At 42.3% G+C, this 60948-nt stretch overlaps 2 protein-coding genes across 2 annotated transcripts; both read left to right on the top strand.

The window, feature by feature from the left end:
* The first annotated feature begins 19475 nt into the window (after positions 1–19475).
* Positions 19476–29740, top strand: LOC148134780 (procathepsin L-like). The gene is made up of 4 exons (XM_087985364.1): positions 19476–19549; positions 23487–23666; positions 28461–28679; positions 29555–29740. Exons 1-4 carry the CDS (start codon positions 19529–19531, stop codon positions 29738–29740), a joined length of 606 nt encoding a protein of 201 aa, XP_087841490.1. The 5' UTR covers positions 19476–19528.
* A 10724-nt stretch (positions 29741–40464) lies between these two features.
* On the top strand, positions 40465–46814 carry LOC148134779 (testin-2-like). Its single transcript, XM_087985363.1, has 4 exons — positions 40465–40587; positions 41541–41706; positions 43899–44001; positions 46425–46814. The coding sequence occupies exons 1-4, from the start codon at positions 40465–40467 to the stop codon at positions 46522–46524; spliced, it is 492 nt and encodes a 163-aa protein (XP_087841489.1). The 3' UTR covers positions 46525–46814.
* The last annotated feature ends 14134 nt before the right edge of the window (positions 46815–60948 follow it).

Here is a 60948-nt window from a genome sequence, read left to right as displayed (position 1 = left end):
GAGCTGCAGCTTGCTCACGTCTTGGATCTTAGAACACAGAGAGGAAGAGAACTAAGAACAACGCAGCACAGCGACAGGCCGTTCGGCCCGCCAAGCCTGTGACAAATCATTTTATCCTTACTTTCTAAAACTGTCTTCACTTACAGGATTCCTATTCCTCTCTTGCCTTCCCATTCATGTATTAGTCCAGGTATTTCTTGAAAGCTGCTGTCGTGTCTGTTTCCACCACTTCCTCTGGCAGCACATTGCAGGCACTCAGCAGCCTTTCTGTGAAAAACTTGTCTCTCACATCTCTTTTAAACTGCTCCCTTCCTCGGTCACTCGCAACTTGAACCTGTGGTCCCTGTACCCCTTCAACCTGGGAAAAAAGCCTCATACTGTCCACTCTGTCCACGCCATTGACAATCTTATAAACCTCGATCAGCTCCCTCAACCTCCTGCATTCTATTGAGAACAGCCCCAATCTATCCAACCTTTCTTCACAGCTAAACTTCCCCACACCAGACAACATCCGGGTAAAGCTTCTTTGTACCATCTCCAAAGCATCCACATCCTTCTGGTGACCAGAACTGCACAGAGTATCGCAAGTGTGGCCTCATTAAAGTTCTATGATGCTCCAGCGTAACTCATCTATCCATATCCTCAATGCCCCTTCCAGTGAAGGCAAGCATGCCATAGGCATTTTTCACTCCCTTAAAAGCCTGAGCTGCCACCTTTAATGATCTGTAAACCTGCACACCCACAGCGCTCTGCAAGTTAATACTCCTAAGGGTTCTACCATTCACTATTAAATCGACACTTGACCATTGAAAATGGATCACCTCCCTTTTGTTGGGCGGCACGATGTCACAGTAGTTAGCACTGCTGCCTGACAGCGCCGGAGACCAGGGTTCAATTCCCGCCTCAGGCGACTGACTGTGTGGAGTTTGAACGTTCTCCCCGTGCTAAATTGCCCGAAGTGTTATCTAAGGGGTAAATGTAGGGGTATGGGTGGGTTGCGCTTCTGCGGGGCGATGTGGACTTGTTGGGCCAAATGGCCTGTTTCCACACTATATGTAATCTCAACTCCAACTGCTCTGACAATCTTCCTCACTATCTGAAATTCCAACAATATTTGTATAATATGCAAACCTATTAAATAACCAACCACGTTTTCCTGCAAATCGACTATAAACAGCAGAGCTCCCAGCACTGATCCCTGCAGAACACCAATAATCACAAGTCTCCATTCCTTAAACCATTCATTCACTGCCCCCTCTGTCTTCCTACTACTCCAGTTCTGTATACATCTTGCCATCTCATCCCTGATAGCAAGCTTTTGTACCAGTCTGTCATGAGGAGGACTGAAATCAATATCGTCCACTTTTGTCTCACTAACCATCTTTGTCATGTCCTCAATAAACTGAATTCATCAGCCTGGGCCAGGAGAAGGCTTTTGACAGAATATCACACACACCTCCATGTGGGACCTACTCTCCAAAATTGGCTTTGGGGAGGGAGTCTGCAATTGGATCCGACTGCACCACAACAACATCGTTCGCGCAGTCTCAATAAACGGGTGGGATCTGGAAGCTTCCCCATCAGATCCCGGGTTAGGCAGGGCTGCCCACTTGCACCGGCCTTGTTTGTGTGTTGGAAAGAGCCCTTTGCTGAGTCCATCAGGATGGATGTGACCCTGACAAGGGAGACTATTACAGGCAGTAGAGGCCTGCAGGTCATCGCCTCCCTGTACATGGATTTTGACGCCGTTTTCTGCTGGCACCCGCTGTCAGTGCACAGACTCATGACCATCTGGGATCAGTTCCAACTGACTTTGGGAACCAAGTGAAATTGAGGCAAGAGTGAGGCCACGTTCTGTGGGAACACGGCTGACTGATTCTTCATTCCCTACACAGTCTGGACACATTGCCTAAAGGTGCTGGGAAAATAGCTCAGAGGGGTTGGGGTGTGCATAAAATCGAGGGAGGAGTGCACGGCCAAAGTGAAGCAGACACTGGTCTTTTAGGAGTACCACTCCCGCCCCATTTATGAGTAAAAACCTGGTTACCAGGTGTGATGCACTCTCTGTTCTTGGACATGGCGCTGATCTGGCCCATTCCCAAAACTGCACTGTTTCAGTCACCCGAGGCAACATCCACTTGATCTGGCAGCCTAAGATAGACTGTGTCTGCAGGGAGTCCAAGTACAAAACCGTAGATAAGGGGGGATGAACATACCCAACACCGCCCTCACCCTGATGGCCACCCTTTGTGTGCGGCTGCATCTGGCTGTGTGCACACAAACACCAAGTGTCACTCTGTAGTGATGGTTCTACCTGTCCCCGGGGCTGGGAAGGAAGGGATTGGCCTCGTAGCCTTGCAACGCTCCAAATAGAGTCACAGAGACATGGAGCTGTTCAGTGCAGAAACAGACCCTTCGGTCCAACTCACCATTAAGACCAAGTATCCTCAATTAATACAGTCCCATTTGCTTGCATTTCACCCATATCCCCCCTAACTCTAGGGAAGCTTCTTCGCTATCCACTGCACCTCCAATTTTAGTGAAATCTGCCACTTTGGTACTGTGCCTCCTATGTTCACATCCATGTAATTTATGTAACTGAGAAAACACAGTGGACCCAGCACCGATCCTTGTGGGACACCACTGTTTATAAGCCTCCAGAACGATCCACTAACAACCACTAAAGAGAGAGTCGGGGGGTGCGGGTCAGGGAAAGAGAAACAGAGACAGGAACAAAGAGACAGATACAATGCCACACTAAGGTGGTGGTAACAGTGTCTCAAACACGAGAGCCCCTTGTTTCTAACTGCAGGATGTGTTCTTATTATCATTCCAACGGTAGACCTCTGGTGGGTGTGGAGAGGGGTGAAGTGTTTGGAATTGGGGAAAGTGTTCAGGAGCGTGTGAGGGCGGCTGCGTGTGAATTGGTGCAGAATCAAGTTTTGGGTTTTCGGAAGTGGTCACAACGTGGCGACGGCACAATGGATGGGGCAGGCGCCAAGCGAATGTAGTATGCGAACATACCCAACATCGCCCTCAACATGATGTCCCCCCACCCCTTTGTGTGTTGTTGCATCAAGCTGTGCATAGACCCTCGGTGCACAAACAACAAGTGTCACTCCGTACTGAGGTTCTACCAGTTCCCGGTGTTGTGAAGGATGGGACTGGCCTCGTTGCCATGCAGTGCTCCATGTAGAATCAAGGAGTCATGGAGCTGATCAGTACCCTTCGGTCCCACTCGTCTATTAAGACCAAATATCCTCAATTAGTCCAGTTCCATTTGCTCGCATTTCGTCCATTTCCTTTCAAACGCTTCCTATTGAAATATCCATCCTGGTACCTTTTAAATGTAACAGTACACATATCCACCACTTCCTCTGGCAGCGCATTTCATACACACACCACCATCTGCATGAACAGTTTCCCCCTTAGATCTCTCCCAAATCTTTTCCCGCTCCTTAAACCTATGCCCTCCAGTTCTGGAATCCCCCACACAGGGGAAAAATCTATAGCTCTTCACCCTCTCCGTGCCCCTCTCAATTTTAAAAAATTCTGTAACTTCACCCCTCAGCCTCTGATGCTCCAGTGGAAATAGCCCCAGTCGATTCAGCCTCTCCCAATAGCTCAAACCCTCCAACACTGGCAACATCGTTATAAATCTTTTCAGAACCCTTTCAAATTTCACAGCATCGTTCCTTCATCGGGAAGACCAGAAGTGAACACAGCATTCTAAACGTGGCCTAACCAATGTCCTGTGCAGCCAAAACATGACCTTCCAACTCCTATACTCAATGTTCTGAACAAGACAGGAACGTATACCAAATGCCTTCTTCACTTTCCTGTCTACCTGCAACTCCACTATCAAGGAACTATGAATCTGCACTCCAAAGTGCCTTTGTTCAGCTACACTCCAAGGGACCATTCCATAAAGTGTACAAGCCGTGCCCTAATTTGCCTTCCCAAAATGCAGCACTTCACATTTATCTAAATTAAAATCCATCTCCCACTCCTCAGCCCAGAGGCCCATCTGATCAAGATCCTGTTGTACTCTCAGGTAAGCATCTTCGCTGTTGACTGCACCTCCAACTTTAACCATCTTCCATTTAGCAACTATGCCTCTTATCTTCGCATCCAAGTCATTTATGTAACTGATTGAACACTGTGGACCCAGCACCGATCCTTGTGCGACACCACTGGTCGTAGGCCTCCAGACAGAAAAATAACCATCCAAAAACACCCTCTGTCTCCTCCCTTTGAGCCAATTCTACAGTGAAATGGCTAGTTCTCCCGATATTCCACATGATCTTACTTTGCGAAAGAGTTTACCATGAGGAACCTTTTCAAGTGCCTCACTGAATTCCATATAGATCATGTCCAATGCTCTTCTTTCACAGAGTCATGTAGATGAAAAGCATGGAAACAGACCCTTCGGTCCAACCCGTCCATGCCGACCAGATATCCCAACCCAATCTCGTCCCACCTGCCAGCACCCTGCCCATATCCCTCCAAACCCTTCCTAGTCATGTACCAATCCAGATGCCTTTTAAATTCTGTAATTGTACCAGCATCCACCACTTACTCTGGACTCTCATTCCATACACACACCACCCTCTGCGAGAAAAAGCTGTCCCTTCGGTCACTTTTATATCTTTCTCCTCGCATCCTCCTATCCTTTCTAGGTCTGGTCTCTCCCACCCCAGGGAAAAGACCTTGTCTATTTATCCCATCCATTCTGCTCATAATTATATCAAGTTCGACAAGCCTCTGACACTCCAGGGAAAACCGCCCCAGCCGATTCAGCCTCTCCCTGTAGCTCAAATCCTCCAACCCTGGCAACATCCTTGTAAATCTTTTCTGAATGCTTTCAAGTTTCAGAACATCCTTCCAATAGGAGGGAGACCAGAATTGCACATAATATTCCAAAAGCGGCCTAACCAAAGTCCTGAACAGCCGCAATATGTTCTCGTAACTCCAATATTACATGCTTTGGCCAATGAAGGAAAGCATACCAAATGCCTTCCTATCAATCATCTTCAAACATTTTTCAAAACATCAAGTCAATGTTGACACGAATTCCCATGCACAAAACAATATTGCCTATCCCGAATAATTCCTTGCTTTTTCAAATACATGGAACTGCTTTACATCAGGATTCACTCCAACAACCGTCCCACCCCTGATGTCAGACTCACCGGTCTATAGTTCCCTGGGTTTTCCTTCCCATCTTTCCCATCCATGTTAACCAAACCCCAGTCTTCCGGCACCTCACCTGTTGCTATCGATGATATGAATATCTCCGCAACTGGCCTAGAAATTACTTCCCTAGCTTCCCACGTGTGTCCTTGTCTATGTGCGCGTATATGGAAGTGCGTGTGTGTGTGTATAGTGCAATGGTGGACATCTGTAGTGTGCCATGAACTGTGTGTACTGAACTAAGCTATCAGCCTCTGCTCGGCTACTATTCGCTGCTGCCTGTCCCGAAGTCCGGCTCGGAGGATGGTTATCCAAATGTCTGAGGTCGAATGAACTGGACCGCTGAAGTATTCCCCATTGGGAGGGAACACTCCTGTCTGTGTAATTAAGTAAACACTACTCTTTTTTTAATTAGGAAAATAGGGTTTTGTGTCCAATTCTACTGTCGGAATCGAGTACTTCATCTGAAGAAATACTTTTATACTGATCTCTCCACTGGAAGCATAACCTTCCCTCACAAAATCAGCGATAATGTGCACTTTACTCAAAGATGAAAATGTGTTGCTGAAAAACGCAGCAGGTCAGTCAGCATCCAGGGAACAGGAGAATCGACGTTTCGGGCATAAGCCCTTCTTCAGGAAAGCCCTTCTTGAAGAAGGGCTTATGCCCGAAACGTCGATTCTCCTGTTCGTTGGATGCTGCCTGACCTGCTGCGCTTTTCCAGCAACACATTTTCAGCTCTGATCTCCAGCATCTGCAGACCTCTCTTTCTCCACTTTGCTCAAAGACACAACCCAGCTGACATCTGTCAAGTGGACAACCTGACAGTTAAGCCTTGCCTCCCCACTGCTCCTGATAATGTGACAGTCTGTAGTTTGGTTCACTTGCATTTAAATCAAAGGTTTTAACGGTTTCATCATTTGTAAAAAATTCGAGTTTCAATCATGAGCAAATGCGCAACAGGATCTGATCATGGAATCCATGGGAAGGTAAAGATTGTTGTTAATTAAATGAAGACGAGCGTAAAGCTGATGTTGGGTGGAAGAGGTATCTTGTAGTACAGTGGTAGTGTCCCTACACATGCTCCAGAGCTGTGCATTATCATCTCAGAACAGGTTGATTTTTTCAAAAAAAGTCAATTTTTTAAAAGAATATATATATATATATATATATATATATATATATAAAGCAGACGTTAAGGCCTGCGCCTGGTGCTTAGGAACACTTTTGTATTCAGTAATTCAGGATTAACAAAATAATGCAGTAAGCGAAAACAATATGAAATTAAACTGGTGTGAGACCTAAACAAGTGTTTGAAATAGGTTTCTAGAGATAAAGCAAAAGATAATCAGAAAAGACTGTTATGCACCGGCAACTGGCAGAGGCAGGAAAAGTTGCAATTGGGACGCTGTGAAAAACAGAGAAAAAAGATGATATTTTGGGTCTGTCTTCAGAGAGGAACATTCACTCCACTTCTCAATAATACAACAGAAGCAATGTCCTCGTGAAAATGAGCAGATCTGTGAATTGGTCATTAGTGAACAGAAGTCGTACTGAAAATTAATACAATCCCAACATCTGAGGATCAACTTTCGAAATACTCAGAATATTGGTTGCAGTGATCATGATCGTTCGCTGCCACTCTGGTACATATTTGTCTTTTCTAATCAGCTTTCGCTTTATCTGTAGAAAGCTTTTTCAAACACTTTCATCTCTCTCACTGGTTTAATTTCATGTTGTTTTCTCTCTTAATTCATTTTTTTTAGTCCTACTGTCCTGAATTCAAAAAGTTGTTCTGAATCCCCAGGCCTAGGGTTTATCATCAGCATGTTTTACAGAAACCTGTTCATTCCCACTGAACTACATGATGCCCCTCCCACCCAACGTCAGCTTTACGCACCGCTTCCTTTAATTAACAACAATCTTTACCTTCCACTGGATTCAATGATGAAATCGTGTTGAGCTTTTGCTCATGATTGGAACTCAAATTTGTTACAAACGATGAAATATTTAAAATCTTTGATTTAAATGGATGCAAACTAAACTACAGAGTGTACAGACTGACGCATTATCAGGAGCAGTGGTGAGGCAATGCTTCACTGAAAGGTTGTCCACTTGCCAGATGTCAGCTTGTTTAAGTAAATTGCACATTGCCGCTGATCTTATGAGGGAAGGGTAATTTTCAGTGGAGTGTTCAATATTAAAGTATTTCTTCAGATGAAGTACTTGCTTCTGACAGTAAGTATTGAATGCAATACTTTTGTAGAGTGTATTTAATTAAACACACACATTGAATTGTTGGTTGCTGAATAAATGTCTCACCTTGAGGAGAGTTTGGAAACAGCCACCGGAGTATTGGCATTAAATTGGTTTGAAGCAAAGGAACATGCAAATGACATCAAATTGTTTTTACACTTTACATTCTATCCCTGTTAACCTGGATGGACGGGCTGTGGTTCGTTTGGCCAAGAGAATGTTTTGCAAGATGTAAATGTCTGAATGAAAAGAAGGAGTGTCCCAACAGGGACAGTGACATAAATTGACGGCTGAAGGGCAGACTCTTTAACTGGTTCAGAGAAGAGGTGATACAGGTTGGTGATTCTTATTTATGCCTCTCTCTGCTTGTCTTCATTTGGTTCAATCTCTCTCTCTCTCTCTCTCTCTCTCTCTCTCTCTCTCTCTCCCTCTGTAACTCACTGTCTCCCACTTTCTCATCTCAGTGTCTCTCTCCTTCTGTCTCTTTCTCTCTCCCTGATTCTCCCTCTATCGCACTCTCTCTTTTTCTCTTCCACTATTATTCATTATTCTTTTCGTTCTCACTGTCTTGTTGTCTCCCTCAACAACTCTCTCGCTCAATGACTCTCCCTGTTCCTTTTTCTTGCTCGTTCCCCCCACTCATGTCTATCTCTCTCTCTCTCCCACCCCCTCCTGGTGTCACTGTGTGTCTCCTCTGTTTCTGAATTCCTCTCTCTCTGACTTTTTCTCTCTCTATCCTTCACAGTGTCTTTGTATCTCGTCTCACTCTCTCAAACTGGCCCTCTCTCACTATCGATCTCTCTCTGTCCATCTTTCTCAATCTTTCCCTATGTCTCTCTTATAGTCTCTCTCTCTCTCTTTCGTTCTTTCTGTCTCTATCTCTCTCTCTCTCTCTCTCTGTCTCTCCCTCTCTCTCTTTCTGTCACAGTACCTCTCCCTCTCTCGGTCTAACTGACTCGCACTCTCATTCTGTCTGTCCTTCTTTCTCCCCACCCCACTGTACCTCTCTCTCCCACTATCTCTCTCTGTCTCCCACTTTCTCTCTTTCTGTACATCTCACTGTATCTGTCAACCCCCTCTGCCTTGCTTTCTCACTCACAGTATCTCTCTTTCACAGACATGTTGCCTCTCTTTCTCTCACTGACTTGTTCTGTTCCTCTTTCTTGCTCCCCATGTCTTTCTCATTATCTCTCTCTCTCCTCGTGCATCTCTCTGTTTCTATTATGTCTCTGACTTGCTCTTTCTCTCATTCTATCTCTCTCGATCGCTGTCCTTCATGGTATCTCTCTCTCTCCCTCTCACGTGCACACACATTCTCTGTCACTCTGTCTTTCTTTCTCTGTAACTCTCCCTTTCTCTCTCAATGTCTCCTCTATTCCTGTTTCCCATTGTCTCTCTCATTCTCCCTCTATCCCAGTCTCCTTTCTTTATACATCTCCCTACCTCTCTCACTGTCTTTCCCTCTCACTATTTCTGTCTCAGCACCTCTGTCCCTTTGAGCCTTCCTCTCCCATTGTCTCCCACTCTCTCTCTTTCAGTGTATCTCACTGTTTTCCTCACTCCCTCACAGTATCTCTTGTTCACACACACAGTAACTTTCTTTCTCACTGACTGTTTCTTTTCCTCTTTTTGATCTTCCCCCCTCCATGTCTCTGTCTCCATCGATCTCTCTTTCTTTGTGTATCTCTCTGTTTCTACTGTCTCTGACTCCCTCATTCACTGTCTGTCCGTGTCCTTCACAGTGTCTTTCACTCGCACCATCTCTCTGTCACTTTCGATCTCTCACTGCCGTTCTCTCTCTGTCCTTCTTTCTTGTTCTTCCCCATGTATGTCTCTCTGTCTCCCTACTGCCTCACTCTCCATCTCTTTGTCGCTCTTTCCCTCTCTGCCTCTCACTCTCTGTCGTTTTCTCTCTATCACTGTCACCTCTGTCTGTCCTCCTTTCTCACTCTATCCCACTCTGCACGTCTGATTGTCTCTCTCTGTCTCTTACTCTCTGTGTTACTCCTTGCCTCTGTCTCTCCATCTCTCTCTCTCACACACCCACAAACTGTCTTTCTGTCTCATTTTCTCTGCGTCTCCTTCTCTCACTGTTTCTCTATGCGTCTGTTTTTCTCTCTCACACTGTTTTTTTGTCGGCTTGTCTCTCTCTGTCTGAAACATGTCGTTGAAGTCAGAACGGTATATTTACAAATACCAGATTTCACAAGGTAATGATTGGACTAGGTTCCCTACAGTGTGGAAACAAGCACTTCGGCCCAACAAGTCCACACCGACACTTTGAAGAGTAACACACCCAAATACATTTCCCACATTTACTCTGACTAATGTATCTAACACTATGGGCAATTTAGTATGGCCAATTCACATTACCTGCATATCTTTGAATTGTGAGAGGAAACCGGAGCACCCGGAGGAACGTGCAAACTCCACACAGACAGTCGCCCGAGGCTCGAATGGAACTTGGGTCCCTGGCGCTGAGGCAGCAGTGCTAACCACTGAAACACTGTGCCACACCCGGTCCTGCTTAATCCGATGAATTCTAATTCTTCAATAACAATATTATTGGATGGATGGTAAATGATATTTTCCAGCTATACTGTGGGTAGGTTGGTACATACCTGCGTGATCCATACCAACATCACACAGATAAATTCCTGCAGGTCAAAGAACAACAGCTCAGTGCTAATGTAATGGGCCCTGAAATTTGTTCATTCCTATGTCTCATTGAGGGGGTGATTATCTGAAAATTGTGTTCCAGGAGGCATAAACCTAAGCTTGATTTGCAGTTTGGAAGTATCTGTGCTCAGAGACAGTACGGTGTCTGCAGGGGAGTGCAGTTTTCGAACCTCCGAGTTCGCAGTGGAAAAAACTCAGCTTTCACACGCTGGTGTATTCACTGGCAAGAACAACCACCATTATCCATCCCTAACTGTCTTTGAAATGAATATGGTGAACCGCGAATCACTGGCAGCAACTGTGGGAAGAAACCAGATTTAATGCTTTGAGTCTGTTTCCCCTTCATCACAACTGATAGCAGCAGAGAATAAGGAGTATTTAGAGTGTGGTGTGGGGGAAGGTTAGAGACTCTAACTTCTTCCTATTTTAAAGGCAGATGTAAAGTGGATATTCCCGGTTTAATGCAATTGGTCAAACCATGCGGCTTTAAGTAGAACAGACGTTAATTAAACAATACAATTGAAACACGAACTAAAGAAAGCGAAATTTAAAATAAATTAACTATGGAACACATTAACAGATCCGATACAGTAACTACTAATAAGTAACTGTTCCAATACAACCTTGATTGTTTTCCGTGTTTTCTAACTGTGGGGTAAGAATGAAGTATCTTTTGCTTAAATCCGAATAGATTGACCAATCGAACCACATCTGCAATGCAAAACCTAACACTCAGGTTAGGGTCTAGGCTATGTTCTTGATAGTTTTTAGAGAGTTTGGACTGTTCCATAGTATATGAAATGGGCGGGCAGATCAGAAGCTGAATATGTGATAATAAATGCTAGGAATGGGAGAGAATGGGCGATGGGAGAAAGGGTGACCTTCCCATCAGCGCTGCTCCACCTTCCGATATGATCCTGGCTGACCCTTTATCACGAAGTCCCATACCTGTTTTTTTTTTCTCAGACCCACTGACACTTTTAGATTCTGGAAATCTACATGTTTCTTTCTTTAAAAAAACACAATGACTTTGCCTCCAGAGCCCTTTGTGGAGAACGTCTCCAGATGGTCACCATTGCCTGAGTGAAGACATTTCTCAGCATCCCTGTCGGAAATGGTGTCCCGTATGTATCCTGAGACCCTGGCCACTTTCTGTGGACTCCCAGACCAGAGGAAACATCATCTTTGCATCCTGAGTCCTTTCATAATTCTGTACACATCAGCGAGGCATTTCACCTTCATGCATTATCCAGTGAATGCAGGCGGGCATAAATCTACCAAGTTAGAAAACCACCCAACCCAACAGAACGATCCTTCCTGCAGCGAATCGCAGCACCACCTGCCCCATCTCTAACACTGACACAATGCCTCCCTGTGAGGCAACTGACCGCTGAAGTCACAATCCTAAACCCTCAATAACCACCAAATGCTGCAGTTCCCAGCTTTTCTCGTCATTTTCAGACTGACTTTCGACCCTTAACACTCTTTACTCTTAGCCATCCCCACCGATCGCTAACCCATCAGCGAGCCAATTCCTCAAACCCAGCTTCCACCTGACGTCCCTCTCTGGCCCCGCATCATATGCCACCAGAACACTTCACGCACACATTGTATATACCCCTGCTCTCTGTGTCTCTGAAAATACGAGGAAGCAGAAAAAGTGAGTCAGAAAGGGGCATGACTAAGACTTCCGCCACAGTCTTGTACAGTGATAATAAGCTCTGATTGAAAATATATTCTGCAGAATGATTGATTCAGAGATCTGTGCCTGAAATGAAGAGCTTCTTCAGGACATACGAATTAAAGTTATTGCCATTTCACTCAAGTTTTGGTTTAACAGATTGTACTTTGGAATTAAAAGCACAACTTCTAAATTTGAGGACAGCTTCGAAGTATGCAACAGTAAATTATGTGAACTTTTTAAACAAAATGTGGAAAATGGACAAACAATTATCAAATTAAGTTCAATACACATAATTCTGTGACTGCATGTTTTGTTGCATGGCATGGAGATCCAGCCCTTTTCAGTTCTGAAAATGTCAAACCAGACTCAAAACATTAACTCTGTTTCGCACTCCATAGATTCTGTCAGACTTTTTAAGTTTCTGCAGGATTTATTTGGGGCTTTCCTACATCGCTTAGTCCAACTACATTCTACTCTCCATTTAATAACATTCTGGTTTCCTGCTTACCCAACGAAATGGAGAATCAACCACTTTGCCATGTTTTATTCCACCTGATAAATATCTGCCTCCCGCGAAATTCTCTCCGTGTCTTTGAAAGCAGTTTGTGTCCTCTTCCCAATTTATATTGCAAACAATATTGTGGGTGGCACGGTGGCACAGTGGTTAGCACAGCTGCCTCACAGCGCCGGACACCCGGGTTCAATTGTGGGCAGCACGGTGGCACAGTGGTTAGCACTGCTGCCTCACAGCGCCGGAGACCCGGGTTCAATTCCCGCCTCAGGCGACTGACTGTGTGGAGTTTGCACATTCTCCCCGTGTCTGTGTGGGTTTCCTCCGGGTGCTCCGGTTTCCTCCCACAGTGACAAAGATGTGCAGATCAGGTGAATTGGCAATGCTAAATGTTAGGTAAGGGGTAAATGTAGGGGTATGGGTGGGTTGTGCTTCGGCGGGTCGGTATGGACTTGTTGGGCTGAAGGGCCTGTTTCCACACAGTCATGAAATCTAATAATCAATCTCTCCGTAGATTTGACTGAAAAAGGCTCTCTTCATTCATTATGTCACCGCGATTGCTGATAGTCAGATAATGTTCCATGTTCAATCGCTGCGGCATTCCACGCATTGAAACTTGCCAATTTAGAAGTTATCTGTTCATCCCAACTCCCTATTTCATATTAGTTCGCTAGCTCTCTATTTCCGCAGTTATGCAACTCCATCAGTGTGAGCTCTTGTGTCTTTCATCTCTCACAATTTTGAACATTTTTAGATACCTAAACACAATACTATCCTGCTTCCTACGAGTTCTAATCTGTAGTTATATCCTCAAAATCGTTTGAACTAATGCAATTTCCTTTCAAAAAACGATGTTGATCGACCTTGCTTATCGTGTAATATTTAAACGTGCTGTTATTCTTTATTTTCCATATCGCATACGGTTCCCTTGAAAGTCCGACATTCTCGACCACTGCCTGTTCCTGAGGTATGGTCACCCCTATGGTTAACCATGACATACCGTCTGTGTCCACTGAGAGAGAGGAAACCCATGGGCCTCAGGCATTTTGTGACCTTACTTAATATTTGTGCTGTAATGGATTCCACCAGGGGAAGCCACAGGTGAGGATCTGACGGAGTTGAGAGTAGCCATTGTTATCCCATTGTTTAAGGAAGGGCACAGTGATTTGTATAGAAAGTACAGGCCTGTGAGCCTCACATTGGTTGTAGAGAAACGATGGGAAAAGATTCTCAGAGACAATATCTGTAGGCATTTAGAAGCAAATGGACTTCTGAGGGATAGAATCAACATATATATGTGGGGAATGTCACACTTCACGAAATTGATCGTTTTTTTTCGGGGGTGAGAAAGATAATAGACAAGGGAATAAAAGTTGATGCTGTCGACATGGACTTCAGTAAAAGCTTTGATAAGGTCCCTCAAGACAGATTGGTACAAAAGGTAAAGTCACACTGTCTCAGGGGTGAACTGGTAAGATAGAAACAGACATTGCTTCGTCGTAGAAGAACGAGGGTTTTTGTGGATGATTCACAATTTATTTCAAAATGGTGGGTTCTGACAAGTGGAATTCCACAGGATTCAGTGGTTTGATATCTGTCATTTGTGATCTACATAACTGATTTGGAGGAAAACATGGCTGGGCAAATTAGTAAGTTTGTGGACGACAAGGATTGGTGGTTTTGTGGACAGTGAGGATGACCTTCTGAGGAGATAGCAGGATATAAATGAGTCACTGCATGGGCAGAAAAATGGCAGGTGGAGTTGAGCTCGAAAGAAAGTCAGTTGATGCATTAAGGAAGGTCAAGTACAGATGAAAATTATATAGTGAATGGAAGAATCATTAGGAGAGTTAGTATGGAGAGAGATCTGGGTTTCTGGATCCGCAGATCATGGAAGGCAGCAGCGGAGGTAGATAGGTAATTAAAGAAATGCGTTTCGCATGCTTGGCTTCATTGAAATTGCAGAAAATGTAAGGGTGGAGAGACTATGCTACAGCTTTACCGAACTCTATTTAAGGCCTTACTCAGCATATTGTTCACAGTTCTGTTCGCCACACTACCAGAAGAATGTCAATGCCATAGAGAGTGTACAGAAAAGGCTTCCCATCATGTTGCCTGGTATGGGGGACATTTTGGCTATGGCGAAAGGCTGTCGAGAATACTGAAATGCAAGTTAAGAGACTAGACAGGACTGAGGTTTATACATAGGAGATGGAGCAATTCTGGAAAGTCTGAAATTAAATACGTCCTCTGGACTGGATGGGATTTATCTTCGGATTTCCTGGGAAACAAGGAGGAGATTTTTGACACTTTGGCTTTTTTCGTTATGTTGTCATTGGCTACGGGAATAGTGCCAGAAGACTGAAGGATAGCAAATGTTCTCGCCTTGTTCAAAAGGTGAGTAGAGACAACTCTGATAATTATAGACCGGTGAACCTTACCTTGGTTATGAGTGAAGTGTTGGGACAGGGTATAAGCGACAGGATTTATGATCATCTGGAGAAAAATCCATTGATTAGGGATCGTCAACACGGTTTTGCGCAGGGGAGGCCCATTCCGCACAATCGTTATTGAGTTCTATAAGATGGTGACCAACGAGTTGGTTGAGGGTAAAAGAGATTATGCGGTGTACATGGATTTTAGTAAGGCTTTTGATAAGGTTCCCCATGGTAGGTTATTCCACAAAGTAAGAAGGCATGGGATTCAGAATGATTTCGTGGTTCAGATCAGATGAGCAGAGAGATCTCGGTGTCTATGTACAGAGATCCGTAAAAATAGCTATCCAGGTTAAGAAATTTCTTTATAAGGCATACGGCTGTGTTATCTTTTATTGGCAGATGGATTGAGTTTCGGAGCCACGCGGTAATATATCAGCTGTACAAAACTGTGGTGTGGCCACATTTCGAATATTGTGTACAGTTCTGCTCACAGAATTGGAAGAAAAATGTTTAAGCTTTGGAGAGGGTTCAGTCATGATTTACGTGAATGTTGCCTGGTTTTTAGATTAGATTAGATTACATTATGGATGGAAGGTATTATGAGGAAAGGTTGAGGCACTTGAGGCTGTTTTGGTCAGAGAGAAGATTGAGAGGTGACTTAATTGAGACATAAGAGATAATCAGAGAGGGAGACAGGGTGGAGACTGACAGCCTTTATTCCTCAAATGGCTAGCACGACGGGACATCTTTAAATTGTGGGGCTGTAGATATAGGACGAATGATGGAGGTAGTTATTTTCCTGAGAGAGTGGAAAGGCTGTGGAACGCATTAATTGCAACAGCAGCTGACCCGCCAGGGTTAAGGGCATTTAAATGGTCATTTGGGAAACGTACGGATGAATTTGTTATTGTGTAATTGTAGATGTGCTTTACTTTTGTTCCAGAGGTCGTTGCAACGAGGGCCGAAGGGTCCGTGCTGTGCTGTAATTTTCTATGTGTTATGTTCATTATCACGGAGACTAGGTTTGCTTTTTGGGGTGATCTGTCAGATAATAGGACATGAATGACATGGATCGAATAGTGAGTAGGAGACCTTTTTCCCAGGGTGGAGGAATCAGTTATTTTGGGAAGCATGCGTAGCGGGAGTGCATTTTAAAAGAGGCAAGCATTTCACACAAAGTGATGAGTGCCGAGAGCGCTCTCTGAAAGAGTTGGTGGAAGCGGACACAATGGCAGTATTCAAGACGTACCTGATCGAAAACAAGAATAGGAATGGAGGTTGAGGGTCATGGTTCCTCGAAGTGAAGACAATTCATTGGTGTCGGGCAATATGTGTCAGCACAGGCTTGTAGGGCCGATAGGTCTGTTGCTGTGCGATAACAGTCGTTACTCTTTGTTGTATTTTAGGCAATGACATCATATTTCCTAACTTGCATAAATCTTCCAATTTTCTATTCTTCTCCTTTTTGTGAATTGCCCTATTTGCAGATTTCCATCAGCGAAAACAATTCCTGAACCGCAATGATATTGTCACTATTGTACCCATTATCACTGCAGTAACTATATTTAAAACGTTCAGATCTAATCAGTCAGATCCAAGTGAATGTCAGACTTTAATCTCATTTGCTTTCTGAGTAATTGTTCCTTCAGTGATCAAGGTAATTCCCTCCCTTTACTTCTTGATTCTGAATCTTTTTGTTTTGTTGTTTTTAACATGAAACTGGATATTTGTTCAAACTCCCTGCTACTTTCGTCCTTTACATTATTCATGGGCTAATCTTACCATCGAAATAATCAATATTTCAGCTAGCTTCTTCCTTTAAATAAGTATTAAAGTCCTTGCTTTCACTTTCTTTTTTTATTTGTGACTAACATTCATATTCTTGTTCTCTTCATCAATATTTGTCATTTGTCAGTTCCTACTTTTTAATCTCCTAATCGATGTTTGCACAGACGATGATTAATTTCTTTCGACTAGACGTGAATTTGATATTTAGCCATAAATGGTACATTCTTCTCTTATAATCTACACCATTGAATAGTTCCTTGATAGAAATGCCTAAATATTATCTTCACTGTATCCCACTGTTTATCCAGTCTCTTACCTCACCTTTTTTCCCATCTCCCACTGAGGTAAACGCTGTCATCACCTTCTTGTGCTTGATCTTCTTTCAGTTTCAGGCACTAGCTTGATATCCAAGATTTTCTATTTTACATTGCATATGCAATTCCGGAAAGCTGTGACCACTTTTGTTGAACGAATCATTTACTGGATTATTATTGATGATCCTGTCTCGTTTCATGCATACCAGGACGAAAATAGCTTGTTCTCCAGTTGATCCTATAACGTATTCTTCGAAAGACTCTTATAATTACACCCCATGAATTCAACCACAAGGTTGTATGTGTCAATTTGATTCATCCAATCAACGTGAAATTTAAAATTGTAATGATGTATTCGATACCTTTCCTACAAAATCCGACTATTCCTTGGTTTGTGCTCTCCATCTACGCTCTTACGAAACGCAGGAATAAGACCCAACAGAGACTTATTTTCTTTTCTCATCACCACACATAGTCATCCAGAAAGCCATTTCTAACTATTTCACTGATATCCGATGGTTTTAAACATGAAACAATGCAGCAAATAAACTAGCTCTTCAGACCACCATGGCTGCGCCTTCCATGATGCTTTTCTAATTTAATCTCATCTGATTTCACATGTTCTGTGACACTCCATATCCTGCCTGTTCATGTGTCTGTCTAAATTTCTCTTAACTTCGACATTGCATCTACTTCGAGCACCTCAACTGGCAGCAATTTCATGACATGTGCCAGCCTCTGTGTAAAGAAAAATCACAAATGCTTGCCTCTCGTTTCCACTTTCCCTTTTCACATTGAAGCTTATCAAACGAGCTGGCCAAATTCCCTCTGCCTTGTTCGTTTACTTCTTAAACATGAAGGATTCTTGAATACTCAGTTGAATGATCCCTTCCGTGACCATTTTGGAACCACACCTCTGAAACAACTTTCATGTCATACCCATTGTTCTGTGACTTTTTACATCAACATTTTAAAAATGCTGCCCACATTCAATTTCGGAATTCTATCATTAATTCTATCTTTTTACTGAGCACATACGAGTTTTTTGAGTTTGATTTTTTTCCCTGTATCTTTCCATTTTGATTGCATTTGGTCAATTTCTTCCTTCCCTTTCAACTCGCGATTTACATGTCGTCTTCAGATTTTTTTTTGGAATTTTCTAAAGTGACAGAAGATAACGATATAATATGTCCACCTGTTCTTTATTTCCTGTTGCTAATCCTACAGTCATGCCTTCTAAGGATTCATTGCTCAATGTAAGGTTGAATGCAATGTAATCATTACGACATGAGCTGTTGACTGATTAAACCTGTGGACCGTGAGTCAAATAACTTTCATCACAAGAAGACAATTTATGGAAAAGTATGATTTCATTTTACCGTGTTCTTTCCAATAATTGGTTTTAAATTTGAAACGTCATTAATTTGAACAATCTAATGCTGGAAGATTCCAATCCACTGATGATGCCTCATGAAGGTGAATTACATTTAACTTTCAGCATTGGATGAATTGTTGGAATTTTATTGTTTGTATTATTTGTACAATTTATATTGTTCCTTCTCAGAATAAGTAAACAGCTAACTTGAAAATTACCCACTCCCTGTGGAAAGCCCACTAGTTTTGCCTATTAGGTTGTCTGTCATGAACGTCTGGCTCTTTCTGGGCAGTGTGGTGGTATCTATTCTGGCTGCAGCCTCAACAGGCACATTTGATTCGAAATTGGTTGAAGACTGGACAAATTGGCAATCACAACATGGGAACCAGTACACCAAGGTAAAAGGAGAGTCTGTAATGTTAAGCTCACTCAGAATAGGAATGGTCTGCACACAATTGGCAGAGATTGAAAATATGTAGTTGCAGTCAATGAGAGGTATCTGTTGAGTGAAGCGACATTGAAAAAATATTGATCTTGAAATTCAATGGGTATTCGCCAAGTTTCTAACTTCATTAAAGAACTGAACAAACACAAAGTGAATCAGTAGCGACTTGGTGTACTTAATTTACTAGGATCCCGCTGCAGTTCTGTTGGATTTACTACAAAGACCAAAAACCTGCCTCAAGAAGATTAAGATCCATTCATGGTGTTGAAGAGGCAATTGTAAGTGGGCAACTTGGAGACAGATGGATGAGGAAGCCGTCTGATCATCCCAAGCGGCCCATTAAATTAAGCGTCTCTTTGCCGACACCGACTTTACTATGATGGCAGCTTAAGGCAGGTCTCTCACACAACAGGTTAAGAAGGTATATACATGCACAGTAATTGCCCATGTATTGGCCTCAGTTTCTTCGCAAGGACGTGGCTTATTGAATTCCCCGCCTGCCACTGGCGTAACCTTACTTCAGACAGGGACAGGTGGTAGTAGAGAGAACGTATCTATTGTCAACGTCATTCATGATGGTCGATGAAACCATCCTCTTGTTCAGCTATTTTATTCTTAATTCACTTTCAGCATGAATCTCTCAGACTGGCAGCTCGACAGGTTTTGCTACGGGTGCGTTATTTTGAGTGGGGTGAGGGGAACCTGATTAATAATTTTCAGATCTGGGTGGGAGGATGGACCCTGACAGCAAAATGTTATTTCAGGTTTCACAAACGGATTTTTAATGATACATCGAACAACACAACATCGAACACTCATTGGGAAAACGCACATCTAAAGTTGGAATGAACAAATTTGCAGCTCTGGTGTGTCCAGGATGTATCGTCTGGGATCTATTTGATGCTGGTCATTGTGAAATTTTGAAGCTATATAATTGTGAAGTTATATCCAGCTACAGGAGCAGCACTTGGACATTTGGTCCTCCAAGCTGACTCACTCATTCTGTACACTCAATGACTGATCTCACTTTACTCCAAATTGTTGATTCCTTCCTTCTCATTCTCGGTTTCCATAACCCGTAACTCCTCTTGAAATCAAAAGCATCTCTCTCAAATTTGTATATATTCAATGACTCAAGTCTCCATTTCTCTCTGCGGAAGAGAACTCTAATGACTAACAATCCCCTGATTCTATAATTTCTGCTCACTTGCACGATCAGATTCTGTACAACTAAATTGCATTAAACAACACTGGCTGGCTTGAGCTCCCTCTATGGACGGCAGTCACACTATGGATACACCTCTGTGTTGTTGAGTCTTCACAGATGCTGTCCATTATGACGTCTGAAAGCAGGAGTTGCATTCTGTACTGTGGAAGCTGCTCCCTTCGGCAACAATATTCTTTTAGAGTCTGCTGTATCTCTGGCTCCGCCCTACCTGTCGCTGACTGAACTTTATCCCACAGCAGTTAAACTAACCTGCATTCCAAACAAATTGAAGGACATGATCCTGCTCTCTGTTATTGCTCCTCAGGACAGTTGGTCATTTCCCCTAATCTTGGCATCTCAAAAAATGTGATTAATGACATCAGCATTACACCAGTATTCCATGAATTGAAAATAAATTAATTGAATTGAATTTGATTGAATTGAACTGAGCTGAACTGAACTGAACTGAACTGAATTGAATTGAATTGAAGCGAATTGAAATTAATGTGACGTGTACTGAGGCACAGTGAAAAGCTTTGTCTTGCGAACAATACAGGCAGATCACAGAGTTAAGTCGCATAGATAAGTAAATAATAGCGTCAATGACTACGTCAGGCCTTGGTTCTGTACTCACATTTCCCATCAAGAAAATCATCCTCTCACCATTAGCCCTGTCAATCCCCCTCGAGTCTTATTTGTTTCAGGATGATCAGCACTCATTCTCCTCAACTTTATTGTGGAGTGGGCCCAGTCTGTCAAAATGTTTCTCTTGTGATAACCCTCTTCTTCGTAGGAGTAGTTTGATTAACCTGCTTCAAATTTCCTTCCAAATATTCCTCCGTAACGAGTGAAATCAAAGCTCATCACAGTGCCTTCTGTGTTTGTCCAATGGCAACAAGACTTCCCCACTTTGATACTGTCTTTGCTCTGCATTAAAGACAAACATTTGTTTGCCTCTTTAATAACTTGCTGGTCCTATGTGCACACAAATATTAATAAGTGAACAAAGAGACAAAACTTTTTTTTTACCACAGGAAAGCCGATATATTGTGTGCACTTGGAATTTTAAAAGACATGTCACGCAGTGCCACATCAGCTGTTGCTAAACAAAATAACAGCTTATGGTTTAGTGCGTAACATATTGGCATTGGTAGAGGATTTATTCGCTAAAAAAGAAACAGAGAATGGGATGGTAGAAAGTGAAGACTGAAATAATGCTATTTTTCTTCTGGGATGGAGGGGAACAACTGCACCAAAGATTGTCTAGCGAGTAAAGACTAATCAGCTTGGGACTTTACTGAATGGGGTTTATAAGAATGACAGGTGATCCCTTTGAAATTTATATGTTCTTACTGGGTTTGACAGGGTGTGTGCACAGATGATGTTGACGTGAATGAGAGAGGCTCGGAATTGACATAATCGAATCACAATAACAGCGTTTTGAAATCGAGATGTGGAGGAAATCCTTCTGTCTGAGGCCAGGATGTCTTTGCAGGAAGATAGGATAGTGAAGAAAGCGTTTGTTATGCCCCCCCCCCACCCCCCTATATTTTTCATGTTATTGAATGCACGTGTTGGGATGTCATGTTGCTGTTGTGAGGACATTGGTTAGGCCACTGTTGGTATATTGCGTGCAAGTCTGGTCTCAATCCACTCGGAAAGATGTTGTGAAACTTGAAAGGGTTCAGAAAAGATTTATCAGTATTTTGGCAGGACTGAGGATTTGAGCGATAGGGAGAGGCTGAACAAGTTGAGGTTTTGTTCTCTGCAGCGTAAGAGGGTGAGGAGTGACCTTATGCAGGTTTACAAAATTATGAGGTGCATGCATAGGATAATTAGACAAAGTATTTCTTTCCCCTGGGATCGGGAATCCAGAACTAGAGGGCATAGGTTGAGGGTGATAGGGAAATGATATAAAAGAGACCTAAGGGGCAACTTTTTCACACAGTGGGTGGAACATGGATGGATTAAGCTTCCAGACCATGTGATGGAGGCTGGCACAATTGCAACATTTGAAGGGCATTTGCAATGGGTATATGAATAGCAAGGGTTTGGAGTGATACGGGTTGGGTGTTGGCAAGTGTGACGAGATTGGGTTGGGATATCTGGTCAGCATGGACAGGTTGGACCGAAGGGTTTGTTTCCATACTGTACATCTCTATGACACTCGGCCTCTCTGTATGCCTAATCTGAGAGAGATTCTTAAGCGGTAGGGGAAATCAAGTGTTACAATGAAAATGAAGGAACGGGAACATGGGCAATTTTGGGTCAATCATAATGGAATGATGGAGCAAGGTGGAGGGGCCACCAGTCTACTCATGTTGCTATTTCCTGTGTTCTTATGGATGAGGAAACAATTGCGCAAACTGAGTAAGACTGCCTGTCAACGGCATTGAGAGGAGTCCTTAGGTAAGGTTAAACATCCCAGTGGGTGGTGACACCAATGAACATGCAGTACAGGTGAGGAGCCTGGGAAATGGAATGGAATCTTTGCAGATAGCAGGGTGTGAGGAGACGTAGTTCAACGTAACTGTGGAAGAAAGTAGATGGTCTAGCCCTTAAATGGAAACATTAAATTCAAGAAAGGAAAGGAAGATTTTCAGAGATTCCAGGTGAAGTTGGGACAAGGGTGGAAATTCGAAGTAAAATTGATTACTATCTCTAATTCTGGGTGAGGGTAGGAAGCAACAATCAATGGATCAGAGACAGAACTTTGACAGGGGTCAGAGTAGGACTGGAACAAGGCATGCTCCATATAGCCTGCAAAAAGGCAGGCGCAAATCGTACTTTTGCATGTACCTAGGGCCCAACTTATTACTCAGAGGATGGGACATATTCAATCCCCTTTCAAACCGACATGTACCCCTCCCTACCAATCAAAACGAGACACCAGATGATTCAATACCAGTCTGCAATCTCAGTCTGATATGCAGACATCCACAGTTTCGGATGATAAGTTATGTGATGATGGATAGCATCAAATCTGGTCCTTTTCTAACCATTCCAATCCAGTATCTTCATGAAAGTGAACAATCTGAGTTTCGCATCTAAATCTAATGGTCCAAGGGCCATGAGGCCATCTCAAGACCAACGTGTTATCCGGAAATCAGGTCAGGCAAGTGATGAAATTTGAAATCCTCCTGATTGGGAAGGTTCATCTCAAACACCAATAAAACCCACCAATCTGAGGTGACTTAACCTATCCTTCCATGATGAAATTGACCTGTCAGGTTTTAATGATCAGAGACGACTATCGAACTGATTCTTGCAAAATGAAACACATATATAAAGCTCCTGCCATTTTGGTAATTGAACGATCGAGCAGAGATATTTGAGCTGCTCAAGCTTTCTTACACAGCTTTATATTGGATTGGGACGAAATGGATGGCCACTTTTTTGTCTGTTGCTCATTTAATCAGTCAAAGATTAAACACGAGGAGCGAGTGCCCTCATTGCTTTCCCCGCACTTCATGCTAAAGTCAGCGAATATGTAGAATGTAGCTCTCTTCCGTTATTGACACTTATTGACGTTATTGACACTCCTACATAATCACCACTAAAAGTCAATCATTTCACCAATGTGTTTGAATTTTTAGACCAATGAAGAGTTCAATAAGCTCATGAATGGACTTCCCCGAATCGAAGCTGTCAACATGACTGAAATTGAAACTGATGAAAGAGATGAAAGTAGTGAATCTGAAGAAAGTCACATTCAATTGAGAACTGCAACTGTTGACTGGCGGAGAGAAGGATTAGTTACTCCAGTGAAAAACCAGGTAAAAATCAGAAAAAGTTCTCAAGTTTATTAAGTGCAGACATTAACTTCTCAACAGGATTGGACTTTATGATCAGCTTGTAGGAATTGTTAGGAAAGGCTACGTTTCAGTAGATCATTTTTAATCTAAATTGCTTCTCCTGCTTTCTTGTTGCATTTGTTTCCTGGTATTGGTTATGGTCAGGCAAGGGAGCATGGTATATGTATTAATTGTAACATTCGTGCTTTTACTCATAATATCTAGAGAATGTTTACTTCAAAATCAAATTCAATGGTTAGATTAAATTGTAAAATTGAAGTCTACAGGTAAAATTCCGATGTAATAAATATAAGTTCAGATGTAAATTGGCACAACTCCACAATGGTAATGTTGCAAGCTGCAATGCCAAGCTTCCTTGTGATACCATGTCCAGACTTATTCAAAGAATATTCGATCATATGCTCGACACCCCAACTTTTAAAACTACATTTACAGTTCACTTCTGTTGGGCCTTGTACCTCTCTCAATCATTCCTTCCAACTGGACAAGGCTGATCGACAGGAGAGCAGAGCCTGCTGGTAAGTATATGAAGTATTGTGTACAAATGGGAGTTGTAAAAGATCGGATTATACTGTAATTCACTAAGTGTCAGTTGCATTGAATGTTTGGGAGGGATACCACCACGAGGCTCAGTGAGATTTCTCACTATCGTTATCATGACCATCTCATTAGCGACGTCAATGCAGCTATAACATCCCGCATATCCACTCCGACTCTAATCTTCCCACAAATTCTTCCCGAAACAATTCAATATATTCCTGATTAGCGCCCGATATCCTGGGAGCTGGGCCATGATGAAAAAGCTGCTGTGAACCCACAGAGCACGAGCATGGTAACCTTGCCCTGCTCAGATAGGAATGTTTTCGAACATGCCAGAGAATGGTACAGAAAAACAACCAACATTGCCATCAAAATGCTATGTGTCAGAATCTCTGTGACCACCCACCTTCCCCCTCCGACACACTCCATCCCAGCCCCAGCACCCCCTCCTACCCAGATTCATGCTGTCATTGACGTCTTCCTCATCTTCAAAACCAACATCATATCGGCATTGCCACTTCACTACCTCAGAATACCTCCCGCATGTACCAACACCAACAGCCATGCAAAACTTAAATCTCTCACTCAATCCTTCCCTTTCTGTCATTCCAGGAGATGAGTGAACACTGGAGGGCAGAAAGCTCTTGGATTGGTGGAGAGGTCTCTGACACCAGATTCCTCAACCTGTGAGGAGTGATTCCTGTTTCTCACAAGAAAATATGATACACTCACATTCCACTAAGCGAGTAAATACCACTCATAACTTCTTTGTTAGCGCTCTGTCAGCCTCATTAATTCTTCAGTGTGTCTTTGCATTGGTCCCAGAAACTTCTGTCTCTCGTGTTCTGTCGGTTCCGTCAGCATCTACTGTCGCTCCGCAGGGAAAGAAGACGCCTCCTCGTTCTCTGAGCATGAAAGTGTTGCGGCCTCAGAGGAAATATCAGTAAGGCTGCGTCCAGCACACACCCTCAGCTCCCTGGAAATGTGAGCTATTGAGGGTGTGGGAGCACAGTTTGGTAAGCCCCTCACTGTGTCATTTCCCACAGCACTCGGAGGGCTGCCAGCGACACGGTACGGACAGAAGAGACCGTGGTGTCGGCAAACATCGACATTGACCAGGGAACAGCAGATAAAGCAGTCAGGGATGTACACTTGAAAACGACAGGGACGCAGATACACTGTGAGGACCCAGATATCCCAATCAATGAATCATCTAACCTTTGGCAGTTTGGCAGTTGCCATGGAGAAGCAGACCCAGCACCCTCAGCGTCTGCTGGCCATGGCCACAAAGCTGTACCCCATCGATCACTGCTCCACAGGCCTGTAGTCGAGGTGCCACTTTCTAATCACAAGTAATAGGGACAGTGCCCTGCTGGAGGAGGAAACACACACAGGTCACTCCGAAGACCCAGTCTCAAGTTGTCATAGAAGTGGCTGAGCCTCCACCTGCAAACTGCTGCCCAGTTCTGCTCAGCATTGCCAGAGCTCCCTCACCCCCGCCAGACAGAAATGCTGCGAGGCTGACTGAACAAACCACTGCAGGGCTAACAGGCAGCAACTCGGATTCCGATCCTTCCTGCCCAACACAGTAACCGGTATTCATTAAATCTGAGACAATGAAGGAAAGGGAGGTTTAGTGGCAAGCGTGACAAACCTGGTACGTTATTTGATCCTTTTCGATAAGTGGTATCAGCTTGACCTTCCACTTGGCTGTTTCTCTCTCGGTGGAGAGAAGGCTTAATATAACTGCAGCACCATGATGCCGAATGACATGGTTACATAGAATCAATGTGTGTACTGACAGCCTGGTCTCGCATGTGGAAGGAAGAGGAACAAGGTTTGCAGAGGTAAGGCTGTGCTGCTAACACCGTCACACCTCATCCAACAACTTTATGGAATCCCTTCCCATCCAAGATTCATTTTATTCACCATTGCATATAGTGTTATCAGCCATCCTCGCTCACAACTGCAATCTCCCAGACTTCTCAACGCACAGCCCTCAGAGGTGAAGAATTGCAAACTCTTCTTCCTGTGACAATAGTTCCCAATCCCCGAACTGTTCACTTTGTAGCCAAATGACTGTTGAAACCAAGTCTCTGGATTGCATACGCAAAGGCAACTCCCCACGGCACCACCCCCCCCCCCCACCCCGCCCCCGCACCAGACTATGGTCGATCCCTGGACTGTGGACCAGCAAATGCCAGATGCCAAAGTTCATGGGCAAGGCCCATACAACAGGAGCCTGTGCATTTTCCCATGAGATGCTATTTGGTCTGATCGAACACCATGGTCGTTTGTAACCAATCGGAAACAGCGTTCATCCTGTCCCTCTCTGAGAGCCATGCCACGTTCCCTACATAGCCAATGCATTTTGTGAATTTGTCAAGAGGGGAAAATGAATAATGAGACAAGTTTTGCTAGTAAGGAGACTTTTCATCATCAAATAATCCTCTTACATGTCAATGCTTCAAGTTGTTAGTCACTACTGTAGAAATCAGATCAGTCCTCCTGGGAATAACCCTAAGGACGCTGCTTGGCCTAAACACTGTCCCCGCCAGGCATTCAGCTCCAGTGTGGACCAGCTAGCGGAAAATTCTCCGACATCTTCAAACTCTCTCTTCTACAAGCTGAAGTCCCAACCTGCTTCAAGAAGACCACCATCATCTTCGTAAGTGAGGAAACAAAACTCATGCATTGTTCCTTAATGACGACCGACCAGTGGCCTGAGCACAACCATCATGAAGTGCTTCGAGAAGCTGGTGAGGGTCCACATCAACTCCATTCTCCCAGCCTGCCTATATCACTTAACATTTGCCTTTTAAAGTAACAGGTCCACAGTGGGTGAAATATCTCTCGCCCTGCACCCCTTGAACATCTGGAAAAGGACACCTTTGTCAGACTCCTGATCATTGACTACCCCTCTGCCTTCAACACTCTTATACTCTCTACATTGAACTCAAAACCCTGTGACATTGGTCATGATTTTATCCTCTTCAACTGGATCCGGAGCTGTCTGTCCCACAGATACCAATCATTGAAGATAGGCAACTGCACCTTCTCCCGAATAACCTTCACCACTTGCGTCCCCCAAATAATGAGTGCTCAACCAGTTACTGTACTCCCTTTACACACACGAATCCCGAACGAACACCATCTATACATTCACTGACGACAGCACTGTAACAGGAGGGAAATTTGACAACGATGAATGAAAAGACAGAAGGGCGATAGAGAGATCATTGATGTGGTGCAATGAGAATAGTTTCTCTCTCTCTCTCTCAATTTTGGTAAAATTAAATAGCACATAATTGACATCAGAAGGAAAGGAGAACAACACGCTTCAATCGACATCAATGGGAATGAGGTTGAGAGAATGGAAAATGTCAAATTTCTTCGACTGACCATAATTGACAATATTTCCGGGAAATACCATGTGTTTGTGCCGTTGGAAAATATACAACAACGCCTCTTCTTCCTCAGAGAGCTCAGGAATTTTGGCATGTGCATAAGGACCCTCACTAACTTCGACAGTTGCACCTTTGAGCGCATACTGTCTGGGTCCAGAAGGCCATGTATGGCAACTGCGAAGCTCAGGATCATAACAAACTACTGAAGGTTGTGTGCGCAGACCAGGCCATTATAGAATCGAATACTCTATCAATGAACTCCACTTACACATCTCGCTGCCACGAAATTGCAGGCAACATCACCAAGGACCTAACTCACCCCAGTAATGTACTCCTTACATGCATTCCGTCAGGTAGAAGACAGTGAAGCTTGAACACATCCACCAGCAGGTGCAGGAACAGCTTTTCCCCAGCTGTTATTAGACGGTTATGAGACTCTCTTTTTCAAATCATACTGATCTTGCTGACATTGAATTTGCCTTGTGCCCACTCTCTGCAATGTACCATTTTCCAAGTCTTTTTTGATCTCTTCATCCTCGCATACTTCATCCTCGCATCCTCGTGCCTATATTGCTCATAAACAAAGGGTTTCATTGTTGTTCGCGACACGTGACAATAAATAAATCAAATCAAATCCGAACCTAGGCACACCGATATTCACAGATTCTGTGTAATTCTGAGAAACTTGAACAAACATTTAGACTAAGAACATTAGTGTGAGACTGTGTTCCATATGAATGTAGATGCAAACTGGATATCGTTAAAAGATCAATTTGATTTAATGTGGTTATGTTTCTGTCAACACTAGGGTCAATGTCATTCTGACTGGGCTTACAGTGCAACTGGTGCCATAGAAGGACAGTGGGCAAAAAGGCATGGAAAACTGGTTTCTCTCAGTGAACAGAATCTGATTGATTGTAGAGAAGGACCTATTAGATGCTCTGGTTCAAACGCATTGAGAGCCTTTCATCAAGTGATTCAACTTCAAGGCATCAACTCTGCTGAAACTTACCCTCACATAGGAAAGGTAAATTCCCAATACTTCTTGTAAGGTTGTGATGGAGTCGGGATTCATTCTCATTTCGTTTTATTTTAATTCTTCTCTCCTGTCTGCGTTCGCTTGTAAGTTTTCTTGGGTTTTTAATTTAATTACCTCTTGGTGAAGAGCAGCGAAATCTGTGAATGTGTCGAGCAGCATGGACTCACAACGGAGATAGCCGAGAGAGTGTAGGTTCCCTATGGCTCCTGACCTGACGCTAATTCATGGCTGCTCAGGCGGTGATGAGTCTAGGTCCCTGGCAGTGTCCATATCCAGTACAGTTTCGTGCAGGCAGCAAATGAGCTCTGTTTTTGTTCATGACAATATCTGTATCTATCATAGATTCACAAAATTAGCTGTGGAGGTGAGTTTGGGATTTTGGCAGCATGAGCATCCAGCACAGATTCATGGAGGTAGGGTACAAGTGGGTCAGTTTTCTGTCAGTGTCTGTATCCAGCAGAGGTTCATGGAGGCAAAGCGGAGGTGAGTTTTGTTTCCTATCAGTATATGTATCCAGCTCTGATTCATGGAGGCAGAAAAGGTGAGTTTCGTTTCCTGTCATTACTGCATCCATCATAGATTAATTGAGGCAGAGTGAAGATTAGTTTGGGTTCTGTCAGTATCGCTATCCAGCGCAGATTCATGGAGAGAGGGGAAAGGTTTTTTCGGGTTCCTGTCTTAATCTGTATCAAGCACAGATTCATGGAGATTGGGAGAAGGTGAGTTTGGGTTCCTGTCAGTGCACGTCGCCATCACAGATTCATGGAGACAGCAATGGAGCTTCGGCCCAGTACAAGATCCGGCAGGAACTGCAGTGACTGCATCAGTAAGCGATATCTAAAGCAGCCTCGTGGTAACAACAGAATCGAGTTTGGACCAATGTCATGCCCAGCAGCATCAGTGGCATCTACTTTGCTGAGGTCCATCAAGACCTCTTTGTGACCAAGGCATCAGCGGAGTCAAGATGCTACCAAAGATTGGGCGACATTCATTCCGACGGTGAGAGAGAACGGGACACATGCCTGACCAGCATGTTTATGATGGAGTAGTTAGCAAGGACTATATAATCTTTCAGCACTCCCAGTCATCTCAACCTTCTCTTGGAATGCTCTCATACATCTTGACACAACACCTCGTACCCTCAGACAATCGGTCTGAGGAGTTAAGAGTACTTCCATTTCTGTGAATTAATGTTCACCATTCCCAGAGTTCAAAGATGTGGTGGTTCGGGGATTGTCTATGTTAAGCTAACCATAGTGCGCAGGGAATTATAGGTTAGGTGTGCAAGCCATGGGAGACGCAGGATTACAGGGATAAGGTAGGGCCGAATGGGCACTTTCTACACTCTGGGGATTCTCTGATACTGTGAGTTAGCATGTGGATGTGACGTTCAGCTGAATCAACGGAACATTGAGCCTGTTCTGTCCTTCAGACGGGTACGTGCACCATCCACTATAACAGTTAACGTACTAACACTGCGAAGGACAGATCTGAAGAGTCAGGAATAAAGATAATTATTTTAGTCTGTCTGCTTCTCCCATATGCCCCATTGGGCTGGTCAGTCACTCTAATATAAGTTGCAATTTTACATGAAAAGGAACAACTTACGTTTGGAGTGTGAGCTATAAGAAGTTATAAACGTTTGATGAGAAATCTTCGAATTATGTGCTCAAGTCGTTGGTAGGTCTGTGTGTAAATATGGTCCTTTGTTAAGAGAGGTTTTTACTCTTTAGGAATGTCATTTACCGTGCAACTTGCTGGGTAGACATTTGGCATATTGTGTGTAATTAAGAAACTTGGCTTGAATCTTTCCTCAGGAGACTTTTTTGTGTAAGTTGCTTTACGGTTGATGCTGTTCCTCCCGAAGCCGTTGTTGTCTTTCTACGCGTAACAATTGCCCCGAGTATTGGATTTGATTGGGATCAGCCTCTTGCGTGCAAATCCCAGCTCTTTGTCTCAGTGCCACACAGTTTCAGCTTGTTCTTCAGTTCATTCTTCAAATCCTTACCCCAGCTCTTCCACACTCTCATGTCTGGACTTATTGTAGATGACTTGTGCGTTATTATCCAGGACAGCTGTTGCTTTTGTTTTGGGTTTGTGTCAACATTATATACTTGTTCCTGTGGTAATCTGAGGCCACGCAGAGTTTAAGTTCATTGTCTGCCCATCCACTCTGCTCTCCAAAATCCAGCGTTTCATTGGCCAAATAGACAACTGAATGAAAGAAACACTCTCTCCATGTGACAGGCGTACGTGATCTGGTGACTGGGCATCACTCTAAACTAAACCTATTCTCTGGCTATGTTTTATGGAGGTGATGGCCTCTCACTCACTGGCTGGCGAGTCAACATGAACAGAGTCTCCTCTTTTCATGAAGCCCCAGTGTACGTATTGTCACTCGGGCATGAAGCTGGACAAGAGAAGGGCTCTGCACAAATGATAGCCCCAAGGAGTGGTCATTACCAGCCAGAGGCCAGTGGCCCTGCTTAACAGGAATGCAGTAACATTCAGTACAACAACACTCTGAGGGCTGGTATTGAGCTTGGGTAACAGACCAACAGTAAGTGATTGAGTGAGATGGGGAGGTGACGATCACAACACAGCTTTGTGTCGGGGTGTGTTTGGCTCGGGTGGGGTGTGGTGCAGTAAGGTCACATATCAGCAGGTGTATTCTTCCTCAACTGGTACTTGATATTTCCCGACCCCTAAATCTAAAAACAACGCTGAACACATTTGCATATCGTTGTCCTCTCCTCTCATGTTGAGCACCTTACTCACCCCTGAATGAATTATATTGGCATTGGGATCAGAACTGCTCAGTATTATAAATTGCCAATTTGGCAACCTCAGTTTGGAGTCCAGCACGAATACTCGGCTTGTGATTCATTAAACCTTTAGTCCCTAATTTACAGTCCACAGTTGGGGAAACGAAATGATCTCAAGAGTTACAGTGTGAATGACACCCCTTTCCATCAAGAAAATCTGGAGTGAATGGGAATTGGAAGAAAAGGTTCCTTTAGTTGTCATTATATCGAACATACTGGAAGGTGTTTGCAGTTATTTGATATCTTTCTGCTCAGGACATGTCGATCGGAGGTCCTCAGTGTAGCCTTCTTGGTACAGCCATCTTCAGCTGCTTCGTCACTGGCCTTCTATCCAAAAGGTACGCAGAGGGAAAATCTAAACGATTGTCAGCACCATTTGAATTCATCACATTTTGATGAAATCTGTGTCCAATACGGCAAAGTGTGGACAATATCTCCACTTGCGAAGATAAATGACAAATAACATTCTCACCAGACAAGTGCCAGACAATGACATAACCCAACATGGGAGAGAATTTAACCATTACTGAATCGCACACTATCAACATCTCTGAAGCCTTTCCATCAACTAAACAAAAACCAAGGATATGGTGAAATACTTGCACTTCCCTGGATGACTGCAGCTCCGACAACAAAGAAAGAAACAGTTATTTTATTGGTTGTCTGCTATAGACATTGGACAGATTGGGCAGTAGATCTTGGAAACGAGCAGATATAACAGAATTGCTGATAAGGGTGATTTGAAATTCCCCAATATTAATTGGAACATCCGTGGTGCAGATTATCTGGATGGAAATGATTTTGTTAGGTGTTTCCAGGAAGTATTCCTGACGCAAGAAGTAGATATGCCGACTGGGGAGGCCATATTGGATTTGGTGCGAGGCAATTCGCAGGCCACGTGTCAGATATCTCGGTGGCGAGCATTTTGGTGACAGAGAGCATAAATGCCTCAAATTTGCGGTCGTCATGGAGAGGAATAGGAACTGACTGGATGAGAGGGATATTTTTCTGGGGACGGGATGTTTTACTGCTCTTAGACAGGACCTGTGGAGTGTAAATTAAGAATAATTGCTTTACGGAAATGCACAACAGAAATGTGGAGCATCTTTTTGCTGTTTTGAATAACTTTGTCCCAATGAGACCGGTGTGGAATTGGAAAGGAAAGGAGCCCTGGATGATAAGAGCAGAAGAGCGGGATCTGGCGCAAATTTTGAAGATTCCAGGGTCGAAAGGAAAGAACTCAAAAATGGATTGAGGAAAGCTGGTTGGGGCACGAAAAAGTCTTGGCGAAAGGATTTGGAAAAATCCAAATGTTTTGCTCGCGTACATTAGGAATAAGAGAATGATCTGAGAGAGCGTAAGCTGGATCCAAGCCAGTGGATAAACTTAAGCACTGAGCGTGGCGAGATAGAGAAGTAGCAAAATGAGTTTTTTGCTATTGTATTCATGAGAGAGAGGGAGCTTGATGTTAGAGAGAATACTGGGGAAGAGCTTAATAGGCTTGAGCAGATTCATATTAAGAATGTGGATATGGTGGAAATTCTGGAAAGCATGAGTATGACTCAAACTCGAGGGCCGGATCAGATATATCCACATTTCCTACGAGAAGTGCGGAATGAGATTGCTGCACCTCTGGCAATGATCTTTGAATCCAACCTCTCCATGGTAGTTCTTCATGTTTGGAGGGAGGCATATATTGTATTTCTCTTCAGGGAAGTAAATAGGGAAAAAACCTGGAAATTATTGTCTAGGTAGGTTTACGTCTGTGGTCAGCAAGGTACTGAAAAATGTTCGCAGATATATGATTTTGGATTGTTTGGATAAATATTTTTGATTAAGAATTGTTGTTTTTTTATAATTGGGTTGGATAAAGAAGTGGAAAGTAACCAGAGACGTTTACCCAGGAAAAAAGGCTGTCAGGAGAGGTCATTTGTTTATGGTCACTGGAGAAAGTAAAGGGAAGATATCAAAGGTTGGTTATTTCCGCAAAGAGTTTTTGATGCGTGGACTGCACTGCTAGCTTTGGTGGTAAAGTTAGAGACATTAAGAAGATTTAAGCGGCTGCTGGTCAAGCACATACACGGCAGCAATTTGAGAGGTGTGTATTTAGGTTGATCTTCGATTAAGATAAATGTTTGGTGCAACATTGGGTTCCGAAGGGCCTGCACTGTGCTGCACTGTTCAATGTTCTATGTTTGACACTGAGTAGATTTGACACCATCCAGGACATTCACTGCATTTGTCTGGCATCAAATCCACAAATATTTATTCCCTCCAATATCATCACAAAGTGATAGCAGTATATACAATCCACGAGCTACAGCTGTGAAGTTGACCGATGGACTGTAGACAGAACCTTCCAAACCGAAGACCACATCTGCCAAGGACCGTAGTAGATACAGTTAACACCACTCCCTGCAACATCACCTCAAATCACTCACCATTCCTGCTCAGAAATTTATTGTCATTCCATCACCGACTTTGGGTCAAATGCCTTGAACTCCCTCTCGCACAGAATAGTACCGATCAAAATTTCTGTAAATGTTCTTGATGGCAGCTCATCACACCTTCTCCAAGCCAAGTTTGAATGAACGCTGACACAGTCTGCCACAACTACATTTTAATCCATTTTGGAATTAAATCTCGGTGTATGTGGCAATTCCTCCTGCTACAAACACCCACCCATTTCGATATCACTCCCAGTATCAATCTCACCCCAGAGTTGGCATCATGTTCTGCCCTGTGTCCTGAAACTGAAGTAACTGCAACATTGGTGAGAAGTAATTGAAAATTATTGACCAGAATCTTCACTCCATCAGAGAGCAGCAAAGTCACCACATTTATAATTTTCCAATTTTCGTTTAAACAAGGGCATCGAGACCATACTTTAGACAATCAATATACTCCATCATTTCCAACATGCAAGAATTTCCAGAGAAGCCGAGGGCTGCAGGTGTATAATTCCTTGGAAGTAGAGCCGAGGACAGATAGGATGGTAAAGGAGGCAATTGGCATAGTTACCTTTATTGTTCAAAACATTGGTAAGGGTATTGGGACGTCATAATGCAGCTGGACAGGACATTGGTGAGGCTACTTTTGTAAAACTGTACACACGTTTGGTTGCTCTGTTAAAGGGAGGATGTTGTTAACTTTCACAGGGTGCAGAAAATATTGACAAGGATGTTGCTGGGATTGGGTTTCAATTATCGGGAGAGACTGAATAGTCTGGGGCTTTTCTCCAAGCGGAGGAACAGAGGCTGAGGGGTGACATTATCAAAGTTTATAAAATCATGAAATGCATGAATCGGGTGAAGAGCAGAATGTTTTAGCCATGGGATCAGAGTCCAAACCTAGAGAGCAGAGCTTTAAGATGAAAGGGGAAATATTTGAATAGGTACTGAGACTAATACTAATTAGTTGTAATCCAATGACTCTAATGATGTAATTATTGACGGTTTGGGAAACGTTTTTTTTAATAGATATTTTTATTAGAAAGTTAACATTTTTAGAAGTTTACAAAAATAAACAAAACTCTCAAATATAAACATTGATGTACAATTAAATCAAATATACAACAGCCAAAATTTAACAAAAGAAAATAAATACCGAAAAAGAAAAAAAAACCTCAACTATCCACTAATCTAACCGACAACTAACCAAAGTGTATATTTCAGTCTCTTACATGCTCGGAATGAGTTAACATCAGATGTAATAAAACCCGTATTCGTGCGGGATTCCTCTCCTCAGGGGCCCCGGACCAGCCAGATTTGTAATCTCAATTAAATAAAAGCCTTGTTAGGATAGCCGAGATATCTGTATTTATGTAATTCAAGAAGGGCTGCCATATTTTATAAAATAATTCGGTCTTTCGGTGTACCATATTTGTAAGGAAGTCAAGGGGAATACATTCCATAAGTAATCTGTGCCAATTTGAAAGTCCGGGGGGCCCTCAGCCACCCAGTTCACCAAAATATTTTTCCTTGCACAGAAAGAAAGAATAGAAAATAGTCTCTTCCCGTACATGTCCAGGGAGGGAAAGTTCGAAAAGCTCAAAAGGAGAGAAACAGGGTCCACTTTAATTTCTGTTCCTAAAATTTCTGTCAGGGTACTTGCTACTTTAGTCCAATATCTACGGATGTTATGACAGGTCCATACTCAATGTACAAGAGTGCCCACCTCTATTTTGCATTTGGGACACTTTGGAGATGCTCCTGCCTTAAATTTTGCCAGTCGAACCGGTGCTATATGGGCCCGATGAAGTATCTTCAGCTGGATAGCCTGGGTTCTGTTACAGATAGTAATTATTCTAGCGTTTTCCCAAATATCATTCCACGTTTCTAGAGAGATTTCTAGTCACAAATCCTGATCCCATGTTTTAAGCAGATTATCCATATCTCCCGATACTTCATCATGTAGTAAATGATAAATAGTACTGACGGAAGATACCCCCACTGGTAGTAGAACACTACATTCTATATCTGATTTATAAAGACTATCTCATAACTTAGTCTTCTTCTGTATATAATCTCGAATTTGGAAGTATCGAAAGAGGTCTCCATTCGGTAATCCGAATTTCTGACGCAGCTGTTCAAAAGACATCAGGACCCCATCCTTAAATAGGTCCCCTAGACATGAGATACCCCTGGATCTCCAGAGTTTAAAAGTGGCATCTGTAAACCCCGGTTGGAATCCCCATGCTCCCACTATCGGTGCATAGGGGGATGTTTTGCGTGAATTGCCCTCATTTTGCCGCATTATTTTCCAGGCCTTAATTGTGTTTAGTATTATAGGGTTTTTACAGCGATCTGGAATGATTTTCCTCTTGTCTGAAAATAAAATGTTAATAAGTGGGTATTTTACCTGAGAGGCCTCGATGTCCAACCAGATTGATTGTGGATCAGACAAGACCCAATCAGCGATGTAACTTAATAGGGAACTGAACTGATATTTCCTAAAGTCTGGGAAGTCCAATCCTCCCCTTGTCTGTAGAAGCTGTAGCTTCTTCAGCTTAATGAGGGGCCGTCTATGATTCCAGATAAAGGAACCCAGCCAGCCATATAATTTACGTTGAGCCGTCCTCGGCAGCATCACCGGAAGCATTCTCATAGGATATAGGAGACGGGGCAGGACATTCATTTTGAGTATTGCTGTTCTACCCAAACAGGAAATTGGAAGGTCTCCCCATCGCTGGAGGTCCTGCCTTATCCTTTCCAGTAAATGCACAAAATTAGCCTTCTACAACTGACCAAATACTGGAGTAATAAAAATGCCTAACTATAAGAAGCCCTCCAGGGACCAACGAAAGGGAAAAAGGGATCCATCCACTCAATGGGGTGTCATAGCAAGGCCACCCATTGGCTTAGCCTCCGATTTTGAAAAATTAATTTTATAGCCTGAGAATGCGCTAAATGTATTAATAACTTGGATTAGGCGAGGTACGGACATCAGAGGATTACTGAGGAATAGAATGACATCATCTGCATAAAGGGTAATTTTATGTTTACCTGTACCAATCCTCGGGGCCGTTATATTAGGATCAGCTCGTATAACTTCTGCTAGTGATTCAATTATTAGTGTAAATAACAATGGCGAGTGTAAATAACTGACGGCAGCCCCTACCCACACTGAAGCTATCCAAACCTAATCCATTGGTAACCACAACTGCTTTGGGATCACGGACAATGTTGAGACCCATTTGGTAAACACCTGTCCAACGCCAAACCTTTCCAATGTGTAAAACAAATATGACCATTCAACCCTATCAAATGCCTTTTCCACGTCTAATGAAACTACTACTCCTGGTATCTTTCCCTGATAGCAGGCTTGAATCATATTCAAAACTCTTCTAATATTATTGGATGATCTACAGCCCTCAATAAACCCCGTCTGATCCTCCTTTATAATATGTGTCACTACCCTTTCTAGTCTCAGTGCTAACGTTTTAGAAAGGATGTTAAAATCTACATTTAGCAAGGATATTGGTCTATATGATGTACAATCTTCTGGATCCTTTCTTTTTTAAAGGATAAGAGAGATATTTGCCTCTTTCAGCGAAGGCGGGAGACAGCCCTGACTATATGCATAGTTATACATGTCCATACGTGGACCAGCCAATATATCTGCAAATTTTCTGTAGAATTCAGCTTGAAAACCATCTGGGCCCGGTGCCTTACCGCTCTGAAGTTGCCTAATTGAATCAAGTATTTCTTGGACTGTTAGAGGAGAATTTAGGGCCGATACCTGTTCCGGAGTTAGGCCTGGAAAAGTCAAATTTTTAAAAAGTCACTCCATCCTCCTCGTCCTATCTTCACAATCCTGCGATTTATATAACTGAGAATAAAATTCTCTAAAGATCGCATTAATCTTTATATCACCATGAGTCAGAATACCCATACTTTCCTTGATAGACGTAATAGTCTGAGGGGCCTTTTTTTTTTTGCAAGGAATGCTAAGTATCTACCCGGTTTGTCGCCATATTCATATAACCTTTGTTTTGCAAATAATATTTCCCTCTTAGCCGTTTGAGTAAGCGTAGTGTTTAGAGCTGTCCTAAGAGCCGTAATCCTTTGCAATTTAATAAAAGAAGGTCTATCAGTGTATGCTGTTTCAGCTGCTTTTAAGCGAGCTTCAAGCAGACGCTATTGTTCTCCCTTCAATTTCTTCTGGCTCGCTGAGTAGGAGATGATCAAACCTCGCGTGTAAGCTTTGATGGTCTCCCACATCATTGATGGGTTGCTAGCTGTACCTGAATTAATTTCTAAAAAAGTTTTAAATTCTTGAGAGAAGTACTTTGCAAATTTTCTATCTTTCATTAGGAAGGGATCCATACGCCAATGCCGAGGGGATGTCCCATTGTTCCTCGCCTTAGTTTCCATGTATACAGCAGCGTGGTCGGAAATTGCTATACTATCTATTTTACAGGTTGAGATGGAATTTAAAAAAATCGAGGGGGCAAAAAGCATATCAATTCTGGTGTGACATTTACGTGGATTGGAGTAGAAAGAAAAATCTCTGCCCTGTGGATGAAGACATCTCCATACATCTACTAATCCTAATTCTTTGTTCAGATCCATCAATTGTCGAGATCTGGGTGATATTCCTAACGTACTCTTGGGAATCCTATCTATTTCCGGATCCATAATACAATTAAAGTCTCCCCCTATAGTTGCATGACGGGCACGAAAAGCCATCAATTTTGAAAAGGCTTCCGTTATAAATTTAAAGGGGTGTGCCGGGGGGCAGTACAAATGTAAAATCCCATATTCCTCTCCATTTATGAGGGCTTTAATCAAAATATATCGTCCAGATTCGTCTTTTATCTGCTTTAGGATTTTGGAAGGGAAATTCTTCCGAACAAGAATAGCAACTCCCCTGCTTTTTGAGCTAAAAGAAGAAAAAAAGGCCTGATCAAATCCACACTGTTCTTTATCGACAGGTGTGTCTCCTGTAGGAGAGCTATATCAACTCTTTCCTTCTTAAGATTTGATAAGATTTTCTTCCTTTTGACTGGCGAATTGTTCCCTTTGACATTTTAGGTGCACCACTTAACCGACTGATCAACCATAATCATCTGGGCCAATCCTAGATCCCCCGGGAGGGGGAACCCTATCCAGAACATCCCGAGCGTAGAGCATATAAAATTTACAAAAATACAGCCTCTCTAATACTTTCACAACAATACAATAAAAAACTATTTCCAAATAAAAAAAATATAAAACGTATCGAAGTGGAGATTTTCCCCATTGTTCCCAGGGGTGTCCCTTCCTCTCCAAAGTGTTTCATATCCTCTCCCAACCAATGCCCCACCCTTGACCCAGGCACTCCTCAATAAAATGAGGAGAATTCAGATATAATACAAAGCTAGAGTTAACAGTGAGCACCCGACCCCCACCCATGCCAACACCTGGATATATTTGGTAATGTTAATACCATATATAAACATTCAACTATAAAATTACAACCTCAACAAATAATAATTAAATATGCTAATACAAATAACAAGGGAGAAACAACCCCGCTTCTAAAGACAGAGGTAAAATTGAATAAGGAAACCACCTCCCCCCACCAACATTAACCAAACACCCCAGCTTATATATATATATATATATATATATATATATATACACACACATATATACATACATCCCACATATACACATAAAATAATAAAAGAAAACAACCCCAAGGGGGGGAGATAATCAAATCCCTCTCCCCACCCCACCCCCATGATAATATTAATCGGTAAAGTAAGAAAAAAAGGGGGATATAAACCAAAGCGGCGGGAAAGGCAAACCAACATCCATTATGTCTTACATTTTATCTAAGAGAGTCCAAGAATTCCTTCGCCTTTTCTGGCGATCCGAAGTTATACATGGATCCTTCATGGTTAAAGCATAGCATCGCTGTGTAGAGTAAGGAGTACTGAATATTTAAGTCCCTTAAACGCTTCTTCGCCTCATCGAATGCCTTCCTCTTTCGGACCAGAGCTGGGAAAAAGTCGTGGAATAACATGATCTTGGATCCTTTGTAGATCATAGCTTGAGGGTCATTTCCAAGATTTCTAGAGGCTTCAAGGAGTATCTGCCTCTCCTTGTAGCTCTGCAGCTGGAACAGGACCGGCGCGTGGGCGCTGGTTCGAGCCGGGCCCGCGTATTGCGACCCGGTAGGCCCATTCTGCCCTTACCTGGCCTGATCCAGCTTCCAGATTTAAAAGCTGTGGCAGCCACTTCTCGAGGAACGCTGGAAGCTGGCCTTCCTCATCCCGTTCGGGAAGGCCCAGCAAACGAATATTTTTTCGACGACCTCGATTATCGAGCTCGTCAATGTGATTCTCTAAGTTCTGGACTCGCTGCTCGAGAGTCCGGACCTGATCCACGGCCGATTGTGTTGTAGTTTCGGAGGTCGCGGCCTTTAACTCCGCCGCTCCGACTCCGCGCTCGATTTACTGGATGCCTCTGTCGTGCTTCTGCAGCGCGGCCGAGAGTGATTCCCTTCGACTTCGGGATTCTTCGATGAAAGCGTCGATCTTCGCGTCCAGTTTGGAGATCATTTCTACAGGCTTGTCACTGTCAGTAAGTCCCCAGGGGCGGCTGTGGACGCCTCAGCTGCAGCTGGAGAGGGTGGGGAAGGGGTTTCTGCTTGTTGAGAGCTGTGGGCTCCCTTCCCTTCAGTCATTTTTACCAAAGATTAGATTGTTTAAATTTAATATTAAACAACTAATTAAATTAAACAGCTATTATAAATTATTTGGTGAGTGTGGTGAGGGTGGGTGACCCACTTTACCCAAGTCTTGGGTGGAGCACTGTAGACTCAGACTTGCTGGGTCGCCGCCATCTTGGATCCCCCGGGAAACGTTTATCTGCATGTGAAGAATTTAATTCACTACTGGATGATCACAAGTTTCAGATGAGTCGACCGAAAACTGTGAAAAGGCTCAACTCTTTCTAATGTAGTTTCGGTATGAGCTAACTAGATGGTGAGCCTGATTGGGATATTGAGTTGTCAAGGCAAAGTACTTTTTTTATTTTCTCACATTTCAAGTCATTTGTAATACCATTGCTTCGTCTCAGTGTAGAATGTTTCGAATACATAGAGTAAAAAATATTAAGTTTGACACAAGAAAACCCTAAAAATGATCTGAGTTGTAACTGTCTCGCGCCGAGGATCATGTATGTATGGAATGACCTGCCTGAAGAAGTGGTGGAGGCTGGTACAATTACAAAATTAAAAAGGTACGGAGATGGGTATATGGATTGGAAGTGTTCAGGGCCAAGTGGTCGTAAATGGGACTACAATACGTCAGGATATGTGACTGGCGTGGACGAGTTCGAACAAATGGTTTGTTTTCATGCTAAGTCATGCAAAATGTGCCTTTTTCTAAACAAATAGTGAACAAATATCGCACAGATTTGGGAAAATGAATTGGCTGCCAAAGTCGGAATGCAGAAAAGTGTTAAGCAAAGAAAAAATAGCTTTATTATGACCTTAATGAGTATTCCTTTTGAACATTTTATTTAAAATATAGCATGGACGCCAGTGCAAATTTCAGCGAGATAAAATTGCTGCTAAAATCACTGACTACAAATGGGTTTGGGGAGGCGAGGCAGCATTGGAACAAGCAGTGAGAGAGATAGGACCGATGTCTGTTGTGATTAATGCAAGTCTGAAATCCTTTCAACATTATAAAGGAGGTAAGTCGCCGAGCACTGGATGATGTCTTTGAATCGGATTATCGACTGTTCAGGAAAAGGTATTAGAAATCATACATCTACAGACACATTTACTGTCACTATTTTGGTATTAATATTACTGCAAAGTTTACCATGGACCAATACCCTTATCCTTGTTCTGCCTACACTCCCCCCGTGTTACATGCCGTCCAGTTCTGTCAGATATCATCGAGTTAAAGCTAGACCATGCTACAAGTTGAGCTCATGAATGGGAATGAGAAATGGACCTACTCCCATTCGGAATGATGCAAATAGCTCATAACGTTTTGTTATAGCCAAGAGAACTGATAGTGAGGTTTAACTGCCCTGAAGTGCTGCTGAGTGCCTGCACAAGTCAGCGTTTTATTAATTGTAAACTGAACACGCTGCACTCACTGTATCTGGATTAAGAGGAAGGGCGAGACCTTCGACTTGAAATCTCTTGGCGTCCTGCTGAGAGTCCTTCACTCTCTGCTCCACCTCTTCTCTCAGCAGCTGTTTCTATTCTGTTCTTGATCTCCTCTCGTGTGACAACTCGAGATGACTTGCAAAGACGGTGGTCTGAACAGGGAGGTGGACGCCTGCACAGCTTCCTTGTGATGATGATACAGGTCGTCTCCATGTGCAGGACCATTCCCTATTGACTTCATCACCATTTCAAATCACAAAGCACTTCTACTGTACAACCCACAATTTGAGACAAACTTGAAAATACTGAATCGTTCATCACCCCAGGTGTAGGATTTTGTAAGTTAACAGAATGTGTTAACACACATGGCAGCAAACCGATATTTCACACGTCAGATACCATGGTCAGTGTGTTCTGCAAATGTCTGGTAAATTATTTCTACTTCGAAAATTATCTCAGCAAGATACTATATCAATCATTGATATAAAAAACAACAGCAAAAATGATAAAAAATGGAAGAATGTTATCAAGGTCGGACCATCAATTGGAAAGCAGATAGTCTGTAATTGGGTGGAACAAGGAAATTAAATAAAAAAAGGGATGGTGTTCCAGTGCCAGCAGAAATGGAAAGGAGACAATTAAAGAAAGTAAAGAAATGTATGCAGTACGTTTCAGGGCCTGAGGGAGTGTTATTTAAAAACAAAGAGACCTCGGGGCCCGCGTGCAAAATTCCATGATTTTGGAGTCACACGTAGACAGGGTAGTGAAAGCAGCATTCCTCAGTGCATTGAGTATATGCTTTGGGATGTCATGTTCCAGCTGCACAGGACATTGGTAAGGCCAGTTTTATAATTTTATGTTAATGTCTGAACTTTCTGCTATAAGAAAGATTTTGTTAAATTTGAAAGGATCCAGAAAATATTGACAAAGACTTAGGTTGAAGTATTTTAGGGTTGAAGTGAGGCTGAATTGAGTCCAGCTTAGAGTTTTGCTGGAGAAGCACAGCAGGTCAGGCAGCCTTTGAAGAGGAGGAAAATCAAGTTTTGGGCAAAAGCCCTTCCTGATGAAGTCGATTTTCCTGCTCATCAGATGCTGCCTGACCTGCTGTGCATTTCCAGCATAAGTCTAATCTGGACTCTGGTCTCCAGCATCTGCAGTCCTCACTTTCGCCCGAGGCTGAGGAGGCTGCAGCCTTGTTCGCTGGTACGACAGAGACTGAAGGGTGAGCTTGTGGAGGTTCATAAACAATAATGGGTATGGGACGAATAAAGAAGAGGAGAGTCCAAAACTAGAGACCGTACGTTTAAGGTGAGAAGGGAAAGATTTAAAAGTTATCTGAGGAGCAATGTTTTCGCACAGAACATTGTCCGTGTCCGGAATGAAATACCAGAGGAAGAGGTGGAGAGTGATACAAATACAACATTAGAAAAGGCATCTGGATGGGTACATGAACAGGAATGGTTTACAGGGATATTGGCCAAGTGCTGGAAAATAGGACGAGATTGGTTGAGGATATGTGCTCAGCATGGACGATTTCGATCGAAAGATCGAAGCATTTCTACACTATAAAACTCTATGACTCTGAAGGATGTGACGAGAGGAAGTGAGAATGCGAGAGACAATGTCATTGGGAAACAATGATTAAAGTGTTTGAATTGACGATCAATTTGAAGACAGTTAGTAAAAACAGGTTCATTAATCAAAGCTAAATTAACACTAATTAAATATTTCACAGATAAACCATTTAATATGTGTCTCCTTACAGGAGTTTACTATGATGAAAATTGCAATGGATATGTAACCGATGAAGTGCTGGTGGTTGGTTTTGGAATTGAGGATGGAATGAACTATTGGCTGGTTAAAAACAGGTCCGTACTCTATGAAATAACAAATACCTGATCACAGATTGAGAAGGGACAGTGACATGGCGTGAATTTCCTGTCTCTGTGCTGCAACCTGCGTATCTGTTCAACGAGCAGGTAACACTGTGTTTATCTGGAAGTGAATGCTTAATGGTTATGCTGTCTGGGATGATATCTAAAAAAAACGTCTGAGGCAGGTATCCCATTACCAAGTAACGCTGCACTTACAAGTGTACGGTTCTTGACTGAAGGATTGCTTCGTACAGAGGCAGGCATCAGAGTGTCATTATCCCTGAATCACAACCATTTTTTAAACTTACCAGTACAAATTACAAACATACGGTTAAAATTAACAGCAATACACAACAAAAAGCAAGTTATTGGGGAAATGGGCGGCAAAGTCAGATCCCAAACCCAACTGTACAACCTGTTCACAGGGAAACAAGGGCAAAGCTCGAATCACTTGTCACTAGGGCACTGATGGGATCAGATTAACAGCCCCAATTTTGGATCGCAGAACATAGAACTTTACAGCCCAGTACATGCCTTTTAACACTCGATGTTGTGCCGACCTTTGGAACCAATCTGAAGCCCATGTAACAAACACGATTCCATTCTCATCCATATGCCTGACCAATGACCATTTAAATACTCTGAAATGTGGCAATACCTCTACTGTTGCAGGCAGAGTTCCAAGCCCTACAACAATCTGAGGAAAGAAACTACCACTGACATTTGTCCAATATCTATCTATTTTAAAGCCCTCCTGCCAGCCATCGCCATTCAAGGAAAAATGCCTCTCACTATCCAACCTATCAAATATTTTAATTAACTTATGTGTCTCAATTAATTAACCTCTCAATCTTGTTCCTAAAGAAAACAGCCTTAACTCCCTCAGCTTTTCGTTTTACTATCTCCCGCCATAACTGGCGGTTTCCCAGTAAATCTCATCTGAACCCGTTCCAAAGCATGCACATTCTTCCTGTAATATGGTGATCAGAACTGTACACATTACCCAGAATGTGGTTGCAATAGAGTTCTGTACGGCTTGAAGAATGATCTCCTGGTTCCGAAACTGAATCCCCCTATCAATCAAAGTTAACACACCATATGCCATCTCAATAACCCTATCAACCTGGGAGGCAACATTCAAACATCGATGTACCTCGATATCGAGATCTCTGTGCTCATCTACATAAGCACGAATCTGACCATTCGGTCATTACATTGGATTCCTTCCATACTGAATCACCTCACACATTTCCGCGTTAAACTGCATTCACTATCTTTCGTCATAGCTCTGCAGCTTATCTACTTATCTCTGCAATCCATACATCCTTAGTAACTGTCCACAACTCAAACGAACTAAATGTCATCCGCATATTAATCCACCATCCTTCTGTGCTCTCATTCAGTTCATTTATCTAAAAATCGATGAACAAAAGTGGATCCAAAACTGAACCTTGCAGTACTTCATTAGTAACTGAACTCTAGAATAAATATTTTCCATCAACAACCACCGTCTGTCTCCTTTCAGCGATTTATTCCATGAGGGGTCGCTAGCTGCCGTTATTACAATCACGGCAGTCAGCCTTGGAAGAAGCAGTCACATCTTCAGGGCGAGATTGGATACAAAATGTTTGATTAAATAAATCCTGTGGTTCGGGTAAATATACACACACACAGACACACACAGACACAGACACAGACACACACACACACACACACACACACACACACACACACACACACACACACATTTCGACATGATTTCCCAGAGGAAACATTATGTGGGTAGCTTATTAAACATACACATTGTTGTTTAATAAGGTAGATAGCATGACAGTGTAATGGGTTCTGGAATAGTTTGGTAAAGCTGGAAATGAGATTTGGGCAGGGTAACCGTGAATGGAATAAATTTTAAGGCCGAAGTATCCTTGCAGTTTAGCAGACACTGGGCAACCTGAGCCCAAATCAATTCATACTCTGCACAGACTCTATCCTGTGGCAGGCAATCTCAGAACGATGATGGTTAAAAAAAAACTGAGAAAATGTCATCCTCCATACGGCAAGAAGGAAATCTCCATGAGGCCATAAATCTCTCACTCGTCCCTATTCACTTTCCCGTTCATATCCACTCCAGTCGCAGACCTATCCCTGATAATGATCTCACCTCATGTCATTTTAAATGTTGTAGTGAGTCCATACGTACTGTACAGATCAGCAATTTTGATGCAAAAGAAAACAATTGACTCTTTCCAGCCTGATGCAACTTATTCTTTACAACTCATTATCTCGCTCAGTAATTCCAGAATTCAGTCCCCAAAATAATTCCAATTATATACCAGAGTTAAAACAGCTGCTTCTCCAAACATGTCTCTTTTATTAGCGTTTTGATTCCAACACCAATCGATTTTCTTATTTTCCAGCTGGGGAACAGACTGGGGTGAAGACGGGTACATCAAAATTGCTAAGGATAGAGGGAATCATTGTGAAATTGCCAGTTTTGTGCGGTACCCTGTCGTGTAACGAGCCAACTGATAAGACAGAGCTTCATCAATCCCAGCTGAATGAAAAACCGGACCATTTCTGCTAATGCTGATTCATTCAAAGACATTGCTTTAATTGTCTGCTGCAAATTGAAAAAGTGAAATAATAACGATTTTTGCACATTTCTATCGCTTCATATAAAACCAATGGCATTGTCTGATTGATACATATCGCCACTGTATATGATAGAATGAATACATTCTCTAGCTTGTAGAAGACAATAATCTGCATGTACTGCTGATTTCCAACAATATAATAAAGGCTGCCAGCAATCATTTTCAGAGCTTGTTTTTTCCAAAGGAACGTATTTGTCTTTGTGCCGAATGAATTGTCTTGTCTGCTGTGAAATCTATTGTCAAACCACATTGTAGACAAATGCACAGAAAATTTGAAGAGTCTGTGTTTTTTGACACCAGCACCGTTACTGAATAAATGCAATGGGGTTGTTGAGGACAATCAGGCTTAATTGAACGAAATCTAACCAGAAACCCTCCTGGAAACAGGTTAAGCTGGCCAGACTGTAGACTGGGAGTGTCCCGATGAGATTCAGTTCAGACAAATGCGAATATGTAATTTCATCTATTGATTGGCACTGAATAGAAAAACTGGAACACGGAGTATTTTAAGTATTGCAAAGCAATACTGGTGGAGAACCGTCAATGACAAAAAGAGGTCACACACAGATCTGTGAAATAGACGAATACTAGTTTATTTCTGACGATATCATGGGCAGGAGAAATTGCTAGGAATGGTACAGCATGGACACACTGCACAGATAATTCCAGGTTTCTCTATCCCGTGTTGTAGATACAAATAGTGTGCATAGTGTTACATCCGTGTTCCAGTCGCGCATTGTTAATTCCTTGACAATATGAATTAAATTATATTGAATGGAAAACGATATTTAGAACGATAGAGAGAACCAGGTCAAGATTGGTGAGGCTTCTCTTCCTGTGATATGGTGGCGTCGAAAAGGGACAGACTGGAAATGATATGCAAATGGCACTGCACTGCATATACAACATAACAGCTCCTGGATCAGGAAATGATGGGTAGGCTTTGTGGCCAGAAATAGCGTAGGTAGCATTATGGGTTCTCAAGTGGTCGGTCTGGAAGTCTCTCTAGGTTTTGGTGCAGGTGGTGTTTTGGCTAGTAATGTTGAGGACGTGAAGGATCAATAAACTGTCTTCTGCTGTGGACCAACTTGCTGCGGGGGTGAGGAGCAATGAGTTCGTGCACTGGCGCCAGCCGGCATTCCATCTGATTGGATGGCTGTTATTGTGGCTGATAGATTACAGGAGTGTGCGCTGTCAGAAGGGGTGAAATTCTGTAAAGTGCGCGGGAGAACTTCCGAGAACTGAGCATTTCTAGTCCTACAAAGAACGGGGCAGTACTGTATCTGATCCTACAAACTGAGGCAGGCCAAGTGCGGAGCATCAGAGTGGAGAAGCAGTTAGGCAATAGCGATAACAACTTAATCATTTTCCAAATTCAGTTCAATGTATATAAACATCACTCAATGATTAATATTGCATCTGGAAAATGAACGATGTCATGGGTCTAAAATCTAAATTGGAGCACGTTGATAAGAAACAATGCATGGAAATGGGATAATATAGTTGAAATATAGTTGAATAGTGTGCATGCTTACTGCAGCCCATCAGAAATAAATTTGAGGCATCCAAAATGGTAGGAATCTGGATGACTAAGGATACTGATGAGAAAATAAGGAAGGAAATGAATGACATGTGATGCATGCCACGATAATAATAGCAGTCAGCATCAGGAAGAGAATCTTAAACGCAACAGAGAGGATAATACTCGAATATGGATTCGCAAATGATAAGGTGGTTTGTGGAATAGTGAGTAATGAGGATGACACTGATCATCTTCGAATGAATATTCGTATGTTGGCAGAATCGGCAGACACCTGGCAGATAAATTTCAATATATAGGTACAGGTGACGATGCTTTTTGATAGACAGAACAGAGAGGCAATACAGACTGAATGATTCAACTTCGCTGGACATATAGTAGCAGAGAGACTTCAGGGTTAATGTGTTTGCATTTCAGACGGTTGCCAGGGAAGTTGAAACATCATAGAATATCATGAAATCGCTACAATTTGGAAACAGGGTTTTTTTTAGCCCCACTCGTCCGCACTGACCCTCGGTCCATAAATCCCCCTATACCCATTCCCATTACTCCATTATCTTATATTTACTCCTGAGTAATGCACCTAATCTAAACATCCCTGAACACTTTAGCATGGCTAATTCACCTAATCTTTAGATTGTGAGAGGAAACCGGGGCACATGGAGGAAACCCACGTTGACAGGAGGGGAATGTGCCATCTCCACACAGACAGTCACCCAAGGCTGGAATCGAACCTGGTTACCTGGTGCTGTGAGGCACTGTGAAACAGTTATTGAGAAAGGAATAGAATACTACGGTTTTTACACAGAGGCGTGGAAGATAAAAACAATGAAGGGGTGACAGACCTAGAAAAACTATCTGGAAGACGCATTTGGAGTTTTATATTCAGCTGTGGGCAGCTTCAGTGTGGAACATCTTAATGCCCAGGAGAGAGTGAAAGGGAGTTTTAGAAGAAATATGGAGGAATTCTGGATCCAATGAAAGGATAGAGTGAATAGTCATTTTCTCCTTGAGGCAGAGAACATTAAAAAGTGACCTGTTTGGAATGCTTAAACCTATGATCAATTTTGACAGTGTAAAGAATGATATCGTTTTCCAATTATAATTAGTAACTTGCTGATAACAACATGAAGTCTGTCAGCAAGAGCCAGTTGATGAGAAACTTAGAACATAGAACATAGAAGAATACAGCGCAGTACAGGCCCTTTGGCCTTCGATTTTGCGCCGATCCAAGCCAACCTAGCCTACACTAGCCCACTATCCTCCATTAGCCTATCCAATGCCCGCTTAAATGCCCATAAAGAGGGAGAGTCCAACACTGCTACTGGCAGGGCATTCCATGAACTCACGACTCGCTGAGTAAAGAACTTAACCCAAACATCTATCCTATACCTACCACCCCTTAATTTAAAGCTATGCCCCCTCGTAATAGCAAAACGTTTTTGCACCATGAGTTATCAGAATTTGGAATGCACTACCTGGGAAAGTGGTGGAGATAAATTGCACCAGGGAGCATCAGGTGAACGTGAATGACAGTAGATGTTACAAAATATATAGGGTTATATGGCGGTCAGAAATGCACTGTCCGGCAGGGTAGTTGAGAATGCAAATCACAAAACCTTTTAAAAAGTATTTCAGATGAAGACTTGAAATGTCACAAAGTTCACAATTATCGGCCCAGTGCATGAAAGTGGGGCAAGTGTCGACTTACACATTTTGTTTTGAGAATGAAGTTTTGTGTAGCCCAAGGGCTACATTTGCTGTCTGTATTTCTTGACAGTTTAGTAGATTTGTGTCGAAGGACCTCGTCTGACCTACTTACTTCTGTAATACCATGACAGTGATTGTGAGGGTGATTGAGGCAGAAACCCTTTAAACATTTAAGAAGCATTTAGATGTGACTTGCGATACCAATGTAAACAATATCCACTTAGAAAAATGGTAAGTTAATACCAGATAGTAGAGATGGCTTTGTTAAGAGCAGGTCGTGTCTGACAATTTAATTGAGTTTTCAGCTGAAGTAATGGCGGCAATGGACAGGGATAAAATTGGTGTAATATGGGATGAGAATACTTCAGTATTTGCTCTCGACTGGTGCAACCTAATTTTTTCAAGAGGCGTTTCCTACACCGTGCACAATCACAAGATGTCAACCAACCAGGAAACAATCAGAGAACTGCTCGTTAAAACCTATTTCTGTCAAAGCTAATTTTCTTAATCGTCCATAGTGCTGGTACAGCTGCAAACAACCGTACACTTGGAGACCCTGAAGACTTCAGGATTCAAAATCGAGTTCAATAATATCAAAGTGCTAATGCTCCATTCCTTGGTAGAACAACACGACGCACACTATCATGAAATGGGTGACATTCATTGGTACCAACTCATTGTTACCAACTCAGAGAGCTTATTGTAACCAGTACAGCTTGTCTTCTTGCCTGGCTTACGATCAAAATTGCCTTGGCCGACCTGTCGTTTGATTTCGCTCTCTCTCTCTCTCGGTTCCCTCACTACTTATCTTATTGCTCCTTTTCCCACCCACCAGACCCGCATCCAACGACGCATCAGCAGCAGAAATTCCTCATTTTCCAAGCTGCTTCCAGTTCTGAAGAAGCATCACTGCACTCAGAAAGTTAACTCTGTTGTCTCTCTAGAGGTGTTGGCATACTTAAAGTGTTTCTTCAGCATTTTGCTCTAACTCCATATGCCAAAGGCAAGTGTCTTTGGCTGAGACCCATTTAAACTTTGAATAACATTTGAATCCTTCTCTCAGATTTAATATTAACAACTTATCCAACATTCTATAGTCCATAGTGCTGGTACATCTGCAAAGCCTTCCTCTTGGAAACTCACGTCTTCAGGATTCAAAATCAAGTTCAGTAATCTCCAACGCCATGGATTTCAAAGTAGATATGAAATTCAATGCAGATAAATGACTCACTTTGGGAATTCACTTTGGGAAGAATAACAGGAAGGCAGAATACTGGGTCAATGGAAATATTCCTGTTAGTGTGGATGTGCAAAAGGATCTTGGTGTCCAAATACATAGATCTCTGAAAATTGCCACCCAGGTTGATAGCGCTGTTAAGAGGCATACTGTGTGTTAGATTGTTAGAGGGATTGAGTTCCAGAGCCATGATGTAATGCTGCAACTGTACAAAACGCTATTGTGGCCTCATTTGGAACATTGTGTACAGTTCTGGTCGCTCCATTCCAGAAAGTACGTGGAGGCATTGAAAAAGGTGCAGAGGAGATTTGCCAAGATGTTGCTTGGGCTGGAGGGAAGGTTTTATGAGAGAAGGCTGAGGAACGTGATTCTGTTCTCTTTGGAGAGAAGAAGACTAAGAGTGGATTTAAAAGAGACATACAAGATGCTCAGAGGATGAGATAGGATGTACAGTGACAGTCATTTTCTTTGGATGACGGTGTCAGCTTGTTCGTGGGGCCATGGCTGCAAATTGAAGGGGGATATATTTAAGACAGACGCAGAGGCAGGTATTGACTCAGAATGTGATAAGGGCATGGAATTCCCGGCCTGCCAATGCAGCTAACTCAGTGACATTAGGTGCATTTAAACAGTCCTTGGATAAGCATGTGGATGATGATGGGATAGTGTAGGGGGATTGGCTTAGATTTGCTCACAGGTTGACTCAACATCGAGGGCCAAACTCCCTGTTCTACACTGTATTTTTCAATGTTCTATATTCTATTCCCTTCCATTTGTAGAATTGAGTTGCGAACACCTACCACCTTTTGTTTGTAAATGCATTTTCTAATGTCTCCCCAGAATTGTCTGGTGTGAAATCTCAGACCATGCTCCCTAGTTCGAGAATCACCAACATGTGGAGATGTTTTATCTCTAAACTTTACAGCACATCTATCACAACATAACTTTTCAAATTCGCAGGGAAAGGATAAAATTTCGATATGCTTTCCTGAAATAGCTTGATCCATGAAGTTTAAGAAACATCGTCATAAGTCTATGCTATACTCCTTCTAAGATGTCTGAACGACACAACATTGAGGACGTATTCAGATGAGCACTTACATGCCAAGACTGTGGACCAATGGATGAGCACACGGGATTTGAATAGTTACATGGCTAGTTTTGACTGATACGTGTATATTGTACTCCCTGCAAGTTCGATATGTCCTTCCCAAGATGTGCTGACCACATCTATTCACAGTACTCCAAGCGGCAACTACCCAGGGCTTTGTTTATGCAGCACAGAAGGAAACATTTGTGCTGACGAGACGAATAGGGACAACTAGGTACGACCTCGTTGGGATTATTGAAAAATGGTGACAGGATGATCAGGACTGGCAGTTAAATATCCAAGGATATTCAACATTCTCAAAGGATAGACAAGAAGAAACAAGGGGGAGTTGCTTTATTGATGAAGGATATGATCAAGGTTGTATTGAGATTTGATATTGACATGAGGGACAAAAATGGTTGATCTGTCTGTATGGAAATAAAAAAATCAAGGTACTCCTACACCTTGATAGGAATAATTTACAGAATCCTGAAGAGTACGTATGAAGTAAGGCATGACATAAACCAGGAAAAAAAAGGAGGGCTTTTGAGAAAGGCGCAATGGCCGTTATGAGCGACTTAAACAGAGGTATTTATAGGATTAATTAACGTGGTTAGGGGAGCCTCGAAGGCCTGTTCAGAGTGCAAGGTGCTATTTCTTAAAGCAACATGTCACGGAGCCAACTAGAGAATTGGCACTTTTTGATTTGATATTATGAAACGATGAAACATTGGTAAATGAATTTGTCGTTTACAATCCACTTGGAGGCAGTGACCTCGTCATACTCGAGTGAAGACAGAGTCCTATGTGAGAGTTTTAGTGTTGGGAAAAGGCAGTTATGCAGGTCTGAGGCAGGAGTTGGTCGGAGTAGCTTGGGGAAAAAATGGAGCTCTGGAAGAGGTGAAGAACAGTGGCAAATGCTGAGGGAGTTGCTAAATATATCTCAATTGAAGTATATGAATTGTAAAATAGTTCAAAATCATCCACGAAGTCAATGAGAGCATAAACACTAAACATTTCATGCTGTGAAGGTTAGTGAAGCTCTGGAGCAGTGGGAGCATTCTAAACGTCAGCAAAGATTCACTCAGAGCAGAATCAATCGAGCTAAGAGAAACTAAGTTAGCAGAAACCATAAGCACTGATACCAAAAGCCTCTATAAGCGTATAAACAGGAAGTGAATAGTGGAAGCAAATATTGGAACTTCAGATATCATTAATAACGATCAACTCAGAAATGAGTTTCCTCGCTTGAGGAATGATGTGGTGGTATTGGATGCCGTTCAGAGAAGGTTCATCCGGTTATTTCCCAGGGATGGAAGGGCTGTGAAACGATGAGGGTTTAAATAGCTCGGGCTTGTACTCCATTCAGTTCAGAATAAATTGAGCCGATTTGATTGGGGTATTTAAAATACTAAAGGGCATTTATAAGCTGGATATGTTGATCAGATTTTCCCCCTTGTGATAGTCTCGAAAATGAGGTCATAGAGATAGATTTAGAGAAGGCACCTTCAACACTGAGATGTGGAGAAACTACTTTTTCAGGGGTTTGTGAATATGGAACTTACTGCCCCAGAGTTAAGTGGAGACAGAATCAATCAACAGATTCAAGAAAGAAATAGATGTGTTTCTGATTAAATGTGTCATAAAGGGCTATAGGCATTTGGTAGGATAGTGGAGTTGAGGTCAGGATAAGATCAGCCTTGAAAATATTAAATGGCAGAGCGAGCAGAGGAATAGCAGAGGAATGATTTCCCTACTCCCACTTATAACTGCAATGTTCCTTTGTTCGTATTGCAGTTAAGCCAACTGCCAATCATTCACTGTATGTACCCAGCTTCGTTTCCAATTTATGAGCTGGACATGAAACTAAAGTATTTAGTTTCAGAGAATAACTCATAACCAGCAGGGGGTTACTCTCCTGCTAAGCAGTTAAAAATGCATCAGCTTTGAATACTTTTCCAGGTGGTGAAATTTGACTTTCATCAAGGGTGTAAACGTCTCTCAGAGGTCGAAGAGCTTCTGGTGTTGCATTGGCTTCGAATATTCACCTGTCATAATTAGTTTACTTAACCTGTCTAGAATTGATATAGGTTTGCCCTGGTTCTCTCCTTTCCCTCTATGCCTTGAGGCATTCACTGACAAGTAATTATATGTTGCACTGTTTTCAGCACCGAAAATCTCTTCTGAGAGTGAAGGATATAATTTATGTGCTTCACCTGTTAACCTACATTGCATCAGGTTATATTTGCATTCATTGGATTTCAAATGACGTAGACATACTTTTTTTTCTCAAATTGCAATGATTTCTCACAAGGCCCTCACTATTCTGGGAATCAACATACAAATTAAATATTTTGTTAATTTGTGCGAAAGTCCATTCAACGAATAAGCCCAGAAGTGAAGGATTGAGGGGAGAGATTTGAAGACTCTGCTGACAGGACACCTGGCCCGAACAGCCACGATAGTCCACAATACTCAGTAAAGTACTGTAGCGTTAATCCTCAGAGGGAGAAACTTTGAAAATGAAAGTCCCGTTATTCCAGAAAATTGTCATTGAGTTGCACATTGAGTGCACAAATTGTCTCAATTCACTGATCAATCAATAAATGAGATTATCTTCTTCAAATGCAAAATAAATAACTACTCAATATTACGTATAAAGTCTTGGCAGTCAATTAAACAAGTATTGCCAACTTTCTCTGAGGATTTCGTATAGTCCTTCTATTTTGCTAATTAGAAACTGGACCAGTGCAAACATGGATTAGCACATGAATCAATCCAACTTGTCTTCTGCAGTTACTGTACAGATAAATATAAGGCTATCTGGCCCAGCATAAGTTTACAGTTCACCATGTATACCAAAGCATGATGATGAACCAGCAACCCAACTGCAAGCAAAGATAGACCAAATCAGAACACAGGAAACAATTCAAGAGAATAACGGAAGTTTTAGATATTGGCGTGGTGGGGAAATTGTAGAGAGTAGTGTTTCAACGTGAGACAGCCCTTATTCTACCAGATTGTCGACGTCGTTGCTTTGAATGGTGCTGCATAAGAAGTCTGTGATCAGAACAGGTGGGTGACCTCGTTAAGTAGGCATATGGTATACTTGCCTTTGTTAATAAGAGCGCGAAAGTGATGCTGCAGCTGTACTCAACGGTAGCTATGTCACAGATGATGTAATGTATGCAGGAGTGAAATCCACGTTATTATGAAGTGGAAGTTGTCCCCCTTACGACGAACTAAAAGATTAGTAATGTTTGGAACAATTTTCCTGTAGAATCCGCTCAATTGTAAAACTCGTAGTACTTCCTTCTTTGAGGATGGTTTGGGAATTCCTCGATGGCTTTCACCTTCATGTTCCTCAGTGTTATCACCCACTTCCGTTGCTGTGCCCGAAGAATGCCATTTCCAACTTCACAATTCCTCGTTTTGCAAGTTTACGATCAACGTCCCCTGCCATAGTCTTTCAAAGAACTCTACCAAATTTTCCATGTGATATTTCCACGAATGGCTAAATATCACTAAGTCAGCACAATTGGTCAACTCTACAACAGGTCTGTTCACAAGACTTTGAAAAGTAGCTGTTGCAGTTTTAATTTCAAAGGGCATTACTTTCAATTAACATAGCCCGTTTGGGATCACAAAAGCAGAAACATATTTTGTTCTCTCTGACTTTGACCCTAATCACAAAAGAAGTCTAACTTTGTGATGTCATGTCCAGATTTCTCCACACAAATCTTCAGTTTGGGAATTGATTGTGAGTCAGATTTAGTCATAGCGTTGATCTACAGATAGTCATTCCAGAATAGTTCAGTAACTTCGAATTTCGTAAACAGGTTTGGCAAACTGCATTTGCTTTAATTCATCTCAATGAACTTCCACTTCCTTCTGAAGCTGCGTTAATTTCAAAAGATTGAACCCGTACGGATGTTGTTTTATCCCTTTGTCAGCCTCATCTAATATGGCAATAGTCCTCCCTCTTCCATTTCTGCATAGATGCCCACAGCACGGTAACAAAAATCATTCAATATAGTTCTCTTCTCCTGGGACAGATAGAGCTCTACCCTATCCAATTCCCTAAGGACTTCTTCATCCTTCAACCTTTTTCTGTGGCACATTAAAATCCAAATCATCACAACTTGATTACTCACATTGAGTGCAGGAAACAATACCTGCTTCCTTGATTCATTTTCCCTACCATAGTACAATTCCACCATGCTCAAACAATATACTTGAAAGTCTTTTTTCGTTTTTGGTATCTTTTCCAGATAATTCATCTGAGTTAAATTCTTCTCAATCTGAGAGGGATAATTCAATCTTGCTCTGAAAGAATCTCCTACCACTGCTAACAGCACAAATTATTTATCTTCATCGTCAAACATACGGATTTTAGATTTGTTCTCTGCTTCGTGCTTCATTCGGTGCTGTGCCACCGTCCAATGTTGTCTAGCTAATTCATCTGCTCTGTTGAATCTTTCTCTCACCTCAGAAATGTAATCCAACCTTAAGGTATCTGACTTCGGACCTGTCAACGTTTCCATAATTAATTTTAAATGCCCTCTTACTTCTGTCCGAATGCCAATTCGAGTGGTGTAAACGGAGTCCCTTCATGTGAAGCATCCCTAATGGTAAATAATATAAATAGGATCATTTGGGTAATCCTGGCAGTAAGTGCTCAAGTGAGCTTTAGGGCCTGCTGCCATTTTTACAATACTCCCTGAGATTCGGGATGGTGCACACTTGACGTCAAGTGACTGATGCCTGAACTGTCCATAACCTCCTTGCATAATTCGGTCGTAAAATTGAACCTTTTTGTCTGACTGAATCTTCCTATGTCAAGCAAGCAGCTCCATCACAACCTTTATGCCCTGACATTTCATCATGAATTTGTCTCTGGAACCCTCGTTGACACACCCATTACAATTATGAAATATTGGTTCCCACTTTTGTTTATAGTTCGTGGACGTGCATAATCTATTATAACCCGTCTAAACATTATCGAAATGTGGGAATTGACATCAAAGGCTATGATTTTATTTCTACCTATGGCTTTCTTTGTACATAATGAAGGTACAGAAAAATTCAACGGCGTCTTTGCACAATCCAAAACAATAAAATGCTTCTATTTCTTGGCCTGAACCTTCCTTAATCCTTGGTGACTAACGACATTTAATTCGCAATACTTCCTTTCTTCATTCTGTCGGCAACAGAAACTGGACATACTCAGTGGGTACTGTCAGGTACCTTCAACTTAAAGAGAGAAGACAATTTGGCATCTGTGGCATATAACGGACACACCATCTGGCATGAAAATTGCATCAGCCACAATTTAAAGATTTGGCAAGGAAGTTGTTTCTGGATTACTCGGTTGTCTGGTGTGTATGGACGACCTGATGATCATTAATCACACAAGCAAAGAACATTTTCAACATCTATCAGAATTGCTTGATTGAGCTGTTGAGGCAGGTTTGTAAATTTGGAAGTCACTTTCCTAGGCCATATCAATTTGTCCAATATTCCTTCAATTTCTTCGGATTGTATTCCCTTACTCCTTACCCCCTCCCTCAGACTATCTTCTGCATCTAAGCTGACCTCGGAGTCAACAGTTCTGAGGAAGCGTCAGTCGACACGAAATGTCAAATCTGATTTCTCTCCACAAATGCTGCCAGATCTTTCCACAATATCTGTGCTTCTTGTTTCTGATTCACAGCATCCGCAGTTTTGTAAATCGATGTTTATTCCATAATACCATTGTCATCAATATTACTGAAGCCTGCTTCATATCCCAGATTTATAAAGTACATGAAGCCTCCTCTTTGATATGAATATATTTACAATCAGCCTGCCTTCACAATTTGTATGGACGGGTGGAATTATTTCGCAATTTCACAAACCTATATTTAAACACTGTCTCCAGGCCTGTCAAGATATGTTCATTCCAACAATTTGTCCTCTGAGGCAGCAATTTTCACAACTGAGCAAGACAATTGCAACCACACAAAACAAACACTCTCCATATGCACACACAGAAACACACACTCAATTGAAAATCTGAATCTACTTCTAAGACATCAACTCATTCAGTATCTCTACCTCATGCAGCATGGAGCCTCAGTGGTGAGCACTGCTGCCTCACAGCTGAAGGGACCAGACTCGATTCCAGCCTCGGGAGACTGTCTGTGTGGAGTTTGCACATTTCCCTATGTTTGTATAGATTTCCTCTATGTGCTCCAATCTCCTACCAAACACAAAGATGTGCAGATCAGATTAATTTCCCATAGTGTTCAGGATGTGTAGGTGAGGTGCTTTAGGGGAAATGTACATAAATGGGGTCGGGAAATGGGTTTGAGTGGCATACCCTCCAGACGGTCGTTATGGATGTGTTGGGCCAAATAACCCGTTTCCACAGTGTAGGGATTCGATGGAGTTTCGAGGCAATAAAACATTTCAAATGAACTTCAGTTCCAAGAAGCACATTTTGCAAACAAAACAGCCTATTCGACTTTTGAAATAATTACAATTAACACAAATGACCCCAAAACATCATATTGTAAGTTGAATGCCCAGTCCCTCAATCTAATATATATTGAGTAATATCATCCAAAAAACAGACATTCTCCAACCAGTGCGTGAGGTTCAACTCCAGAGTATCCCCCAATCTGTAACGATTCACCAAACAATAGAGGTTCTTCAATGATACAAACTATTCAGCAAAGAAACTGAAATTGAACTACCTTCACATCCACCTGACATGAATCTGTGATGTATAAATTTCAACAATGGGGTAATGTTCAACAGACATATTGCCGTCAACAAACCCAGTCCTCCGAACAGCTTGTGCAAATCCAGACGTTATAAATAGTGCAGGCATGTCATCTAATGCAGAGATCAATCTTCCAATTGCTTTAGACCTGACAGCAGAAACTTGAATCAATCCCATTGTCTAAAATATTGTTCAGGGTGACTTGCATACTGCCCAAGTCTGCACCAGTGCATTGTTGGGGAAAGATGTCAATTACTTGACAAAGAACATGACAAGATCAGTTTGTCCAATTGTTTCCCATTAGTAACATTGACAGGAGGTCTCAGCAAAACTGATGGAACGTACCATCCTCTCAACTGTGCTCAATTTCCGCAGAATGTGCTGAAAGGAACAAATTCTGTTCCATTTGGCTCATATGGATGAGTGAGATTAGGAAATGCGCATACTATGGCTAACTACCACTGACCTGGAGTAAGTTATTGAATAATCACAACATCGAAGAATCCAAATGCATCTGAAATCAATTGCAGCCAGCGGGAAGTCTCAGGACTGTCAAAGCAGGAATCATACAAGATTGTTATGCTTAATAGGGATGTACACTTATCACACCTTGCCAATTCAGGTGTTCCTCAGCCCAATGTGCTCAGTCCAACCATACCAAGTGATGCATTACATCTTAATAAATGTGGAATTATCGCATTTGTCCACCTCGACCAATGATGTTCAAAGGTTGTACGATATTAGTGACATCTCAGAACACTAATCAACCATGTCCGCGTGCTTAATGAGCTGCACAACTTCCAGATTTGAGGTGATCATTTTCAAATAAATTTCATACGACAAAAGTATACATTATCACACACTAGAAATGAATAATTTAATTCTCAATGAGTAATTAAAAACTTATTATACTTCCCAATTATCTACACACATGACTGGCTTCCGAAGCTGCTTCAAAGACAATTTCAGAATCAACCGGACTGTTTATATCTCTTCAATAACATGTAGACCACGCCCGGTAAGACAGGCACATTTCCTTCGAAGAAGCATGTTCGTAAACTAGATGTTATTTCCAGCGGTTTAAATAGTTACATGATATCCATAAAACTAATTTAATTTTAATTAAATCTAAACTTAATTGTAGATTTTATCGAATTCAATTTGACGCTTTCCAAATTAATTCAGATTTCTTTTTCATTGTGGATGAAGTATTAGGTGGGATAAATACCATTTGTACCCGAAAGTGACAACACAAGTGCATAAGGTGGTAAAGAAGGAAAATGCCATGATTTTTGACATCGGTATGATCCTTCACTGCGATAGTTGGCCAGTAATATTGTAAGCATGTTAAATTTGAGTCACATTGGAGTATTGCGTGCAGTTCTGTTTGCAAATATAGGAAAGGATATGAAGTCATTGTAAAGCGTGCAAAAGTGGTTTACCTTGATATTTCATGGATCGGAATCCATTAGTTATCAGTAGAAGAGGGATGTACTTGGATTCATGACCTCAAGAGGGTTCAGAGGCCTAGGGAAAACCTGATAGACTTGCAAAATGGTGGGATGAATTAATAGGTTCGATCGTCAGAGCGTTTATCCCGGGGTGGAAATGTCACATAATGGGCTGCATAGCTTGATGTTAGTTGGGGGAAGGGGAGGGGGGATTAAAGAGTTTAAGGGGGATTTGCAACTCAAAAATCTTTTTTAAACAGCACGTGAACAGGGCCTGGAGTATGCTGCCAGGGTAAATGGATACGATAGAGGCACCTTAGAAGCATTCAGACAGATGCATGAAAAGCCAACGAATTGACAAATGGACCATGTGCAGACAAATGGTGTATGTTTATTACGCACACAGTGGACTGAAGGGCCTTCATGCATTTGTGTACGTTAGTGTGGAAATAGGCCATTTATCCCAACAACCCACATGAACCCTCCAAAGAGA

This window comes from Chiloscyllium plagiosum, unplaced genomic scaffold (assembly GCF_037043375.1).
Source record: "Chiloscyllium plagiosum isolate Xiang-an unplaced genomic scaffold, Cpla_swu_hap1 HiC_scaffold_52, whole genome shotgun sequence".
In the NCBI taxonomy this organism is placed as follows: domain Eukaryota; kingdom Metazoa; phylum Chordata; class Chondrichthyes; order Orectolobiformes; family Hemiscylliidae; genus Chiloscyllium; species Chiloscyllium plagiosum.
Note: the sequence above shows the minus strand (reverse complement) of the source record. Positions and strands in the feature narration are given on the sequence as shown.

Coding starts and splice junctions, on each gene's coding strand:
- LOC148134779 (XM_087985363.1), top strand. CDS start 40,465: ATGCCTCTGTCGTGCTTCTGCAGCGCGGCCGAGAGTGATTCCCTTCGA. Junction 41,707..43,898: donor CTTTCAACATTATAAAGGAG/GTAAGTCGCCGA, acceptor GTCTCCTTACAG/GAGTTTACTATGATGAAAAT. Junction 44,002..46,424: donor TATTGGCTGGTTAAAAACAG/GTCCGTACTCTA, acceptor CTTATTTTCCAG/CTGGGGAACAGACTGGGGTG.
- LOC148134780 (XM_087985364.1), top strand. CDS start 19,529: ATGAACAAATTTGCAGCTCTG. Junction 23,667..28,460: donor TTACTCCAGTGAAAAACCAG/GTAAAAATCAGA, acceptor TGTCAACACTAG/GGTCAATGTCATTCTGACTG. Junction 28,680..29,554: donor CTTACCCTCACATAGGAAAG/GTAAATTCCCAA, acceptor TGGTAACAACAG/AATCGAGTTTGGACCAATGT.